The 72,089-nt window shown below is 43.8% G+C and overlaps 1 protein-coding gene and 1 long non-coding RNA gene across 6 annotated transcripts; one reads left to right on the forward strand and one right to left on the reverse strand.

Annotated features, from left to right (window-relative positions):
• Positions 1-8,777: 8,777 nt before the first annotated feature.
• Positions 8,778-59,499, reverse strand: LOC147010227 (uncharacterized). Of its 3 annotated transcripts, none has more exons than XM_085860767.1 (4): positions 59,319-59,499; positions 10,813-11,054; positions 10,350-10,638; positions 8,778-9,537 (listed from the first exon to the last, which is right to left on the reverse strand). In XM_085860767.1, the coding sequence occupies exons 1-4, from the start codon at positions 59,482-59,484 to the stop codon at positions 9,254-9,256; spliced, it is 981 nt and encodes a 326-aa protein (XP_085716893.1). In that variant the 5' UTR covers positions 59,485-59,499; the 3' UTR covers positions 8,778-9,253. The 3 variants fall into 3 exon arrangements, with proteins under 3 accessions (XP_085716893.1, XP_085716895.1, XP_085716894.1); XM_085860769.1 differs by lacking the exon at positions 59,319-59,499 and adding an exon at positions 33,326-33,466; XM_085860768.1 differs by lacking the exon at positions 59,319-59,499 and adding an exon at positions 19,039-19,174.
• Positions 33,618-43,822, forward strand: LOC147010228 (uncharacterized). Of its 3 annotated transcripts, none has more exons than XR_015052626.1 (4): positions 33,618-33,758; positions 34,191-34,329; positions 34,523-34,621; positions 42,858-43,822. It is a non-coding gene; the product is annotated as an uncharacterized LOC147010228 (long non-coding RNA). The 3 variants fall into 3 exon arrangements; XR_015052627.1 differs by lacking the exon at positions 42,858-43,822 and adding an exon at positions 35,036-38,213; XR_015052625.1 differs by lacking the exon at positions 42,858-43,822 and having other exon boundaries at positions 34,523-38,213.
• Positions 59,500-72,089: the final 12,590 nt, after the last annotated feature.

The following is a 72,089-nucleotide window of genomic DNA, read 5'->3' on the forward strand; positions in this document are numbered from 1 at the left end:
TTGTAATTGTATATGTGTGCTTTCCGTTTGCCGCGGAATAAATGTGCCTTATGTTGAACTGTTTTCCCGTTTCGCTTCGTCTTTTCTTAAATTGAATCTCCATCTTGCTTCACGTAAAGGGTTGGTAGTGGGCTTAATACGCCCGATAATTAATCAGAACCGTCGAAGTCGACGATAACACCGCTCGGTTATCCCGATAGTACGGAACGGGTCGCTTAGGTGGCCCGTGTCCGGAGTCGACCTGCGGCGAGGTGCGATCGCCCGGTCTACCCTCCGTGTGGGTACTTAGGTAGGTCGAATTTGGCGAACAACCCTATCCTATGGGGGGCCGATTGGCACGATCGTGGTGAGGCCGAAAGGCCCACCCGTGACTAGTTCCCGGCGTTAGTCCGAGAGGGTCACGACAGAATTGTCCGTCCGGTGGGCGACGTGCTGCGATTCGAGTTACGTGGCCACTCGCACGCCGGCGGACGCGAATTCGCAACAATATATATATATATATATATATATATATATATATATATATATATATATATATATATATATATATATATATATATATATATATATATATATATATATATATATATATATATATATATATATATATATATATATATATATATATATATATATATATATATATATATATATTCTTCTTCCTCTTTCGGCTTGCTCCCGTTAGGGGTCGCCACAGCGGACCAACTGTCTCCATTTCGCTCTATCCTCCACATCTTCCATTGACACTCCAACCACCCGCATGTCCGCCCTCACCGCATCCATGAACCTCTTCTTTGGCCTTCCTCTTCTCCTCCTGCCTGGCGGCTCCATCTTCAACATCCTTCTCCCGATATACTCTGTTTCCCTCCTGTGCACATGTCCAAACCATCTCAATCTCGCCTCTCTCACTTTGTCTCCAAACCGTCCTACCAGCGCTGTCCCTCTAATACACTCATTTCTTCATTCATCAGCTCCTCAAAGTACTCCATCCACCTTCTCAACACACTCTCCTCGCTCGTCAGCACATTCCCATTTGCGTCCTTTATCACCCTAACCTGCAGCACATCCTTCCCAGCTCGGTCCCTCTGTCTTGCCAATCGGTATAAATCCTTTTCCCCTTCTTTTGTATCCAACTTCTCATACAGCTCGTCATATGCCTTTTCCTTGGCCTTAGCCACCTCTCTTTTTGCTTTTCGACGCCACTCCTTATACTCCTGCCGACTTTCTTCATCTCTCTGACTATCCCACTTCTTTTTCGCCAACCCCTTCTTCCTTATACTTTCCTGTACTTCCTCATTCCACCACCAAGTCTCCTTATCTTCCTTCCTCTGTCCAGATGTCACACCAAGTACCTTCCGAGCAATCTTCCTCACAACTTCTGCTGTCCAACTTCACACTCATCACTCGGTCAGACACCCTCCTCACCTCCAATGAAACCACCTCCAATGCTCCTCGCCTTACTCCCCATCCACTTGGTCTCTTGTACACACAGTATGTCCACCTTTCTTCTCTCCATCATATCAGCCAACTCTCGCCCTTTGCCAGTCATCGTCCCAACATTCAGAGTTCCAACTCTCACCTCCACACTTCTACCCTTCCCCCTCTCCCACTGCCTCCGGACTCGCCTTCCCCGTCTCCTTCTCCTCCTTCGCCCAGCAGTAGCACAATTTCCACTGGTACCCTGCTGACCACCGGTACCGGTGGCGGTCGTTGGTAACCCGGGCCTCGACCGATCCGGTATGGAAATTCGTTTTGTTGTCCGCATAATGATTTGGCATAGGTTTTTACGCCGGATGCCCTTCCTGACGCAACCCTGGTCGCCTCTTACGACACACAGGGATATGGTACACCTATTCTAACCGGGGCATACACCGGGCCCAGTACAACTGGTGCTCATTTCGCCGACCTCGGAAGGATGGCAGGCTGAGTCAACCCCTGGTGTTTTCTATTTTGTTTATATATATATATATATATATATATATATATATATATATATATATATATATATATATATATATATATATATATATATATATATATATATATATATATATATATATACATATACATACATATATTAATTCAGTGTCCCAACGGGGCTTGAACTCAGGACCTCTTGGGTCCCAAGCCACTGCCCTTACCACTGCGCCAACACCAGGCATTGTATATCTATATATATATATATATATATATATATATATATATATATATATATATATATATATATATATATATATGTATATATAATTATATATATATATACATATATACATATATATATATATATATATATATATATATATATATATATATATATATATATATATATATATATATATATATATATATATATATATATATATATATATATATATATATATATATATATATATATATATATATATATATATATATATATATATATTAGTGAAATGTACACTTGTCATTGCAGAGAAATTAATAATAACTCTCGATGATTTTTTTTTTTTTGTATACCTTGGTCGAGGCTCGTATGAGAGCTAAAGTTTGATGACTGGTAATCGAACAAGAGAAGATAAAATACAAAATCTATTTGTTTTTTCTGATGATCTTCAGGTAATACGACGCGAGATGCAACGTGGAATAAATTCTCAAATCTCCAGTGTGAAGTAAGATCTCGCATTGGGCATTATATAAATGGGATGTGCTGCAAAATGCCATGTCGGATACGCCATGGGATGCCATGCGGGCTGCGTCACACGGGATGGGCCATGGGATGCCGTGCAGGCTGCACCACACGGGATGGGCCATGGGATGCCGTGCAGGCTGCGTCACACGGGATGGGCCATGGGATGCCATGCGGGCTGCGTCACACGGGATGGGCCATGGGATGCCGTGCAGGCTGCGCCACATGGGATGGGCCATGGGATGCCGTGCAGGCTGCACCACACGGGATGGGCCATGGGATGCCGTGCAGGCTGCGTCACACGGGATGGGCCATGGGATGCCATGCGGGCTGCGCCACACGGGATGGGCCATGGGATGCCGTGCAGGCTGCGTCACACGGGATGGGCCATGGGATACCATGCGGGCTGCGTCACACAGGATGGGCCATGGGATGCCGTGCAGGCTGCGCCACACGGGATGGGCCATGGGATGCCGTGTAGGCTGCGCCACACGGGATGGGCCATGGGATGCCGTGCAGGCTGCACCACACAGGATGGGCCATAGGATGTCCTGCGGGCTGCACCGCATGGGATGAGCCATGGGATGCCGTGCAGGCTGCGCCACACGGGATGGGCCATGGGATGCCGTGCAGGCTGCACCACACAGGATGGGCCATAGGATGTCGTGCGGGCTACACCACACAGGGTGGGCCATAGGATGTCCTGCGGGCTGCACCGCATGGGATGGGCCATGGGATGTCGTGCGGGCTACACCACACAGGGTGTCCATGGGATGTCGTGCGGGTTGCACCATACAGGATCCCACATGGAGGATGCCACATGGAGGATGCCACGCAGAGGATGTCGTGCATGGGATGCCGCGAATAAGATGTCGTGAATAAGATGTCGTGAATAAGATGTCGTGAAGATGTTGTGAAGAAGATGTTGTGAAGAAGATGTTGTGAAGAAGATGTTGTGAAGAAGATGTTGTGAAGAGGATGCCGTGAAGCGGATGCCATAAAGCGGATGTCGTGAAGCGGATGTCGTAAAGCGGATGTCCCCAGGGATTCCGTGTGGGACCACATTCACGGGGTGCACCACGAGATATCATGCAGGATGCTCTTCTCATGTCCTCCTGCCTACCCGTGTATTCCTTTAATTTGGACGAGGGTCTGTGTGTGAGTGAAGGGTTTGGGGTGGGGGGGGGGGGACATCACAAAGAGATTGCGTGACCTCCCAAATTCGAAACCAATGACCGGTCCACGGAACATTATAACGAGAGACCACTGGGAGTTGTGAACCGCGGTTATTCCAATGTTTTCCTGCTCCAGGTTGAAGGTTTGTTGAGGGAAGGAAGGCACCTGACTACGTTTTAATTATTAATATTCGTATCTCGGCGAACAGGTAGGATCTGTGGACGCGGAGAAGCAAGTCCAGTGAAAAGCACACACGGTTCGGTGTTAATGTTTTATTTCCCAGCCGGACATTATTTTGAGGCAAAGAGGCATCGTGGAAGCAGCGGAGATGCCAATGCAGAGAGACAAGGTCCCCCCTCGGGTCCACATATCAAGAATCGACAGATTAAGGACTGGACAAGCAAGTTCCTCTTGTTTCATGTTCATCCCAGTGATTTATTCTTTCGCATGATTGGGCAATCCATCATCATCATCATGACGTCATGGCTCATGATGATGATATATCGTTGCTCATCATTTCACTCCCTTTTCCACCTTTCAACCTCTTCTTCCCTTTATTTCTAATTCTTTCAAATTTACTTGAATTTATTCATCATTTTACTTCGTACTTTACCTTCTCAGCCGGAGTATCATTCGCTCTGATTGACAGCCGTGTGTGTGTGTGTGTGTGTGTGTGTGTGTGTGTGTGTGTGTGTGTGTGTGTGTGTGTGTGTGTGTTAAAGAGCAGTTCGAGATTTAAAGCTTGGTTAGGGTGACAATTGGTTTGGAGGTGCTATAAATAAAAATAAATAAATAAATAAATATTAATGAAGTAGTTATTTAATTCGAGAGATGTTATATATACATATATATATATATATATATATATATATATATATATATATATATATATATATATATATATATATATGATCAGTTGGGATGATGATGTCACACTCAGCTGCCTCTGTTGGTTGTATTCAAGTGAATTTGTGGTGTGCTTGTGTAAGATATCAGGAGCTAAAGAGTTAAATCATTGAGAGACGTAGATAGGTAGAGTTATCATTAGAGTCAGCAATAATTGTAGCCAATGGGATGATAATTATGGAGCTGGATGACAATCCAGTGCGATCTGCAGGGTTAGAAAAAGAGAACAGGCAGGGGGTGGGATGATGTGAACAGCACGAGATTCTTCTTCTTATTCTTCTTCTTTGTGTGTGTTTTTTTATACTATTGTTAGTTCAATCATTCCACATTGAATTTTGTTTTACTGTAAAAAATAAATTTAAGTGAAGGGTTCAGGTAATAATTTTATATTTATTATTTAACGCCAATTTATGAGCCCAAGGTGTATTTGTTTCCTGATGCGTGGACGTGGACTGCTCTGATCGGTCTTCTTTGTACGAAATCCATCACCGAGAGGATTGTGTGTTAAATTAGAGAGGGAAAACCGACAACTAGGGAACGAGAGAAGTGGAATTAGAGGGTGGTGTGTCGGAGCAGAGCAGGTGTTCGGGTAAAGGGACATGGAAGCTGGAATGGGAGGTGTGGGATGAGGAAATGAAGGCAATGAAGCTGGAATAGGAGGTATGCGATGAGGGAAGGAAGGTATGGAAGCTGGAAGAGGAGGTGTGGATATTCATGTCTTGCCTCATGCATATTTGTGCTCCACCCATGTTCGCATCATCTACACTGCAGCGGGCGAGAACACGTTTGCATGTGTCTGAAAAAGGCACTTTTTTACCAACGCTTTTGTATTTTTTTTAAAAAAAAGGAAAATGATTTAAACCTCTGCAAGTGTTTGCTAAACTGCATTGAGCATTCTTATTCAAATATCGGGACATGTAGGCCGTTCCAGGATACCTGTTGTTTTTGAGGCCCTGGTGATTTCAAGGTTAGGTGCTGGCATTTTGGAGGCTCTGGGTGTTTTGGAGGTACTGATTATTTCAATGTTAGGTGCTGGTATTTTGGAGGCTCTGGGTGTTTTGGAGGTCCTGTTGATTTCAAGGTTAGGGGCTGGTGGTTTGGAGGTCCTGGTGATTTCAAGGTTAGGTGCTAGTGGTTTGGAGGTCCTGGTGATTTCAAGGTTAGGTGCTGGCATTTTGGAGACCCTGGTGATTTGAATACCCTGTGTGTTTTGGAGGTTCTGGTTATTTCAAGTTTAGGTGCTGCTGGTTTGGAGGTCCTGGTGATTTGAAAGCGCTGGGTGTTTTGGAGGTCCTGGCGCTTTCAAGGTTAGGTGCTGGTGGTTTCGAGATCCTGGTGATTTGAAGGTTAGGTGCTGGCATTTTGGAGGCTCTGGTGATTTGAAGGCCCTGGATGTTTTTGAGACTCTGGTGATTTCAAGTTATGTGCAGGCATTTTGGAGGCCCTGTTTGTTTTGGAGGTCCTGATTATTTCAATGTTAGGTGTTGGTGGTTTAGAGATCCTGGTGATTTGGAGGCCCTGTTGATTTCAAGGTTAGGTGCTGGTGGTTTGGAGGTCCTGGTGATTTCAGGGTTAGGTGTTGGTGGTTTTGAGATCCTGGTGATTTGAAGGCCCTGGGTGTTTTGGAGGTCCTGTTGATTTCAAGGTTCGGTGCTGGCATTTTGGAGGCCTTGGTGATTTGAAAGTGCTTGTTTTTGGAGGCTTTATTGATTTCAGGGTTGTAGTAGTTTATGAGGCAATGGTGCGCAAGAAGTCCAGGTGAACTCTGTCCCAGATATTGAAAATCCCAGAGGTTTTTTTTCTATCAGACTTTAGTTGAGGTTCTCACGTGGAGGCAGTCCTTGTAAGTAGAGATTCATGCTGGTGTGCTTTTGTGAATACTACCCCGTGTTCAGATTTGTAAAATAAATGATAGATTACACTGTTGCAACTCTGTGAAGCCGGCATTCCCTCAAGGAAATGGCACCCGACATGCAGTGGTCCTGAAACACATTTCATTTGTATTCTTTCAGTTAGCTGTTAGCTCTTCCATTGTGTCGAGTGGGTAAATGGGACAAGATGCGTTGTGCAGGGCTTTTAGGTAGGTCTTCAATCACCTTTGCTATTCTTTCACCTATTCCACTTTAAGTACACACACGACCTCTTCATGCATGCATGCACGCCAGACCAAACAGAAACGTATACCGCAGCAGCATCATTAGCATACGTGCCTCAGACACCTCACCTCAGACCCTCACGATGTTTACCACGATGCTACAACCCTCACCTTAATCCCCACAATGCCTTCTAAAAATCCCCACAGTAACCTGCACTCGACCTCCTCACCTCAATCACAACAAACGCTTCAACCATTCCCAACACTTCAACATCCTTACCACAAACACCACAGCACTTCCCCCACCTCACTACAACTGCCACAACCACAGATAGTACACTGGATACTCACCACAGTCCTTTGGGATGCCAGGGAACAGAGGACATTGCGAGTCAGAACACATTGGCATGTTACTCAAAGCGCAATTATGCGCTGGGACTCATTCATGACGTCTGGGTAGCCCTGGCACTTCGCTAAATAACAACGCTCGAATGGAGCCCAGCGCACGCTCATATCATGGCTGGAGAGCACTCCCAGAACCCATGCCCCATATAAATCTCGGAGCTCCATTGCGTGGCCAAGGCCGGGAGAAAATGAAGCCATTTTCGGCTCCGGAGTCTGGCGGGGAGGGGCTACTCCTCAGTGTGGTGTCTGTGTGCCAATGAGAATGTTCAAATATGCCTACAAGGCCTTTTGATCTGTTTTCTAGCTCCTCATTCACCCGGGCTCTATAAGGACAGTGGCAGAGAGCCGAGAGCGGATCTGACTCGCTCACCAAGCCTGATCCGACAGCACCAGTCACCGAGACAGAGCAAAACGAGCAGTTACCGGGTCATCACCGGATCATCGGCAATCAGCTTCCGCTGTGTTCCGCAACCAATACTCATTACCATTTACAGATTCTCTCACACGCCACGTTAAGCTATCCTCTAACACTTCTGTCTTCTCTGTTGTAGACGCAAATCACAAAAAGGGCAACTACAGATCCACACACCTGCACTCCTACTCTTTTGTGTCACATTTGCACCCCATTTACACCTCTCACTCACACACCATAGACACCCATATTTTTCTTTCATCCTTCCCCCTCGAAAGCAACTGGAAAGTCCAGGTCCGTTGGTCGCGCCAGGTATTGAATGAGGTCGAAAACCCCTCAACTGCCTCTCCTCTTTCTTGCTCTCAAGCTTCCTTGGGTGTGAGTCTGATGGCACCTCAAATGTTCACATCAGATAAGAATGTGTAAGTTCTTTATTTCGGTTCAGCTATGCCCTGTGTCTTCTTTTTGTACATAATTGCATTTATTTTGCCGCTCCCCACGAATCCTTGCATTCGCTGCTGTACATTTTGTGGAATAAAACCCTTTTGAGGACTGCACATACTTTTCCTCACCCCTATAAATAAATTGCTTATGTTATAAATGTACCCAGCCCGTTTCGTCTTTTCCTTCATTGGTCCAGCATGTTCCGCACGCTTAGTTTAGCCGGGAAGTTCTGCCCCACTAATTTGCTCTTGTTAGCCAGCACACACTCACTGTATCACTCGGCAGTAATCCGGGTGTGTGCTGAGGGCACGAGACCGCCTTTGGTTCGGCCGTCCACAGGTAAGGTATCACGTGAGGTTATGTAACCCTGCCAGTATCGGCAATGCTAATCGGCATTCGTGGTTGCTTAGCACCCCGCCGGTGCACGCAGTTACCTGCACCCAGCGGCCTCAGGACCGGGCAATAGGGAGGTACCCAAGAGCTTCCCCTCATAGTGAGCCTCGAACCCCGAGTCCGTAATGATACAAAAACCTCGGCTCGTGGAAGAGCAATCAATGAAGTTGATCTCTAGTTTTGTGTAAAAGTCAAGTTTAGCTTCAGTTCGGATCGATCGCGGTTTCATTTTGGGATCGCTCTCTTGAATCCATCATGTTGAGCACACTGCATCAAGGATAGCTGAGAAGGAAACCATTTAATTCTGGACATTAACATGTCATGGCATAGAAAATAAAAGGAATATTATACAGTATATATATATATATATATTTTTTTCTTTACAAATATCTTTCAATCTCATGTACCTTTGGTCTGATAGTAAACTGCACCATGTAGAGAAAACAAACACGCAAGTTCATATAATGCTTGTACATATTATTGTACTACTTAAAGTTTGCTCATAAAATCGAGCTTCATTTTCCCTGATAGGATGTCCTCACCTGACAGGACATTCTCACCTCATCTCTTTTCATCTCTCAATCACCCAATTGCAACACACCTCAAACGATCATCCTTCATGGCAAACCTTTCGATACGGACAAACCTTTCCGGCATTTTACCCTGGACTTGCGAAGCAGGAAAATTGTAATGACCTTCGCTATTTTTTTTTACCATGCCACCACCACCTGAACAACACACTGATTCCATCATGATATTAATACTTCAGTACGGTCTTGTCAAATTGGTATGTAAGCTTCTTTTTCACTTTCCTAACCTCTCCAGTGCGGCTGTAGTTTCGAAGAGCCCTAGCCATTTTCTGATACGTCATTTCCTTGCGGTTACCCTTTCTGTTACCCCAGCTCTGTGCTAGCTCTTCCTTGTGCTTGGAGGAGAACTGGAAGACTCCTTCTGCTTCGTTGACCCACCACACACAATGCTCCATCTTCCTCTCTCTCAGCACCTCAAGGAGAAATTGGTAAAGCCTCAACTTTTTTCGACCTAGGGAAGAGGTGTGGAGGGAGAGCAGATCGAGTGTAAGGGAAGGGGAAGTAGGACTCCTATCACATGCCAATCAAACATTTCACGCATAATCGAGAGTTCAATGATGAACTCGGTTAACAGCAAACTTCGCCTCACTCTCTACTGTTATGGTGCAACAGGTTACCCGTCGGGTGAAAGTTTGTGGCTCTTCCCACGAAATGTGTGTGAGAAACGTGATTGGACATGTGAAGTCATTGTTATTGAGGAAGTGCTTAGTTGTTCCTCCTTTGGCCTTGCCATAAAGCTGTGAAACTGTGGTGGCAGGTGTTTGGTGGCATCATGGTACTGTAGTTTAGACTGCATTATTTAGTGGTATTCTTCATGTTATTCTTCCATAATATACAGGACTTGCACATGCAACCATAGCTGGTTGACTAGGAAGACCATCCATCTGTGAAACTGACTTGCTATGTCTTTTATCTCCTGTTCTTCCCTCCAGTCCTTCGAGACTGACTACCCATTACCATGTCGTACTTTTTCCCATCCTCTTCTACTCTCAATGACACTATCCATCCCCCCCCCCAAACCCACCCCCCGACACCCCCTTCACAATGCTCACACTGTGTTGTGTATCTGTGTGGTATTTGTCCTCCTGTTACCCTCCACCCCTCTGTTAGTGTATGTCTTCCATGAACATTGACTGAGCAAGAGCGAGAGAGCGAGAGAGAGAGGAGAAAAATTTATGGTTTTCAAAATTATCGATAAACCTTTAAGCAGCGAAGCGCAATGGGCAAAACAACCAAACTGTAGATACGAAAATGAATTAATACCTGGCAGGGAGCACTTGATGATGCTTTGGGTTGGAGGAACCAAAGACAACGGATAAAGATGTTGTCCAGCAATTGATTGCATTATCGGGACTGAGCTCTGAACCCGGGTCCAAGTGGCCGTTCCAGGATCGTCGTCCGAATCCGAGAGCTGAAGGACACGTTCCTCTGAATCAGACATTGAGGTCGTGGAAGCAGGGGGTGAAGAGGTTGGACATGGAGGAGAAGACGTGTTGTACGACGGTGCTGCATGGATGATTTCTGGGAGGGTCTCATAGTAAGGGGATTGGTACTGGAAGGGTAGGGAGGTGGAAATGCACAAAAACTTCAGTGAATTATCGAGAACCTTTTGCCAATGTATTTGATATTTATTCAAAACGTTATTAGTAGTTAAACTCCAAACGTCTATCTCCTGCAAAACCTTTATTCTCCCGACCCTTTAATTCCCTTGAACCGGTCTGCTTACCACACTGTGGTAATGGGTTCCCATATAAGGCGTTTCGGTGTAAGTTGCGAGGGCTGGGAGGCAGTAGGATGCCGATGGCACATTGGGTTGAGACCCTGGCTGGATCTCATCTCCGTAAAGAGTGGGCAGTTGTAGAAGAAGATCGTGAAGTTCATGACTGGACGAGCGCTGGAGTTCAGTGAAATGTTTGCCATAGGCATCCACATCCGAAATAGCACCGGAGGGATAAAGGAAGCTGGGGTCTAGAGAGCAATGAAAGAGAGAGAGCACAGAGGAGTATTTAACTTGTTATGCAGAATAAAAATGATGGGGACAGGGATTTGGTCTCTTCTTCGATCCTCTAAGTCGAAGACCTTGTTTCACCGTATGCTAGGCATGGCCATCGAAAACAACTTGTAAGACGCTTGTTATTTAATTCTTATCTCTTCCCTTGTTTATTTGTGCTTACATAACTTGGAGATTCTGATATGCTGAAAAGGCCTGATTTAGCAGTCCATTTATCACCACTTGGTTGTCTAAGGTCTTGTTCTTATGGAATTTTGCCACTCAATGAGCCTCATCGTGGAAGATGTCATCACAGGATTCACTATTTGTTTCAAAATATTCTGGATGGGCCCTTTCTGCAAAGCTCAAGCTTGAGCTAAAACAAAACTGAAGTGCATGCTGCTCAGCACATGCTGCCGCAACAATGGCCTGTTCAAAAAGGAAAATGAATCATAGTTGTGAAATAATGGGACCTGTGTGAATAACCAACTTGAGTTGGACTAATATGATTTTAGGACTTCTCGAGGTTAATTTAATAAAACTGAGGGCAACACATTCCAATGCACATCCTAGGATGTGCCAAATACAAGGTTATTCAAAATCAACACTCGAACAACAAAGAAGAATAAGCGAGCTGATGATCCCCCAAATGGTGAAGCAGCTCTGACTTATTTGGTTATCTGACTTGTGGAGGATACAATTCTCAACCTCAAGATGTCATCAGAGGCACTTCCTCGTTGTCTGTTCGAGTTCCAGGAGATTTCTGGATGACTGCAGGTCCATATATTTGGTTTAAGTTAAAGCTGAAAGACATGTTCATTGACATTCCACCCAGGTGCACATACAAGGGGCCATAATGAGTCGTGCATCACCGCTAATCAACAACATGGCCAATGCCACAAATGGCAGTCATTTCACCATCAGGAGCTATGCAGTTATTGGCTCCAAGTTGATGTCACCAGGAGTCATTTGCTTGTACCACTGAATACATCACGTCAGATGGAAAACCCATGACGTAATAAAGATGAGTTGGGATTAGTGTCAAAAAGTCCACAGCACCATTTTCTCTTTATCAATATCAGTGATGAGGAGCAGACCAACCGGTGGCTTTTTGACATACGACGTATGCACGACTTAATGATGACTCTCCATGATGACTGACATAGTTAAGTGCTGCTAAATCTGACATCATTTGCTTAAGAAAATACTTCCTCCGAAGAAAATGTCCCCGATTCTTTTGTCTCTCTACCTGACCATTGTCTCTTCGGCTTCTGTAGTTCTGAACCCTTCCCCGGTGGTGGGGTTGCAGTTCACCCCAATAACATTTCTCACGATCCATGGACTGCATTCCAATAAAATGGACATTATCAAAGCTTTTCGACTTGCATTACTCAAGATAAAACCACAAGCAGATGAAGAAGAAGCACCAAACTCTCATTTATAAAGTTACAATGTCATGTCCTCAACGTTGATTGGTCGAGAAAAAGAAAGGACGGGATTACCTGATTAGTGGAACCATGAAGCATCATGAATAATGAGTGGGTGGAAATGAACCCAACCTATCCCACCTCTCTCTTACTCATATGTGGGAATTTCAATTGTCACCATGCCAATTGTTTTGGTATTAGTACCTCTTCAACCAACTACATCACCAAAGCAAAGGACTTCAGTGACTCTATGGCCCTGACCCGATCTGTGAACTCCTTTCTTTTGGACCTGGTAAAGACCAACTTTTCTTCTAATATAATATCTCCTGTTTGTCCACTGTTCCATTTGGTTCATGTAATAATGTTCTTGTGAGAGTCCACATCTGTCTGGGTAGTGTCAAAGAGCCACCTCGGCACCGCAGAGGTGGCGGCGATTCACACAGGCCGACTGGAAGGGACTGCAAGCTGCCATCTCACTTTCGGATCTGTCTTATTTCTCCATTGCTCCCAATATTGATGCCACCCTGGAATTCTACCGCAAAAGCCAGCTTTCTCTCATGTACAGGTTTATCGAATATCTGCTGCAGTTATCATACCCATACTTTCACCCCCATTTCATTGAATCCTATAGTGAGGCCGTTGCTTTCAAACAATTTCCCTTCTCTTCATGGAAGGCATGTCTGAGGTCGTAAGTACCACAAAGCCCACAACAGGTGTGTCAAATCTCAGAATAGGTAGAAAACATCTGGCCATCCTCAAGGCTGAACTCTCTTCCTCAAGGTTGTGGTGGTGAAGTGTCAAGTCTGTCTCGGGAGTATGTTCCCCTTTCATGGCACCAAAGCCAACTCCTTCACTTCAAATGGCACCAAAGCCAACTCTGCTTGCAAGAAGGCTGGATGGCTGAACTCTGTTTGCTTCCAACTCTCACGTACCCAACCCCAAACTTTACACAGTCATACCCAAATGCTCCTACATCATGCAGTTCTCACCTGAGACGGCGAAGAAGCTTCTGGTAATTATTGACTCCGATTCTGCGATAGACCCAGACAACATCAGTGCCTGCGACTTGTAAACCTGATCTGCACCTCTGACACATCATCTTTCTGCTCTGTTCAACCTCTCATTTGCCCTAGGTGAGCTACCATCCACTAGGAAGTTGGTCGACATCACTGAAATATACAAACATCGTGCAATAATAGATCCTCTAACCCACAGGCCCATTAATTTTTCTTAAATTGTTAAGCAAAATCATGAAATCCATCATTACAGTTGACATCATATCTGTCCTTTAATCCAAAGGCCTGATCTCAGAACATCGGTTCAGATTGATACCCAGTTACTCCACCCTAGACATGCAGTGTCTGCTCTCATAACAGTGGATGGAGAATGTGAATCTCAGACAACAGATAAAAGCCATTTCTCTGGATATTTCTCGAGCAGGTTATTGCCACCCTGACTTGCTTTCCGAAAGCTCTGCCGCCCCACATGGCTTATCGACTTCCTCCGCTCTCATAGTCGGTGCGTAGCTTTTCACGGGAGCCTCTCATCTCCTCTCCCTGTTGATGCTGGAGTACCCTGAGGCAATGTCTGGTCCCAGTCCTGTTTGTCATATTCATTAATGATCTTTCTGAATATTTGGAAAAATTCTCCTGATCCCTTCGCAGACTACTCCACCCTCTGTGTAACACTATCATCCTTCACGTAGGAAGGCAGCAACCTTTTCCCACTCTGTAGACCTTGATAGCATCATGAGCTGCTTAAACACTTGGAATATGTCTTTCAATCCAGAAAATCTCACACTCTCACTCTCTCCAAAAGGACCGTCTGGCACTCTCCCATTTACTTCCTAGACAAACCATTTAAAATTCTGTCACTCAAACTTTTCAGCCTCAAAATCAGCCACGATCTCTCTTGGCCAAATCATATCGCAATTGGTCTCCAAAGCCAGCCACCAACTGGGTGTCCTCTATTGTGCCAAGTCCTTCCTTGGCATGTCCAAACTTCGAACTTTCAACAAGGCCTTCATCTGAAGCTTCATGGAGTATTGCTTTCCCCTTTGGCCTGACATCCTTGCCTCACACCTTTCACTTTCTTATGACTTTGAGAACAAGACCCTGAAAATCATTGGCATCTTCAATCATGAAAGGTTACTTTGCCTTTATAAACATGGTGGGCTTTGTGTCTTTGAATGTTTCTTCAAAACACACACACACACACACACACACACACACACACACACACACACACACACACACACACACACACACACACACACACACACACACACACACACACACACACACACACACACACACACACACACTCACACACACACACACACACACACACACACACCAGGTTCGTCCAGGGCACACTTGGTCTGCCAATAAGCCACTTCTCCTGAAACTCCCAAAATCCAGGCTCACTGCTTACCTCCACTCGTTTGTTCCTCTTTTTTTTTTTCTCATCAGTTGAACCGACTTCCTCAGTCGGTTAAATCATTCTTCCCCCTACCCCCCAGGCTTTTAGATGGCTGTTCACCACCTCCTTCTTGGATAATTTATCAGCCATAATGACTCGGTACATGGTCTTTCTTACCCTAATTACCCTCTCAAACACATCCCTTCCTTTCATGGTAATTGTGTCCCCCCCCCCTGCCCCCATCTCTGTCCTCCAGTTTTAGTCTGGTCTTTCCTTCCTTTTCTTGCATCTTTCTTCTTTCTGTGTTCTTTTAAACTTGTGTTTTTAAATTAGTGTGGTGTTCATGAATTGGTGTGGTGTTGATGTGGCACAGGTATGATGGGCTGAATGGACTCCACCTGTGTCTAACTTCCTTGAGTATTTCCATGATCCTGAAATTTTAATGTCAAACAAACATGGTGAGGGTATTTCAGTTACTTTTTGTTGGAAACCTCCACTCTTTTGTCCACCAAGATCTCACCAATCTAATTTAGATGTGTGGAAGAAAAGGCCTCCGCACTTATTCTATTTCTGTGGAGATGCCGTTGCAGTGGCTCCTGCTCGGAGCTCATTTTTCAGTTCTCAGCAGTTTATTTCCAAACATGCGATATCCAGGATGCATCTTGTTTCATCTGATGGTTCCTCACTCAACGTCATCACTCAATGAGATAGCCAGCTCTCCAGCCAGGCAATTTAGACCATCCTTTATACCGATGCTCTTTGTATGAACGATGTTCCTGTGCAGCCTCTTGCCAAACGGATACAAAGCTCAGTATAATAAACTCCTTTGTAGTCACATTGAGCTTCCGAAAGACCTTATATGAGCCAGTTCTGCCAGTGTGAGCAACAGTTGCGATGATTTTAAAGTTTTTGTTCTGCTTTTATGTGAATGCAATGAAGAATCGCAGAAACTCCGGTGATACTCTCGGTTAATGCGCACGTTGACACAGACATACTGTTTGTGTAAAAGACCTGTTGGAGACCCCTTAATTGTCATGAGGATTTTTTTGTGGATTGCAGGTCACCACACAATAGCCACAACATGACTTCCCCCATTCTTTCTTCACTTATGAGGGCCATTCACCTCTTTATTCAGTGATTCGCAACAGAATGTCATGGAGGCTTGTGGATCAAATGATCTTTTACACTATCTGCTCAAGCATCTGGTGCCACATCTAACTCATCATTTCCACCACCGAAGGTGGATGGAGGTTACGTTTTCACCCGTTTGTCTGTCTGTCTGTCTATCTATTTGCCTGTCTGTGAGCAGGGTATCTCACAAGGTTGTGTTGTGGATACATTCGGACGAAATTTGGTGGACATGTCGGGTGTGACAAGGACATGTGACAAGGACAAATAGATTAGATTTTGGTGAAGATCCAGGTCCAGATCTGGATACTATCATTTTTTAAGTGATTCTTCACCATTGAGAGAAGAGTCCAAAAACGATATACAGCATGATAATCTCAAAAAGTTGTGGATGGATTCGGACAAACTTGGTGGATGAGTTGAATAGGTGACAATAACCAGCTGGTTAGATTTAGGTTATGGTCCGGATGCAGATCCGACCAATCAGTGGGACACAAAAACGTAAACTGTTCAGTCTGGCGGAGGCATGCGCTCTTCCGAGTGCCGTTCTAGTTTCACCTTGCACCACAACCACTTGGCTTCAAGAGGTGGAAGTGGCTCTTAGTAGTTGGAGAGGTACCGCACACACCACGAGGACTGGTACAATTCAATTTGGGGTTTCTGCAGAACCTTCACGTAGCCATTGTCTGCGATATTGGCCTATAAAGATCTTTTAGTTTCGCAATTGAGAACATAGAGCTAAGGAATTGTGGGAAAAAAGTCTTGTGCTCTTGACTGTCACCGCAAAATAAATTGTTACAGTGAAAGAAGAGGCAGATGATTAGATATTTGTGCAAACTGAGAATGGCATCAGGTGGTTCAAGTGAATGAACTCCATAATGCATGTAAAGTTTGTCTGTCTAATATTTCGCCATTTCCTGTCACTAGCCCAAGGCAGGAAGCAGCTGTCCTTGTGCAGCTTCCATTTCCTGAACAAATGAGCAGAAAGGGATTTTTTGGGGGGTCTGCTATCACTGCACTTGTCCAGAGTCAAAACTAAATAACATTAATTATTTTTTCCAACTACAATATAATGATTGCCATGATTCAAGTTTTGTTTATAGTATTGCGAAATATTCACCAATAATTGTGGCAAATACCAAGTACGTGTTGGTATTTGCTGTTTGAGGGAGTGGAGGTTGGCATTGGGGTTTATGGTCTCAAACAGGTGTTGTGATCCTGGGATGCCCACTAATCCCTTTCCTGTAATATGCACGATCACAGGCTCAGCTTCACAGTCACGTGACCTCTGTCTGCATCCTGATTGGTCAAGGTCGCTTAATGACTACATTCTGAGGACATTCAGATCAATAAATATCTGATACATTTCAAATAGAAGGGGATACCATCCTAAAGAACAATATTCTGCCTAAAAAAAAATTAAGAACCAATAGTTGGGTAAGTGTACCCGTGTACCCACACATGCTTGTTTTGCCTTTTTCTATACATAGTCTAGCTTCAGAGAGGAGCTAGAAACAGAACGGACAAGGACGTAAAATTACAGTGGAAAAAGAGTGGGTGGAGAAGCAGAGGGTGGGGGAAACACACAGCAGGGGAGAGAGACAAAATGGAGGTAGACATGGAGAAGAATAAGAGCAAGGGTGAGGACATGGAAAAAATAGGATGGATAAAGCTGTAAACTCTCAATCACAGAAGTTGAAGGGAAAACTGGAGAAGCAGAAATGGAACAAAAATAAAAGTTAAAAATAAAAATTAGATATAAAATTAAGAGGAGGGTAAGGGAACCGGGTAACCTGTAAACTCTGAAAGTGCTGGGCTTAGAGAGGGTTCACGAGGGTATAAAATATCATGGTTATGGATAAGGAATGTCCTTGTGGAGAGAGAGTACTTCGCATCAGGCTGAGCAAGGTGTGAGGTGGGGGGCCAGCCCAAAGGGGAGAGAAGTACTCCATCAAGCTGTAAATGAAGGCATTGTTGGTAGGTATTAGTTCAGTCAGTGACTGGCTTTTCAGGCCAACTTAGATGACTATATGTTTCAGCATCAACATAAGTCGATGTGGAGTACAAGTTGAATTGGATAATTTTCCCATTTTTCTTTCCTTCATTCATAGATTAGTCGATTTGGACTTAGATAAGTTTGGATAAGACTTTGGATTGGACTTTGGATAAGATAAGTCGGAAGAGGAAGCTCGATCAACTCGAGTAGTTTGCAAAACTGTCAGCCAGAACAATATAGGTGCTAATTCCACCCTGACACTGTCACAATGCATCGCCAGCCACTAATTCTCGGGTCATGAATATTAATGAGCTATTTTGTGCATATTATTTGAACTACTTTGTGGGATGACCTTTCGGATAAATTAGGAGTGTAAATATTTTTTCAATATTGTCAGATACAGGCACAGTATTTAAAACGAGCTACAACATCATTATCAGCATTGTCTTAAACCATAGATAAGTCGATTCTGCGTACAAGTCGAGGCCAGAAGTTCCGGGAAAAACGGGATCGACTTGTATGCTGAAAAATATGGAATGTGGTTTGCCAAAGAACATGGCTTATGGTGAGGCCAAAAGGTTTGAAAGACTGAACTTCTTCAAGAAGATTGTTGAGGAAATGGATGGGAGAGTTCACCAGACAGTCTTTGCGAGGGGAGGGGAGAGATTGAGATAGTCAGGATTGAACGACATATTCCAAGTGTTTGACCAACTCGTGATTTTATCAAGGTCTGAAGAGAGGGAAGAGCCTTCTGCCTGCCGATCTGAAGGATGAGGGATGCTGCAGCAGAGGGTGGGGTCATCAGCAAAGAGATAAAGAGGGTTTTTCAGAGTCGGAAAGATTGTTGATGAAGATTAGGAACAAGACTGGGCACAGAACACTGCCTTGGAGCAGTCCAGCCTTGACAAGGAGAGGATATGAGAGGACCCCATTGAGAGCAACACGTTGGCGATGAGTGGAAGAAGTCAATAAGCCATGAGAGGAGCTGACCTTGGATGCCATAAGCAGAGAGTTTGGAGATCAAGGCGGGGTGCCAGACTGTATGAAATAATTGACACATCCAGAGAGACAGCCCTGATCTCTGAGATTGAGGGCCTCAATCCATTGTTGGGAGTGCAGAAGCAGCATGTCCAGGGATGAGTGACTGAGCCTGAAATCAAGCTGTTGGAGAAAAGGAAAGTTTTGATGTCAACTGTGATGATGGATTATATGACCACTTGGGTACAGTGTACACCCCAAGTAATATTTTTATTTATTTTTAGTAATAGTTTTGTATTTATTTGAATTATTTTGCATATATAACAGGTAGTATTTTGTATTTCCTGTAGTATTTTGTATTTATTGTAAGTAGTATTTTAATGTATGAGTACTATCTTGTATTTAGTACAAGTGGTATTTGTATTTCTTACAAGCAGTATTTTGTATTTTCCTGTATTCATTATAAATATTATTTATTTATCATAAATATTATTTTGTATTCATTCTAAGCACTATTGTTTTTGATTTAGTACAAGTAATAATAACCATTCCTTTTACACAGTGAAGAACATAGAGCTGTCAAAGCAGTTTTATTGGCTAAGAAGTACAATCCTGGACGGGTCGCCACTTCGACACAGGAAACTCAAATGGCTTATTACCCAAGTAAGCTGGTTGGTACTCATTTTTTTCCGACCTTGGAAGGATAACAGCCTGAGACAACCCACCTGGTTTTATTACAGGAGCTCAAACTCAAACCCTAAAATCTTAAGCCAGCTACCTTGTCCGTTAAGCCAACACCAGGCTTATTTAGTACAAGTATTATTTTAAATATTAATAGAAGTACTATTTTGTATTTATCTTGTATTCATTGGGTTGACAGAATGGCCTAGAGGTACGCACACTTAAAGTTATTTAAAGTAGTATTTATTCTAAGCTGTCTAGTCTAGCTGCCTGAGTTTGATTCCCAACCTAGATATAAACTGTTGGTCTGGTGTTTCATAGGCAGGATGATTCATCAATTTGTGTGCCGTCCCTTGGATGGATGCTAAACGGGCGTTCCATCTGCCAGCATTCGTTGGTGGGCGATAATGATGATCCCATGGTGTCCTTCATGAAGAGTGGGCACGCTATTGCCGGCATCATGGCCAAATTCCAAATTCCTGCCCTAACTAGTCGAACGTCAGGCCTGGTTAGCCGGTTTGTGAAGACTTGGACCAAGCTTCCCCCGGCCAACCCCACAAGAAAGGTGGGATAATGGTGCCGTTAAATAATGACAACTTGTATTAATTATGTTATTTTGAATTTTTTATGAGTAGTATTTTGTATTTAGCACAAGTAGTATTTATATTTATTTGAAGTAGTTGTTTGTATATAGTACAAGTTGTATTTGTATATTTTAAGAGTACTATGTTGCATTTACCTTGCATCCATTATAAGTATTATTTTTTTATTTATTAGAAGTATCATTTTGTATTTATTTTGTGGTATTTTGTACAAGTCGTATTTGTATGTATTATAGGTACTATTTTGTATTTATTATTAATGGTATGCTGTAGTTATTGTAAGTAGTATTTATTACATGTTGTATTTTGCATTTATTATTAGCGATATGCTGTCGTTATTTTAAGTAATATTTATTACATGTTTTATTTTGCATTTATTATTAGCGATATGCTGTCATTATTTTAAGTAATATTAATTTAAATATTATTTTGTATTTATTTTTAGTGGTATGCTGTAGTTATTTTAAGTAGTATTTATTATAAGTATTATTATGCATTTATTATTAATGGTATGCTGTAGTTATTCATAATAGTATTTATTATATGTAGTATTTTTGTATTTATTATTGGTGATATGCTGTCGGTATTTTAAGTAGTATTTATTTTAAGTATTCTTTTATATTCATTTTTAGTGGTATGCTGTCGTTATTTTAAGTAGTATTTATTAAATGTCGTATTTTGTATTTATTATTGGTGATATGCTGTCGGTATTTTAAGTAGTATTTATTTTAAGTATTATTTTGTATTTATTTTTAGTGGTATGCTGTAGTTATTTAAAGTAGTATTTATTATAAGTACTATTTTGTATTTATCATTATTGGTATGCTGTAGTTCTTAGAAGTAGTATTTATTAAAAGTAGTATTTTGTATTTATTATTTGCGGTATGCAGTAGTTATTTTAAGTAGTATATATGTTAAGTACTATTTTGTATTTATGAAAGTCGTCTGCCATTGTTGTTGTAAGTAGTATTTATTGTAAGTGCTATTTTGTATTTATCATAAGTGGTATGCCGTAGTTATTGCAAGTGGTATTTATTTTAAGTTGTATCTTGTTTTTACTTTTTTGTGGTAGGCTGTAGTTATTTCAAGTCGTATTTATTATTAGTGGCATGCTGTAGTTATTTTAAGTCATGTTTATTATTCATAGCATGCTGTAGTTATTTTAAGTAGTATTTATTGTAAGTACTATTTTGTATTTATCATACGTGGTATTGCAAGTGGTATTTATTTTAAGTGGTATGCTGTAGATATTTCAAGTGGTTTATTATTAGTGGCATGCTGTAGTTATTTTAAGTTGCAGTTATTTTAAGGAATATATTGTGTGTTATTTTAAGTGGTATTTATTTTGAGTTGTATTTTTTATTTCTGTTTAGTGGTATGCTGGAGTTATTTTAAGAAGTATTTATTATAAGTCCTATTTTGTATTTCTTATTGGTGGTATGTTGTAGTTATTTTAGTAACATATGGTGTTATTTTATGTAGTACTTATTATAAAGTAGTATTTTGTTTTATTATTGGTATGTTGTAGTTATTTTGAGTATTTATTAAAAGTGCTATTTTGTATTTATTATTATTTGTATGTTGTAGTTATTGTCAGTAGTATTTTGCATTTGTTGTTCGTGGTTTTATATTGTAGTTATAGTAAGTAGTATTTTGTATTTATTAGTGGTATTTATTGAAAGTATTATTTTGTATTTATTATTCATGATATGCTGTAGATATTTTAAAGTAATATATCGTGTTATTTTAAGTCGTACTTATTATAAGTAGTATTTTGTATTAATATTGGTATGTTGTAGTTATTTCAAGTAGTATTTATTATAAGTACTATTTTGTATTTATTATGAGTGGTACTACCAGCCTACCCGCCCGATGGGCGATCTTTTTCCAAGCGTGCAACACGTTGTTCTGATGCATACCTATATTTGGGCGGTGTATAGGCAACTGACAGCTCTGCATCCGAAAAGTACAAAAATAATAACCCATGAAATTATGTGCATGAAGTAAAAACATACATAATGCTTATAATTCAAAACACATCACTGCACTGGAAAATTGTGGAGACAGAAATACTGCACTGTAAATGGTGAAGACTTGTAATACCCTCCGCTATCTCGAGGCGGTGCTACATGATGCACATTGACATAGAAAATGTGTGTCCACCCCCCCCCCCCCAAGACCATCGGCAAAGATAAAAACAACCCGATACACTAATTGGGGGCATGCTGATCCTATGTAGCAAGTCTGGATGTAATCAGCCAACAACTGTTGAAGGAGTAGCGTGACAAACAAATAAACAAACACACAAACACTGATCTGTGAATTATGGTGAGGATAAGTGAAGAAAGTGGGAAGTGACTGTGAATTTAACGTTCCATCTTTATTTAATTTTAACAGTGTTCTTAACAAACGGGAACAGGGACAATGCAGGCATGATAGGCCGAATGGCCTTCTCATGTGCCAAAGTTCCCTGTGTAACGCTGTTTAGAACAGAAATAATTGGGGAGGGGAGGACAGAGAGTGGGGGTGAGGGTGCATGTAGTTGGAAAAGGGAGGTGGAGAGATTGCGAGGGGGGTTGAGTACTAGGGGAGTGGAAAGGGGGTTGACTACTTGGGGAGTGGAAAGGGGATTGAGTACTTGCCTTTGGGGTAGTTGAAGACTTGAAGAAGAAAAGGGGAGAGGATGACAGAGTTGGGTTGGGGGGGCGGAGGGAGAGGGGGACAGAAAAGGAATGGGGGGGGTTTGACGTTTTTGAGGGGTGGGGGGGGTTGAGGACTTTGAAGAAAGGGAGCACAGAGTTTGGGTGTGGTGTTAGGGGGACAGGGAGAAGACAGAGTTGTGATGGGGGGTGGGGGGTTGAGGACTTAGGAGTGTGTGTGTGTGTGTGTGTGTGTGTGTGTGTGTGTGTGTGTGTGTGTGTGTGTGTGTGTGTGTGTGTGTGTGTGTGTGTGTGTGTGTGTGTGTGTGTGTGTGTGTGTGTGTGTGTGTGAAGAGGGGGGGGGGTTGGCAACCGAAAGTCACATTTTACATAATGCAGAATTTCCATGGGTCCCAGATAGTCCCGTTGCGTCTTTTGGGTCCTTGGGATATTTTGGGTCCTCTGGGTCCTTTGGGTATGTTAGGTATTTGGGATTATTTAGGTATTTTAGGTCTTTGGGGTGTCTGTGGTCTTTTGGGTCTTTGGGGTGTGGTCTTTCAGGGTCTTTTAGGTATTTTGGATCTGTGGAGTGTTTTGGGTCCTCTGGGTACTTCAATTTAAGTACTTCAGGTTATAATTGTGGGTGACGCCAGATCAGCTGTCCAGCCAATGGGTGAAGAGCGGATATACAAACATACATACATAATCACATGCACTTGCTCATATATATATATATATATATATATATATATATATATATATATATATATATATATATATATATATATATATATATATATATATATATATATATATATAGTAAACCTGCCATCACTGGTCTGTTCTGTGGCAGGCACGTGATAGTACTGGACCAATCATGTTTGGTGATGTACCCCAGGCTGTATAGCTAATACTTTGCGGCCTCGGCTTCACTTTTTAACCCCCCTAAATTTTGCTAGTTCACTTGTGATAGTGAGCTAGAAAGTATAGTGATCCAGTGTCATGTACTGTATACTAAATACAATGTAGCTGAGTTTTGTGGACCGTTGACGCTTTGGCTCGGAGATAGCAAACACTTAGTTCCATTATAGTATCGATGTTGTCGTTATTTTAAGTAGTATTTATTATAAGTAGTATTTTGTATTTATTATTAGTGGTATGTTGTCATATTTATTATAAGTAGTATTTTGTATTTATTCTTAGTGATATACTGTAGTAATTTTAAGTAATATTTATTAAAAGTCGTATTTTGTATTTATTATTAGTGGTATGTTGTAGTTACTATTAGTATTTATTATAAATAGTATTTTGTATTTATTATTGGTGGTATGTTGTAGTTATTTTAACTAGTATTTGTTATATATAGTATTTTGTATATATTATTGGTGGTATGTTGTAGTTATTTTAAGAAGTATTTGTAATAAATAGTGTTTAGTATTTATTATTAGTGGTATCTTGTTGTTATTTTAAGTAGTATTTTGTATTTATTATTAGTGGTATGTTGTAGTTATTTTAAGTAGTATTTTGTATTTATTTTAGTGGTATGTTGTAGTTATTTTAACTAGTATTTTGTATTTATTATTAATTGAATGTTGTCGTTATTTTAAGTTGTATTTTGTATTTATTATTAATGGAATGTTGTCGTTATTTTAAGTAGTATTTTGTATTTATTATTAGTGGTATGTTGTAGTTATTTTAAGTGGTATTTTGTATTTATTATTAATGGAATGTTGTCGTTATTTTAAGTAATATATTGTGTTATTTATGTAATATTGAGTATATAAATCGTGTGTGCATTCTTCTAACTCGATGCCAGGACAGGGACAGTAAATAAAAAATATATTACACAATGTGCATTACATTCCTGAATTTTTTTTTCCCCAAACTTTTATGCAATACACATAAATACTGAAAATGATGGAATAAGCAAATTAAATCCCATCACAAAATAATGATGTGAGTTTTAAATAAGAACAAATAATACAAGGAAACGCAAGGAACTTTATGCAATTTGGCAAAGTACGTGCTGGCCATTTGCCCCATCATACCTGTGCTCCATCAACACTACGTGGATCCAATCATCAGTTTGTCGAGTTATTTCATTCGGTGGAGGGGGGAGCATGGGTGAAGAACAGTGGGGCAACCCTAACCCTAACCCTAACAGAGCGACATTACCAGGGTTCTTACTATATATATATATATATATATATATATATATATATATATATATATATATATATATATATATATATATATATATATATATACACACGAGGTGTGTTAAAAAAGTATCCAACCTTAATTTTTCGTGCGTAAACAAATGAAGCGAGGGAGGCGTGGTTTGGTGCACGTATATAGGCGATCCTAATCCGTATGCGTGAATATTTTCCCGCCTGCAGAAGTTGTCAGTTGCCGACAGACCGTCGATGAGTGAGGAAGTGTAAGTGAGCGCCGTCGGATTTTCGTTTTTGACAAAATGATGGAATAACGAACAATGCTACTGCATCAACTTTTGTGTAAAGCTTGGCGATTCCCAAGTGGAAACGATCCGCAAGATTCAACAGGCCTTCGGGAACGAAGCAATGGGCACCACACATAAAAGAGTGGTACAACCGCTTCAAAGATGGTCGCACATCAGTGGAAAGCGAAGCACGTTCTGGTAGGCCCTCAACATCCCGAAATGAGATCGTCATTGACCAAGTGAGGACCCTGCTGATGCAGGATCGTCGAATCACGATCAGAGAACTTGCAGACGAGGCGGGCGTCAGCATTGGATCTGTCCATTCCATTGTGACTGAGGATTTGGGCTTAAGGAGAATCTCAGCGAAGTTCGTGCCAAAGCTGCTAATGATCGAGCAGAAGCAACTCCGTTTGGAAATCGCACAGTACATGCTGGAGACTGTGAGCAGCGATCCTAACTTCTTCAACACAGTGATCACTGGCGATGAGACCACAGTGATCCGTCATTTGTCAAAAACGAAAATCCGACGGTGCTCACTTACACTTCTTCACTCACAGGCGGTCTGTTGGTGACTGACAGCATCTGCAGGCGGGAAAATATTAGCGCATACGGATTAGGATCGCCAACATATGTGCACCAAACCAAGCCTCCCTAGCTTCATTTGTTTACACACGAAAAATTAAGGTTGGATACTTTTTGAACACACCTCGTATATATATATATATATATATATATACACACACACACACACACACACACACACACACACACACACACACACACACACACACACACACACACACACACACACACACACACACACACACACACACACACACACACACACACACACACACACACACACTGGGGAGAACAAGTATTTGATACACTGCCGATTTTGCAGGTTTTCCCACTTACAAAGCACGTAGAGGTCTGTAATTTTTATCATAGGTTCACTTCAACTGCGAAAGACGGAATCTAAAACAAAAATCCTGAAAATAACATTGTATGATTTTTAAATAATTAATTTGCATTTTATTGCATGAAATAAGTATTTGATCACCTACCAACCAGTAAGAATTCCGGCTCTCACAGACCTGTTGGTTTTGTCTTTAAGAAGCGCTTCCATTCTCCACTCATTACCTGTATTAACTGCACCTGTTTGAACTCATTATCTGCATAAAAGACAGCTGTCCACACTCAATCAATCAGACTCCAACCTCTCCACAATGGGCAAGACCAGAGAGCTGTCTAAGGACATCAGGGACAAAATTGTGGACTTGCACAAGGCTGAAATGGGCAACAGGACAATAGGCAAGCAGCTTGGTGAGAAGGCAACAACTGTTGGCGCAATTATTAGAAAATGGAAGAAGTTCAAGATAACAGTCAATCTCCCTTGGTCTGGGGCTCCATGCAAGATCTCACCTCGTGGAGCCTCAATGATCATGAGTAAGGTGAAGGATCAGCCCAGAACTACACGGCAGGACCTGGTCAATGACCTGAAGAGAGCTGGGCCAACAGTATCAAAGAAAACCATAAGTAACACACTACGCCGTCATGGATTAAAATCCTGCAGCACATGCAAGGTCCCTCTGCTCAAGCCAGTGCATGTCCAGGCCAGTCTGAAGTTTGCCAATGACCATCTGGATGATCCAGAGGAGGAATGGGAGAAGGACATGTGCTCTGATGAGACCAAAATAGAGCTTTTTGGTTAAAACTCCACTCGCCGTGTTTGGAGGAAGAAGAAGGATGAGTACAACCCCAAGAACACCATCTCAACCGTGAAGCATGGAGGTGGAAACATCATTCTTTGGGGATGCTTTTCTGCAAAGGGGATAGGACGACTGCACAGTATTGAGGGGAGGATGGATGGGGCCATGTATCGCGAGATCTTGGCCAACAACCTCTTTCGCTCAACAAGAGCATTGGATATGGGGAGTGGCTGGGTCTTCCAGCATGACAACGACCTGAAACACACAGCCAGGCCAACTAAGGAGTGGCTCCCTAAGAAGCATCTCAAGGTCCTGGAGTGGCCTAGCCAGTCTCCAGACCTGACACCAATAGAAAATCTTTGGAGGGAGCTGAAAGTCTGTGTTGCCCAGCGACAGCCCCGAAACCTGAAGGATCTGGAGAAGATCTGTATGGAGGAGTGGGCCAAAATCCCTGCTGCAGTCTGTGCAAACCTGGTTAAGAACTACAGGAAACGTCTGATCTTTGTAATTGCAAACAAAGGTTTCTGTACCAAATATTAAGTTCTGTTTTTCTGATTTATCAAATACTTTTTTCATGCAATAAAATGCAAATTAATTATTTTAAAATCATACAATGTGATTTTCAGGATTTTTGTTTTAGATTCCGTCTTTCACAGTTGAAGTGTACCTATGATAAAAATTACAGACCTCTCAGTGCTTTGTAAGTGGGAAACCTGCAAAATCGGCAGTGTATCAAATACTTGTTCTCCCCACTGTATGTATGTATGTATGTATGTATATATATATATATGTATATATATATATATATATATATATATATATATATATATATATATATATATATATATATATATATATATATATATATATATGTATATATATATATATATATATATATATATATATATATATTGTGGGCCGGGGGGTCGGTGGCGAGAACGACCACGATGGTGGGGAAGGCTTGCGTCGTCTCCCACCAATCATTGCAGAATTGTAGGCCGTTGCTCGGATAACTCCGTGAGCCGGCGGGTCATTTAACCGACCGTGGTCGCCAATATTTCAACCGCGTAGCGTAGGGTCTATTTGTCTACAACCAATTTACCTAATTTACTACGCGATTTCGACTACCAGGGAAACCACGCCCTCGGCACGTCTTGCTCGAACCACGTCACTCTACCGACTGCAGTAGAGTTCCAACTACCGACTACCAACTCCGGTTTGGGTGCAGCCGAGTGGAAACTGCCAAAGCCATGCCGGCTGGAATGAACTGATTATCGTTGGGAATAAAGTCCCGGCTAAACTTGGATTCGAACCATGCTGGACCAATTCAAGAAGGGACAGAAACGGACTGGGAATATTTCTACAAATGTTTATTTACAATAAAAAGACAAAGGCAAGACTAAGGCCTAAGTCACATTTGGCACGGCAGCCGTAGTAGGGTCTATCAAATATACGGCCACTAGCAATTATAGGGCGGCCGCAGTATTTCCACGGTCACACAATGTAGCAGTCACATATGTTTTGTTTTTTTTTTTGATTAGTCGCACGGCGTATTTAGAAATTGTGGAGACCGAAAACGTGGGGGTGCCGTACGATCTTTGATTTGATGTCGCATGGTGACCTTAGGGTGTTCCTGCGGCGGCCATATAATTTTCAAGGCAGACGCAAGGTGCCCGCAAGACGACCGCAAGGCGACCCCAGGGGGGCCCGAAGGCGAACGTGTGGTCAGACGGACGGTGACGAGTGGGTTTTTTTATTTTTATTTTTAACCAGTTCTTTTGTTTCGGCTTGTCGAATTGCTACGGCGAATGTAGAAATGAAAAAAGTTATAACTCCGCGCTATAATTCCACGGCGACCCCTACGGCCTGTAAAATATAGCCATATGACGTAGGGCCACCCTGAGGAAACCTCAGAAACTCGTAGAGCAAATGTGACCTAGGCCTTAACGCGAATATGCAAGAAGGAATATTTACAATGAGCAAAAACACTTATTCAGATCTCCTTACAAGACGGGCCCACACGCAGACACACACACAAAATGAAAAGAAACCCAGAGTCTTTATGGGACCCTCGCAGCTGTGGAGAGAGACAAGCTGTGGGTTAGAGTTCGGTGGTGCACCTGACCGTCGGAGGAAGGGCATGCTCCGTGATGCGGCACCTGACAAAGGTCGTTGGTCCGGTCCCCAGTCGCATGTAGGGACTCGTGGTTCATGGCGGAGCTCGCGTGGTGAACAATCAGAGTCCATGGAGGGAGGTCAGGATCGCTCTGTCCTTCCTTAAAACTCCTCGTAGCAGCCACCGTGAAACTCCAGAACCCCGTTACAGCCACCGTGAAACAAAACTGACTGCTTATAGCCACCATGAAAGAAAACTCGACCCATTACAGCCACCGTGAAAGCAAACTCGAACGGACCACTTTTTACAGAGTCTCGGAGATTTATTGGCCTCTCTCCACGAGGAGGGACCCTTGGCCAAAACGCACCTCGCTGTCCACCTCCGATTGGACAGGGTTCTCCGGCCCACCTTTCCGGGGTGAGGCCTCGGCCCCTGCCAGGAGACCCCAGTTACTCCTCCACATGGCTTCGTTCTCGATGAGTTACAGTGTCAGCGCCACGAAGGTCATCGTACAAGAGTTACAACGTTCGTGGGAGCTGAGAACTGGAACCGCGAGACCCCCTCTCGGCAAGTCAAGGTACGAGCAGCCAGTGGGTGGTGAATGGTGATGGAGCGTAATGGGCCGAAGGAGTCATGCAGATGGGATGGTTTATTAGATGTAATAACCTAACTAAAATAAATCGCAACGCACGCCTTTGATTCTCCCACTAGACAAAAGGAAGGGGATCTGACTACACACATACTTAACGACATAACTGACTTTTGGGACATCTGTATGTTGAATGCTTATGGTTGAAAGGCTTATGCTTGAATATATATATGTATGTATGTATGTATACATATATATATATATATATATACATATATATATATATATATACATATATATATACATATATATACATATATATATATATATATATATATATATAGATATATATAGATATATACAAACATACACAGATATAAACATAATATAAATAAATACATGCATCCATATGCTATGATATCTGATGCTGCAGAGCATTGGTGCTGCCAAAGCAGTTTCTTAGTAAGCGTTTTGCTGGACGGTTCGTCATCTCTCTCCCAGCAGGAGAGACCAGATCACCCAGATTCCCCCAGGAGACCACCAGATTCGAACCCAGGGTAGACGGCTTAGAGGCGAGTGTGTATTCTTCAATGCCATCCTATCAGCTACATATGTATGTATGACTGTATGTATATACAGGATAGCCTAGAGGTATTCACAATCATGCCTCTGAGCTGTCTCGACTGGGTTTAAATCTCGACCCAAAACTGTCATCCCAGTATTTTACAGGCAAGGCGATTCGTCAGTTTGTGTCGAGCTTTGAATGGAGGTTAAACTGGGTGTCCCATCTGCCAGCATTAGTAGTGGCCGTTAAAGGACACACGGTGTCCTTCGCGATGAATAGGCGAGTTATCACTGGAACCCTGATAAACGTCACAATTCCAGTCCTAACTACCTTTGTGAAGGGAATGGCAAACCCCACAGTGTAATTGCTGTGAGGCTGCTTTGGTATCACTGAGACTGCCTTCCAGCATTGTACTAGAGTTATATATACATATATATATAATATAGTTTGTATTTTGGGAGAGAAATGGGGGGCGGGAGAGGGGGGGTTGACTGATGTTGTCGGGTGGGGAATGACCAAACACCAACAGCATATTTACTTTTTAAAGAGACTCTCTCTCTCACAGACATTTCTATCCTGAAATGTGTACAATCACCCATCCATCCACCACGAACTACCCACAATCCTGCCAATGTCCATGTACTCATCTGTCCCCAATGCTTCGAGGTACATGTCAAAGTCAAATTTAAACCTGCCTACTCTTCATTCTGCCACGACCTTTCCAGTGAGATCAATCTGTCCATTAACTACTACTAAGGGAAAGAACCCTACCTTATTACCATCCTAACTCTCCTCTCCTTTCCTCTTTGGCCAAGGCTCCTGGTCCAAACACTGTCCATTCTGCTGAAAAACCCTTCTGCACCTATGTTATCCACACCCTTCATTATGTTAAACATCTCCATCAGATTTCCCTCGGAAGCACCTTGTTACTACTGTAAAGCTGCACCTCAGAGCTTAGTCCAGCAGTCAAGCTAGGCCTGGGATCAATCTATTAATCTAGTTAGTCTACACTACGCTGATCTATCTATCTCTCTCTCTCTCTGGAATGTTCTTCCTCAGATGTGGTGATCAAAACTGAACACAATATCGTAGGTATGATTCACACAATACAATTGATATGGTATTAATATATAAATAAATAAAGTAATTCAACTGTAATTTAAATTAGTTATCTAGTTCTGTGACGTGGTGTCCTACTCCTGTCGACATTCATGATCAGATTTCTCCAAACATCCCGATTGTGCACTGCTTCCCAAAGCTCTGACAGAGATGGCTTCGTTTAACCCATCCATCCAGCACATACAAGGTGTACCTCTTCTGATTTAAATAACGAAGCAAATTATTGAAGATTTATACCTGAATGAAAAGTGTAAATAGAATAATCATTATAAATACTAAGCAATGTTGTTATATCTCTTTTTCAACATTAGCCTTTTATCTTGTACCTTACCTACAAAAAACACCATGCTTCCAGACATGTACAACAACATAGCTATAGCGTCTCCAACACAAGTTAATACCAGGCCAAGTAAACAGATGTGTAAATAAAAAAGAATTCAATGCAAGGAAATACAATCGAGAATACGATGCTGAAAATGGCAATTCTGTCCACATCGTCAGGTCTCCAATCAATCAGCATACATTGTGATTACTACCCGAGTATACACTCTGATGACTTACCCAAGTTATATATACTGGGATTGCTACCCGAATATACGCTGGGATTACTACCAGAGTTCTATCTACAGTGGGATTACTCCCCAAGTTATATTAACAGTGGGATTATTACCCAAGTTATATAAACAGTGGGAATACTACCCAAGTTATATAAACAGTGGGATTACTACCCGAGTTGTATATGCACTGGGATTACTACCCGAGTTACATATACACTGGGATTACTACCCAAGTTATATAAACAGTGGGATTACTACCCAAGTTATATAAACAGTGGGATTACTACCCAAGTTATATAAACAGTGGGATTACTACCCAAGTTATATACACTGGGCTTACTACCCAAGTTATATAAACAGTGGGATTACTACCCAAGTTATATAAACAGTGGGATTACTACCCAAGTTATATAAACAGTGGGATTACTACCCAAGTTATATAAACAGTGGGATTACTACCCAAGTTATATAAACAGTGGGATTACTACCCAAGTTATATAAACAGTGGGATTACTACCCAAGTTATATAAACAGTGGGATTACTACCCAAGTTATATACACTGGGATTACGACCCAAGTTATATAAACAGTGGGATTACTACCTGAATACATTTTGTTTAACACGATCTTATCACCCAAGAGAGTGACATGAAAGGATGCTTTGATTCTTGATTTATAAATTTATTTGTTTATTTATTTAACTATCTATATTTATCTGGTCAGCTGCCTTTATTTCCACAAACAAAGTACTTTCTGAAGTTAATAAAACCCTGTGTTTAGAAGAGAGGAATAAAGGGAGGGAATGAGGGTGGGTGATTATGGGGGTACCCTTTTGGGATGCGTGGAGGAGCAGATAAAGGGTCAATGTGGTCCTATAACTGGGAGATGATTGACACATAGTGGTTGATCTGCTGTGCTGTGAACTTCATGCTGGTGCTCGGATTATTATGATTATTATTATTATTATTATTATTGTTACCGGTGATGGAGTGAATGGCCATGCAAGATTCATCACTGCATTTTATGTGTGCTAAGGAGTTGGACAACTTTAACTCGTCATCAAGCAACAGTGACCTATCAAACACAGAGAAGCTCCATATGAATGATCCAAAGTATGAAGGTTTATCAAGTGGGTAATTATGGTCATGGACCACAATCGCCAACGAATCGCACTAAATATTTATATAAACTCTAATGGAAGAAGAATAACATCGTTGATAGAAATCAAGGCAGAAGCAAGACCGAGGTCAGTACTTACCCATAATCTGCGAAACAGCTGACGTCTATCTTCTGGGAAAGAGACGACGATAACGAGAGGTGTCAAAGATAGAAAAATAAAGATTATGAGAAAGACAGACAGACGGGAACAATGGTTCGTGGTGTCTATATGAGTTGTAATGGGGAGGAGAGTTTGTGGTTTGGGATGGCGTAGGAGAGCGAGAGACATGTCGTGGTTTGAAGAGAGGCGGCAACCAGGGGGCTTCACAGAGTGGGTGGTGAAGAGTCATGGAGTAGATAACGGCTCTGAAGTTAGACTATTGAGGAGACGAAGGGAAGATGAACAGTGTGAAGACTAAGTGCTGAGGATACATGGTGAAGATAAATAGTTCAGAAGATGAGTAGCAAATGAGCAAGTAAAGAGTTTGATGGTGAGAAGTGAAGATACACGAGGCTGATAAATCGTGTAGAAGGTAAGTGGTGAAGGTAAATGAAGCAGCTAGAGAGTGAAGGGTGAGGAGACAAGAAGCAGGCCCACTGTAGAGTGAGTGGTGAGGAATCATATGGTAGATAAGGCATAAAGAGTAAGTGGTCAGAGATGAAGCAGATGGAGATTGTAGAGGAGTGGTGACTTGACATGAGTTATAAAAGTGTGTAGAGTGAGTGGTGAGGAGACAAGTGACAGATTTAGTTGCAGGTGAAGAGTGAAGAGAAGGCAGGAGTTTAAGTCCAAGATGTCGAGGTACACAGTCTAAGAGAAGCCATAGAAGAGACATCCAGAGAGACAAGGATGGCATCAGACACATTGAAATGGACATTTAAAATCAGATAAGTATTGCAATGATTTTGGAGCACACAGTCATTAAGCTGGTTGTCATGTGTGATTGCATTTTGTGTGTGTAAAGATCTCCTGGTATTGCTTGGAAAGAGCCTTCTCCAAAGGAGCAAATCATAACTTCCCTGCCTCATTCGAAGCCTTCCGAGTTTACAACCGTCAGAGCAGTCCCATGAGATCAAATCAGACTTCAGGTGCGCTGAATAAAGGTGGGAATAAATTAATTGATTAATTAATTAAGGTGCCTGATACATTTACAGCATTCAGTTGTGGTTGCCGCTAATCTCCGAAGTGAAGCGTCTTGGCAGAAGCTCAGCAGTTGTAAGAGCTAGGAGCTCAAAAGAAAGACCACGGTTTGAATGCAGGTGTTAATTAATTACCTCAACGTTCTGATACCTACAGGGTGGATCAGAATTGTTTCCATGCTACACCTCTATTAATGGACCTCCAGTGCCATGTGATACCCGAGTGACTCTGATGGCTCGATGATTGATACGTACGGTGAGTTACCTGTCCGTTTGTGTTAAGTGATCATTGGTGGATGGTTGTTGGTTGTTTTGGTTGATTGGGTTGTTCGGATGACACGCTGTCTGTCTGTGTGCTTGATACTGTGTGACATCACAATACAATGAAAACACAATCATTCATAATCTACACACCTGGGTGACCTCTGCACCTTTTCATGTTCCCTTCATGATACTCATCTATCCCTCCCCGGCCCTTCTTGCCGTCACCTTCCTTTCTCCGTCCCACTCCCATGACTCTATTCACACGTCCCTCTCCATTCCCCTCCCCTCCCCCCTCACTTTTGCTCATGCTCAGCCTTTCACTACCCGTCCTGCTTTACCACTCTGTCTCTGCTCTCCAGCCGATGTCTCTGCTTTGAGCTGATAAAAACCTGTGGTTTCTTCTCAGGAAACCAACAGACAAGTCAAAGTCTGAGTTTTTCTCAGCAGTCCCACTGGATTCGAGTTTGATTTGGTCACAAGGCTTTACATTTAAATAGAGATGTGGATCTACGCATTAGTGTGGAAGTGAGTGAGTCTAAACAAGTCCACAAGTAGGTACTCTGGTCCATAGAATGAATACTCCAGGTTTTTTCTGCATGTGTCAGTCCATATCAAGTCCAATTGTCATTGTGCAAGGCTTTCATGGAAATTTAAACGTGGATTAATGTGTGTGGGCCAATGGGTGTGAATCCGAGCCGAGGGCTAATAGACCCAGGGTACCAAGCTGAGGTTGTTGTTGAGCAAATGGTAGAACAGCTCAAGAGTAGCTTCACTACACAAACTGTGACGTTTCAAACATACATAAGCATAAGCAGGTGAACATGGAGTCAATACACCTTTGCGCTCAGATAATCCGGATGTATTCTCCTTTTGTGAAGTTACATAACAGCTCGGAATCCTCTGGATACATGGATTACTCCAACCTTACTCTCAGCCCTTCTCATGTTATGAACCTGATGGCAACCATCCGGAGTTGTCCACCTCAGCAGTGTGATCATGTGAACCATCATTACAAGCTTGTGGTATCATTTCAAGTTTGCGAAATAAAAACAGTCAACATTTCAGGAAATTTAAAGGGAAACTTGAAGGACTCTCAGGCTGATTAAAAAGGTCTCCCAGGAATAATGAATCACGCGTTCCTGTAAGGATCCACAAAGGATGCACAAAATGGTCAACGGATGTCCAAGTTTTCTTGGTGGGGGGGAGTTAGGGGGCACTTCCAGAGTAAGTATTGAGATGGAATCCTGAAAATGATGACGAGCCGTTGAACAGGGTAAAGATGTGTAACGTTGAACAACTTCAACAGGACAATATTACATGGCGATGCTCATCATGCATGCTTCGGGCAATTGTGGACAACCACAGATAACTCGAGGATGCCTGAGAATATTGCGTCACTTTTCAAAAGGAAAACCTTCTTTATCTCCAATGACATATACTGTCTATACGGGGCGATGATATCATGTTCTTACTCGTGTAATCAGCCATGATCACCAGATTCGGTGGTGTCATGGTCCGAGTCTGGGAGCTGGGCTGTTCGAACCTGGCTGAGTCAGACCATAGACTTTAAAAATGGTACGTGCTGCTTACTTGCTTGACGATCAGCATTTTAAAAAGGATAGAGCATGCACATACCACTATAGGTTGGCAATAATACTGCAGGCTTTAATGGGCGTAATGGCCTCCTCCTGCGTTGAAGTTCCTTGCAAGGGAACTCGTATTATACAATATGATGACAAAGGGTGAACATGGAACCATCCTGCTCCTTGAGAGATTGGTATGAATAACCTGCAGGATATTTTCCAGTGAGTCGTACAGTAACGAACTACATCTTGGACGTCGATTCATTTGTTTCGATATCACACATGATAGACAGATGAGAGACTGGTTTGGCTCCATCATCGTGACCAACTGTTCGAGTCCACCACTGTCGTGTAACGACCAACTGTTCGAGTCCACCACTGTCGTGCAACGACCGACTGTTCGAGTCCACCACTGTCGTGCAACGACCAACTGTTCGAGTCCACCACTGCCTTGCAACGACCAACTGTTCGAGTCCACCACTGTCGTGTAACGACCGACTGTTCAAGTCCACCACTGTCGTGTAACGACAAACTGTTCGAGTCCACCACTGTCATGCAACGACCAACTGTTCGAGTCCACCATTGTCCGGCAAACGGCCAACTCTTCGAGTCCACCATTGTCGTGCAACGACCAACTGTTCGAGTCCACCATCGTCATGCAACGACCAACTGTTCAAGTCCACCATTGGCGTGCAACGGCCAAGTGTTCGAGTCCTCCATTGTCGTGCAACGACCAAGTGTTCGAGTCCACCATTGTCGTGCAACGACCAAGTGTTCGAGTCCACCATTGTCGTGCAACGACCAAGTGTTCGAGTCCACCATTGTCGTGCAACGACCAAGTGTTCGAGTCCACGACTGTCGTGCAATGACCAACTGTTCGAGTCCACCATTGTCGTGCAACGACCAAGTGTTCGAGTCCACCACTGTCATGCAACGGCCAACTGTTCGAGTCCACCATTGTCCGGCAAACGGCCAACTCTTTGAGTCCACCATTGTCGTGCAACGACCAACTGTTCGAGTCCACCATCGTCATGCAACGACCAAGTGTTCGAGTCCACCATTGTCGTGCAACGACCAAGTTTTCGAGTCCACCATTGTCGTGCAACGACGAAGTGCTCGAGTCCACCATTGTCATGCAACGACCAACTGTTCGAGTCCACCATTATCGTGCAACGACCAAGTTTTCGAGTCCACCGTTGTTGTGCAACGACCAAGTGTTCGAGTCCACCATTGTCGTTCAACGACCAACTGTTCGAGTCCTTCATTGTCGTGCAACGACCAACTGTTTGAGTCCACCATTGTCATGCAACGACCAACTGTTTGAGTCCACCATTGTCGTGCAACGACCAACTGTTCGTGTCCTTCATTATCGTGCAACGACCAACTGTTCGAGTCCACCATTGTCGTGCAACGACCAAGTGTTCGAGTCCACCATTGTCGTGCAACGACCAACTGTTCGAGTCCACCATTGTCATGCAACGACCAAGTGTTCGAGTCTACCATTGTCGTGCAACGACCAAGTGTTGGAGTCCTCCATTGTCGTGCAATGACCAAGTGTTCGAGTCCACCATTGTCATGCAATGGAAGGATTATAATTCTTTGAATATGCAACAGGTGTACGAGTATGTTGCGATGCTCGTGACTGGGTGAGGATTTGAACTTTTCTTTCGCCGGACTGATTGTCAAGGCCTTTTGTTTGATGGTAGTAATACATGTCTCTCATAAATGGTGAAATAAACACAAAATTCCTCAAAAGATTGCAATAATAAAGACACAAGGCCTTGGTGAAACCAGGTGCGCCTTTACGACTCTTCAACTCGCTCACCTTTCAGAGTGCAACATCCTCACCCCTCCATGAACACGTGTTATGAGTGTCCATTCACTTGTGCACCGTCTTTGAAAAGAAAAGACGGAACGTCTCGAACTGTGTGAACGTTTGAACATTCATTTCAACCTTTAGCCATGAACTACATCACTCGTTGAGTTCAGGTGAATCGGGAAGCAGGTTTCAGACAGGTGTGTCAAGGGAAGTGAGAGATGGTATGGGAGGAAAGTGAGCTCCAGGGTGCGAGGGTCACCTGTCCCACCTTTTCATATTCATATTCATGTCCGTGTTACGTTGGATCTATATTCATGTCCATCTTCATGTCTGTGTTATGTTGGATACATTTTCATGTCCATTTTCATGTCCCTGTTACGTTGAATCCATTTCATGTACGAGTCCAAAAGTCATTGCATTGAATGAAAAAAAGAGTTTTGGAATTAAACTGAGGAATTACGTGTAAAGTCGACAAAAAATAATTCTCACCTGACTTTAAGCATGATAAATGCAAGTTTAGTAAAGTGTCTAAAAGTGTGTTCGTTTAATGTGTCCAATTAACCCAAAATGAAAGTGGAATAGATAAAATGAAAGTGTGGAAGGTTTGTGGACAAAGTTAATTTCCAGCATGACAAACTACTTTGAGCACTCGTTTTACCTGTACAAACTCCACGTTGTGGTGGATCGAGCTTTTGCGGAACATTGTACGACATCTGGGAATATTCCATTCCATCCCATTCCTAAACACAACATCTGGGAATATTCCATTCCATTCCTAAACACGACATCAGGGAATATTCCATTCCATCCCATTCCTAAACACGACATCTGGCAATATTGAATTCCATCACATTCCTAAACACGACATCTGAGAATATCCCATTCCTAAACACGACATCTAGGAATATTCCATCCCATTCCTAAACACCCCTTCTGGGAATATTCCATTCCATTCCAAAACATGACATCAGGGAATATTCCATTCCATCCCATTGCTAAACACGACATCTGGGAATATCCCATTCCATAACACGACATCTGAGAATATTCCACCCCATTCCTAAACACCACTTCTGGGAATATTCCATTCCATCCCATTCTTAAACAAGACATCTGAGGATATTCCATTCCATCCCATTCCTAAACACGACATCTGGGAATATCCCATTTCTTCGCACGACATCTGGGAATGGCCCTCATAGGGTGAATATAGTCTCGCCTTGTGCGTTCATTCTGAACAAAAATATCATCGTTAACTGAATATGCTACTATTACGGCCCATATTACACGTATCATCAATGCACGCTATTATCTATTATGTCACATAGTTTCTTGGCATGGCTTATGACATCCTAAATGTAATTCTTCACTCACATCTGGTCATATATCAGATATATGAAGTTTCACATTTTTTTGGATAAAGATTTCAATTCAACCAATTATGGTGGGAAAATAACTTCACCGAAGACGTCGTTGTTATCACCATATATGGGCTACTCCATGTGGTTGATGACATATGGAATGTTTCAATTTTTTACTTGTGAAAATCAAAGATTTTTCAAGTATATTGGTTGGTCTTGTGAGTTATTCTGTTTGTTTGTTTGTTTGTTTACATTTCAATCACTTACTGGTCACAATTTTAAACCAATCTACACGAAAAACTTCACCACCTGGTAGAGTTTGTCATAAGCAAGAAATCTATTGTGTTTGAGGTCAAAAGGTCAACATAGGTCAAAGGTCAACAACTTTGTCAGATTTCTGAAATCCTCAATTTTTATCTGATTGATTTGAAATTTGAATAGCGTTTGTATTTCAGGTCACTGAATTCAACCACGAATAATTTTTGAGGTCAACATTGGCCAAAAGGTCGACATAGGCCAGATTTCTAAAATTGTCAATTTTCATCTGATTGACTTGAAATTTGAAGAGGATTTGCTTATTTGGTCACTGAATTCAACCACAAATTATTCATTGAGGTCAACATCGGCCAAAAGGTCAACATAGGCCCAAGGTCAACAACTAAGGTGGTGTTTCTAAAATCCTCAATTTTCATCCGTTTGACTTGAAATTTGAAGAGGATTTATATTTCAGGTCACTGAATTCAACCACGAATAATTTTTGAGGTCAACATGGACTAAAAGGTCAACATAGTCCAAAAAGTCGATATAGACCGAATTTCTAAAATTGTCAATTTTCATTTGATTGATGAGATTTGAAAAGGATTTGTGTATTTGTTCATTGAATTCAACCCCCAATCATTTTTAAGATCAAATTTGTTTTATGGATTTTAGAAGTATCGTGCTAGGCACAATATCTTTCTTGTTTTTTCGTTGAGCGGTTTCGAAAAAGACGATATCCAATTTTTTTCTTTTCATCCAATATGGCTGGCATACCACGTGACATATGATGTCATAGTTATCAATAAAATATTCTCCATGAGTTTTTGTTTCAAGTTTTGCATCGATAGGACAGGCAGTTGCAGAGAAGAACATTTTCAAAGCGAAAAGATATAGACGTGTGTACACACACACACACACACACACACACACACACACACACACACACACACACACACACACACACACACACACACACACACACACACACACACACACACACACACACACACACACACACACACACACACACACACACAGTTTATTGGGTGAGATTAATGGCCATGAGTACCATGTTGGTGATGATAAGCAAGACAAACGTGATTTGATGGGGTGTCAGGAGAGGATATGGACGAGTCAAACGGAACCCCTGACGGTTTAATTTGGGATACATTTGTTTACTTTGTACTTCGATCTGTGCAATAAGCCATTCACTCAAGTCAGCGAATGTCCCATGCACAGCACATGTTATGAGTGTTGTTTGGAATATTGCGCGGAGAGGATACGACTTACTCTAATAGTCTAATTTAAAGAAGTGTATTGGTAAGGCAGCATTGTATGAGGTACTCGGTGATCATGAAGATTATGGAGAGGCCCCTGAAATCTAGAAAATCTGCACAGCGTGGCTGATGTCAACTAAATTAAGGCTCTTGACGATATAAACTATGAGTAAAAACGAAAAACTGCTGCAGGACAAGGATAGGAACAGAGTGGAAAGGACTATAAGGATTAAGATGTGCTCAACAGTGGCGATGGATGAATCAAGTAGAGATGCGTTTCGATTATTCCATTTCATCGAGCTGAACCAGGCCGAACCACGTGACAACGCCAGCCAGGACTCCATTTTATCGGGCTGAACTAGGCCAAACCATGTGACAAGGCCAGCCAGGACTCCATTTTATCAGGCTGAACTAGGCCAAACCATGTGACAAGGCCAGCCAGGACTCCATTTTATCGGGATGAACTAGGCCAAACCACGTGACAAGGCCAGCCAGGACTCCATTTTATCAGGCTGAACTAGGCCAAACCACGTGACAAGGCCAGCCAGGACTCCATTTTATCGGGCTGAACTAGGCCAAACCACGTGACAAGGCCAGCCAGGACTCCATTTTATCGGGCTGAACTAGGCCAAACCACGTGACAAGGCCAGCCAGGACTCCATTTTATCAGGCTGAACAAGGCCAAACCATGTGACAAGGACAGCTAGGACTCCATTTTATCAGGCTGAACTAGGCCAAAGCACGTGACAAGGCCAGCCAGGACTCCATTTTATCGGGCTGAACTAGGCCAAACCACGTGACAAGGCCAGCCAGGACTCCATTTTATCGGGATGAACTAGGCCAAACCACGTGACAAGGCCAGCCAGGACTCCATTTTATCAGGCTGAACTAGGCCAAACCATGTGACAAGGCCAGCCAGGACTCCATTTTATCGGGATGAACTAGGCCAAACCACGTGACAAGGCCAGCCAGGACTCCATTTTATCAGGCTGAACTAGGCCAAACCATGTGACAAGGCCAGCCAGGACTCCATTTTATCGGATTGAACTAGGCCAAACCAAGTGACAAGGCCAGCCAGGCCAGCTGGGTTAACGTTTAAAAAGTGTGACTAATGTCTAGCACTCGCCATCTTTCCTTTTTATAAAAAAAGCTCGGCATCATGTCATGACAAGTGCCTGAATGGCTCTCTTAGTCTTTCTCACGGCCACTCATTAGCCGAGGATTTGTGACCAGAACTTAAGGTTCCTGTTGGGTTGCGTGCCTCAGTCTCAAATATGGCAGCACTTTTGGCTGGTACCATGACAAGGGAAATCCTGAGAGGATGTTAACAGATGAATGAAACTCCTTGGGTGGCATATGGGACTATATTATGTCAATAAGGGATTTGTAACCACAGAAAAATACTGAAGAGAATATTTGGTTGCTTTCACGTTGTTTCATCTTGGGTCTAATGTAGCACATGTCTGACTATGGTGTAGACTGTAGATTACTTGGAGCTTGAGGTTGTAGGGTTAGACCACATAAAGTTTGTGTTGGGAAAGTCCTCAAGGCATCCACAATCATACTCTCATAAGAGGCAGTGTGATGGACACATATTGATTTGAGAGACTCATTTAATTCCAATAAGACATCTACAGAAGCTTCATGGATCTGTAGAAGAACTTCAAGTGAGTTAGATGATAAATATGTCGGCCTAATTATCCTGCACGTTTGAACAAAAGTGTCTGTTGCTGACGAGCAGTCGTCAAAGTATTAAAGAGGAACCCAAACGCTCAGACCACCTCGACGCTAATCTATCCCTTGATGCTCTACAAAATAAATATGATGCGTCTTTTTCCGATTTCAGAATTATAAAGAAGGTAAATTTGCAATTAAAAGTTGAAATCTTATTTTTCTTATTCCTCTTCTTCGTCTTCTTCTTCTTCCGCAGATTAACTGTGACGTCACACCTGAAAGAAGACCACCACTTCCACATTGTTTACCGGTTACATTGCGATTCGATTGAACTCAAACGGTGAATCGTTTTTGATTTTATACAAATATACCAAGTCTATGTGTCCTTGGTGCTTGTACAGTAAACCAAACTGAGGTGGTTTCATGCTACACCAATGGCCAAAAGATCTGAGGATTGCCAGGAATTGGACGAGGTTTTTCCTAAATACCCCAGTGTGGATCGGGCCTACCAAATGTTATCTAGCAAACAATAGAGATTGCTAGATCTTGTAGTTATCCACCATGATTGGGAGAGGATGTCATCCCCACGATAAAACGGAGGAAACATCCGTCACTCGAAACTGCAACACCATCTCTACCCAGCTACCAGCAAATGAACACAGGCGATTTGAGCGGTGAATCAAACACCTGTTGTCTTTGCCTCGCAGTTCCCATATGAGTACCTGAAAATAATTATCCATTATCAACAAAACTTCTACAAATCAAATGAACCACCATCTATTTATAGTGGAGAGAAGGTATACATGTATCATCATCTATTCCTCCAAGAGGATTTGACGGAGGAAGCTTAAACTTTCAGGGTTCTCCTCTCCATGCTCTCCTATCACCCCCACAATACCACCACCACCACCACACACCCTGCTCCCCTCTAGCACCCCCATCCTCCTCCACTAGGACGGGATATTGACACCTTACGGACACGATGGTGGGACACGGTATGACATCTGGGGAAAATCTGAAATGGGATGATCCATTAACATACAAGAAACTTGGTCAACTTGCGACGCTGGGACAAAGCATTCGTCGCCCATTTTGTCTGTGGTGTCCATGCTGTCGGGCAATGGTGGGCATTTCTGCTTGAGTAATATAGAAACCGATTTATGAATTAATACAAATCCCCTCCCTTAATAAACTGTCAATTAAATGGAAAATCAAACCCAACTGAGCGGAAGTGATCATGTGACAAGTGTTTTCAACTCCACAAACACTTCCACCTTCATCCTTTGAATTGCTCACATGATGCTTGAAACAATGTGTCTCCACAATCCCCTGAAAGCGTTTCCATCACTAATTTTGTCTCCAACCGTTTCTTCAAAATCCCACTGATCAGCTTCAACATTCTGAGAACCGTCAGAGTTATTATTGAAGGTGGAATCAGTATCTGAATCCGAGCTCGACACGCACTGTTTATCGACGTAAATCCGCCGTTTGGATCAAGATGGCTTCAATAATCAGGTGAGGCTTCACTGTGACGTCACTGGCTAAATCGAAAATCAACACTTTTGGGCTTCTTTCGACACTTTGTGATTGGCAAAAAAAATTTCAATATGTTTTTTTTCCTTTCAATGTAGATTAGACCATGATAATGATTCTGAGTGGTCTTCGGAAGAAAAAAAACATTGCGTTTGGGTTCCCTCTTTAGATTCCATTCCACAATGCAAATTATAAAGTTAAAGAATAAGATGAATTGATTCATTAATTAAAATCAATTATTAATGCGTTATTAAAGTAAATAAATAATAATCGTAAAATAATTAATTTCTTCATCAAATGGTTAATAACCAACACTATTTCTTCAGAATCTGTAACTTTTTTTTTTAATTAAGTAATTAATCAAAAAAAAATAATTAATTGATTAATCAACAAATCAAAAATAACCTTTATAGCCAAATCATTTGTTTACTGTCAGGTCCAAATATCAGCTTCCAAGCTCAAAAGGTACCTGAGATATTGCCTAGATGAGAAAGAAAATAAATAAGTAATTAATACATCGATAATAATTAAGTAATTAATTGATTAATCAAAAACTTTTAAAAAAGGCTTTTTTTTGCCAAAGTACATCTTCACTTTTGTCCACAAATTTGAGCTTCCCAGCTCAAAGTGTGGCTGAGCTATCACCCGGACAAACAGACACAGAGTGAAAAGTGAGGACACCATTCATTTGGTACCCGGCGATGACGTCATGCATCGCCTGGATGTGGAGTTGGGAAGGAGCGATGGACAAGATTTAGTCCATCAAGTGAGAAAATGCAGTGATGTTGGGTTACCGAAGTGAATGACACTCAATCAAGAGTGCTCATCGAGTCGCTGTCTGTAAAGCACAGGGAACGAGTCACTGTCCATAAAGCACAGGGTTCAAGTCATTGTCTGCAAAGCACAGGGTTGGAGTCATTGTCTGTAAAGCACAGGGTTGGAGTCATTGTCTGTAAAGCACAGGGTTCGAGTCATTGTCTGTAAAGCACAGGGTTGGAGTCATTGTCTGTAAAGCACAGGGTTCGAGTCATTGTCTGTAAAGCACAGGGTTCGAGTCATTGTCTGCAAAGCACAGGGTTGGAGTCATTGTCTGTAAAGCACAGGGTTCGAGTCATTGTCTGTAAAGCACAGGGTTCGAGTCATTGTCTGTAAAGCACAGGGAACAAGTCACTGTCTGTAAAGCACAGGGTTCGAGTCATTGTCTGGAAAGCACAGGGTTGGAGTCATTGTCTGTAAAGCACAGGGTTCGAGTCATTGTCTGTAAAGCACAGGGAACGAGTCACTGTCCATAAAGCACAGGGTTCGAGTCATTGTCTGCAAAGCACAGGGTTGGAGTCATTGTCTGTAAAGCACAGGGTTCGAGTCATTGTCTGTAAAGCACAGGGTTCGAGTCATTGTCTGCAAAGCACAGGGTTGGAGTCATTGTCTGTAAAGCACAGGGTTCGAGTCATTGTCTCTAAAGCACAGGGAACAAGTCACTGTCTGTAAAGCACAGGGTTCGAGTCATTGTCTGGAAAGCACAGGGAACGAGTCACTGGCCATAAAGCACAGGGTTCGAGTCATTGTCTGCAAAGCACAGGGTTGGAGTCATTGTCTGTAAAGCACAGGGTTCGAGTCATTGTCTGTAAAGCACAGGGAACGAGTCACTGTCCATAAAGCACAGGGTTCGAGTCATTGTCTGCAAAGCACAGGGTTGGAGTCATTGTCTGTAAAGCACAGGGTTCGAGTCATTGTCTGTAAAGCACAGGGTTCGAGTCATTGTCTGTAAAGCACAGGATTCGAGTCATTGTCTCTAAAGCACAGGGAACAAGTCACTGTCTGTAAAGCACAGGGTTCGAGTCATTGTCTGGAAAGCACAGGGTTCGACTCGCTGTCTGTAAAGCACAGGGTTCGAGTCATTGTCTGCAAAACACAGGGTTGGAGTCATTGTCTGTAAAGCACAGGGTTCGAGTCATTGTCTGTAAAGCACAGGGTTCGAGTCGCTGTCTGTAAAGCACAGGGTTCGAGTCATTGTCTGCAAAGCACAGGGTTGGAGTCATTGTCTGTAAAGCACAGGGTTCGAGTCATTGTCTGCAAAGCACAGGGTTGGAGTCATTGTCTGTAAAGCACAGGGTTGGAGTCATTGTCTGTAAAGCACAGGGTTCGAGTCATTGTCTCCAAAGCACAGGGAACAAGTCACTGTCTGTAAAGCACAGGGTTCGAGTCATTGTCTCTAAAGCACAGGGAACAAGTCACTGTCTATAAAGCACAGGGAATGAGTCGCTGTTTGTAAAGCACAGGGAACGAGTCACTGTCCATAAAGCACAGGGTTCAAGTCATTGTCTGCAAAGCACAGGGTTGGAGTCATTGTCTGTAAAGCACAGGGTTGGAGTCATTGTCTGTAAAGCACAGGGTTCGAGTCATTGTCTGTAAAGCACAGGGTTGGAGTCATTGTCTGTAAAGCACAGGGTTCGAGTCATTGTCTGTAAAGCACAGGGTTCGAGTCATTGTCTGCAAAGCACAGGGTTGGAGTCATTGTCTGTAAAGCACAGGGTTCGAGTCATTGTCTGTAAAGCACAGGGTTCGAGTCATTGTCTGTAAAGCACAGGGAACAAGTCACTGTCTGTAAAGCACAGGGTTCGAGTCATTGTCTGGAAAGCACAGGGTTGGAGTCATTGTCTGTAAAGCACAGGGTTCGAGTCATTGTCTGTAAAGCACAGGGAACGAGTCACTGTCCATAAAGCACAGGGTTCGAGTCATTGTCTGCAAAGCACAGGGTTGGAGTCATTGTCTGTAAAGCACAGGGTTCGAGTCATTGTCTGTAAAGCACAGGGTTCGAGTCATTGTCTGCAAAGCACAGGGTTGGAGTCATTGTCTGTAAAGCACAGGGTTCGAGTCATTGTCTCTAAAGCACAGGGAACAAGTCACTGTCTGTAAAGCACAGGGTTCGAGTCATTGTCTGGAAAGCACAGGGAACGAGTCACTGGCCATAAAGCACAGGGTTCGAGTCATTGTCTGCAAAGCACAGGGTTGGAGTCATTGTCTGTAAAGCACAGGGTTCGAGTCATTGTCTGTAAAGCACAGGGAACGAGTCACTGTCCATAAAGCACAGGGTTCGAGTCATTGTCTGCAAAGCACAGGGTTGGAGTCATTGTCTGTAAAGCACAGGGTTCGAGTCATTGTCTGTAAAGCACAGGGTTCGAGTCATTGTCTGTAAAGCACAGGATTCGAGTCATTGTCTCTAAAGCACAGGGAACAAGTCACTGTCTGTAAAGCACAGGGTTCGAGTCATTGTCTGGAAAGCACAGGGTTCGAGTCGCTGTCTGTAAAGCACAGGGTTCGAGTCATTGTCTGCAAAACACAGGGTTGGAGTCATTGTCTGTAAAGCACAGGGTTCGAGTCATTGTCTGTAAAGCACAGGGTTCGAGTCGCTGTCTGTAAAGCACAGGGTTGGAGTCATTGTCTGTAAAGCACAGGGTTCGAGTCATTGTCTGTAAAGCACAGGGTTCGAGTCATTGTCTCTAAAGCACAGGGAACAAGTCACTGTCTGTAAAGCACAGGGTTCGAGTCATTGTCTGGAAAGCACAGGGAACGAGTCACTGGCCATAAAGCACAGGGTTCGAGTCATTGTCTGCAAAGCACAGGGTTGGAGTCATTGTCTGTAAAGCACAGGGTTCGAGTCATTGTCTGTAAAGCACAGGGAACGAGTCACTGTCCATAAAGCACAGGGTTCGAGTCATTGTCTGCAAAGCACAGGGTTGGAGTCATTGTCTGTAAAGCACAGGGTTCGAGTCATTGTCTGTAAAGCACAGGGTTCGAGTCATTGTCTGTAAAGCACAGGATTCGAGTCATTGTCTCTAAAGCACAGGGAACAAGTCACTGTCTGTAAAGCACAGGGTTCGAGTCATTGTCTGGAAAGCACAGGGTTCGAGTCGCTGTCTGTAAAGCACAGGGTTCGAGTCATTGTCTGCAAAACACAGGGTTGGAGTCATTGTCTGTAAAGCACAGGGTTCGAGTCATTGTCTGCAAAGCACAGGGTTGGAGTCATTGTCTGTAAAGCACAGGGTTCGAGTCATTGTCTGTAAAGCACAGGGTTCGAGTCATTGTCTGTAAAGCACAGGGAACAAGTCACTGTCTGTAAAGCACAGGGTTCGAGTCATTGTCTGGAAAGCACAGGGTTGGAGTCATTGTCTGTAAAGCACAGGGTTCGAGTCATTGTCTGTAAAGCACAGGGAACGAGTCACTGTCCATAAAGCACAGGGTTCGAGTCATTGTCTGCAAAGCACAGGGTTCGAGTCATTGTCTGCAAAGCACAGGGTTGGAGTCATTGTCTGTAAAGCACAGGGTTCGAGTCATTGTCTCTAAAGCACAGGGAACAAGTCACTGTCTGTAAAGCACAGGGTTCGAGTCATTGTCTGGAAAGCACAGGGAACGAGTCACTGGCCATAAAGCACAGGGTTCGAGTCATTGTCTGCAAAGCACAGGGTTGGAGTCATTGTCTGTAAAGCACAGGGTTCGAGTCATTGTCTGTAAAGCACAGGGAACGAGTCACTGTCCATAAAGCACAGGGTTCGAGTCATTGTCTGCAAAGCACAGGGTTCGAGTCATTGTCTGTAAAGCACAGGGTTCGAGTCATTGTCTGTAAAGCACAGGGTTCGAGTCATTGTCTGTAAAGCACAGGATTCGAGTCATTGTCTCTAAAGCACAGGGAACAAGTCACTGTCTGTAAAGCACAGGGTTCGAGTCATTGTCTGGAAAGCACAGGGTTCGAGTCGCTGTCTGTAAAGCACAGGGTTCGAGTCATTGTCTGCAAAGCACAGGGTTGGAGTCATTGTCTGTAAAGCACAGGGTTCGAGTCATTGTCTGTAAAGCACAGGGTTCGACTCGCTGTCTGTAAAGCACAGGGTTCGAGTCATTGTCTGCAAAACACAGGGTTGGAGTCATTGTCTGTAAAGCACAGGGTTCGAGTCATTGTCTGTAAAGCACAGGGTTCGAGTCGCTGTCTGTAAAGCACAGGGTTCGAGTCATTGTCTGCAAAGCACAGGGTTGGAGTCATTGTCTGTAAAGCACAGGGTTCGAGTCATTGTCTGCAAAGCACAGGGTTGGAGTCATTGTCTGTAAAGCACAGGGTTGGAGTCATTGTCTGTAAAGCACAGGGTTCGAGTCATTGTCTCCAAAGCACAGGGAACAAGTCACTGTCTGTAAAGCACAGGGTTCGAGTCATTGTCTCTAAAGCACAGGGAACAAGTCACTGTCTATAAAGCACAGGGAATGAGTCGCTGTTTGTAAAGCACAGGGAACGAGTCACTGTCCATAAAGCACAGGGTTCAAGTCATTGTCTGCAAAGCACAGGGTTGGAGTCATTGTCTGTAAAGCACAGGGTTGGAGTCATTGTCTGTAAAGCACAGGGTTCGAGTCATTGTCTGTAAAGCACAGGGTTGGAGTCATTGTCTGTAAAGCACAGGGTTCGAGTCATTGTCTGTAAAGCACAGGGTTCGAGTCATTGTCTGCAAAGCACAGGGTTGGAGTCATTGTCTGTAAAGCACAGGGTTCGAGTCATTGTCTGTAAAGCACAGGGTTCGAGTCATTGTCTGTAAAGCACAGGGAACAAGTCACTGTCTGTAAAGCACAGGGTTCGAGTCATTGTCTGGAAAGCACAGGGTTGGAGTCATTGTCTGTAAAGCACAGGGTTCGAGTCATTGTCTGTAAAGCACAGGGAACGAGTCACTGTCCATAAAGCACAGGGTTCGAGTCATTGTCTGCAAAGCACAGGGTTGGAGTCATTGTCTGTAAAGCACAGGGTTCGAGTCATTGTCTGTAAAGCACAGGGTTCGAGTCATTGTCTGCAAAGCACAGGGTTGGAGTCATTGTCTGTAAAGCACAGGGTTCGAGTCATTGTCTCTAAAGCACAGGGAACAAGTCACTGTCTGTAAAGCACAGGGTTCGAGTCATTGTCTGGAAAGCACAGGGAACGAGTCACTGGCCATAAAGCACAGGGTTCGAGTCATTGTCTGCAAAGCACAGGGTTGGAGTCATTGTCTGTAAAGCACAGGGTTCGAGTCATTGTCTGTAAAGCACAGGGAACGAGTCACTGTCCATAAAGCACAGGGTTCGAGTCATTGTCTGCAAAGCACAGGGTTGGAGTCATTGTCTGTAAAGCACAGGGTTCGAGTCATTGTCTGTAAAGCACAGGGTTCGAGTCATTGTCTGTAAAGCACAGGATTCGAGTCATTGTCTCTAAAGCACAGGGAACAAGTCACTGTCTGTAAAGCACAGGGTTCGAGTCATTGTCTGGAAAGCACAGGGTTCGAGTCGCTGTCTGTAAAGCACAGGGTTCGAGTCATTGTCTGCAAAACACAGGGTTGGAGTCATTGTCTGTAAAGCACAGGGTTCGAGTCATTGTCTGTAAAGCACAGGGTTCGAGTCGCTGTCTGTAAAGCACAGGGTTCGAGTCATTGTCTGCAAAGCACAGGGTTGGAGTCATTGTCTGTAAAGCACAGGGTTCGAGTCATTGTCTGCAAAGCACAGGGTTGGAGTCATTGTCTGTAAAGCACAGGGTTGGAGTCATTGTCTGTAAAGCACAGGGTTCGAGTCATTGTCTCCAAAGCACAGGGAACAAGTCACTGTCTGTAAAGCACAGGGTTCGAGTCATTGTCTCTAAAGCACAGGGAACAAGTCACTGTCTATAAAGCACAGGGAATGAGTCGCTGTTTGTAAAGCACAGGGAACGAGTCACTGTCCATAAAGCACAGGGTTCAAGTCATTGTCTGCAAAGCACAGGGTTGGAGTCATTGTCTGTAAAGCACAGGGTTGGAGTCATTGTCTGTAAAGCACAGGGTTCGAGTCATTGTCTGTAAAGCACAGGGTTGGAGTCATTGTCTGTAAAGCACAGGGTTCGAGTCATTGTCTGTAAAGCACAGGGTTCGAGTCATTGTCTGCAAAGCACAGGGTTGGAGTCATTGTCTGTAAAGCACAGGGTTCGAGTCATTGTCTGTAAAGCACAGGGAACAAGTCACTGTCTGTAAAGCACAGGGTTCGAGTCATTGTCTGGAAAGCACAGGGTTGGAGTCATTGTCTGTAAAGCACAGGGTTCGAGTCATTGTCTGTAAAGCACAGGGAACGAGTCACTGTCCATAAAGCACAGGGTTCGAGTCATTGTCTGCAAAGCACAGGGTTGGAGTCATTGTCTGTAAAGCACAGGGTTCGAGTCATTGTCTGTAAAGCACAGGGTTCGAGTCATTGTCTGCAAAGCACAGGGTTGGAGTCATTGTCTGTAAAGCACAGGGTTCGAGTCATTGTCTGTAAAGCACAGGGTTCGAGTCATTGTCTCTAAAGCACAGGGAACAAGTCACTGTCTGTAAAGCACAGGGTTCGAGTCATTGTCTGGAAAGCACAGGGAACGAGTCACTGGCCATAAAGCACAGGGTTCGAGTCATTGTCTGCAAAGCACAGGGTTGGAGTCATTGTCTGTAAAGCACAGGGTTCGAGTCATTGTCTGTAAAGCACAGGGAACGAGTCACTGTCCATAAAGCACAGGGTTCGAGTCATTGTCTGCAAAGCACAGGGTTGGAGTCATTGTCTGTAAAGCACAGGGTTCGAGTCATTGTCTGTAAAGCACAGGGTTCGAGTCATTGTCTGTAAAGCACAGGATTCGAGTCATTGTCTCTAAAGCACAGGGAACAAGTCACTGTCTGTAAAGCACAGGGTTCGAGTCATTGTCTGGAAAGCACAGGGTTCGAGTCGCTGTCTGTAAAGCACAGGGTTCGAGTCATTGTCTGCAAAACACAGGGTTGGAGTCATTGTCTGTAAAGCACAGGGTTCGAGTCATTGTCTGCAAAGCACAGGGTTGGAGTCATTGTCTGTAAAGCACAGGGTTCGAGTCATTGTCTGTAAAGCACAGGGTTCGAGTCATTGTCTGTAAAGCACAGGGAACAAGTCACTGTCTGTAAAGCACAGGGTTCGAGTCATTGTCTGGAAAGCACAGGGTTGGAGTCATTGTCTGTAAAGCACAGGGTTCGAGTCATTGTCTGTAAAGCACAGGGAACGAGTCACTGTCCATAAAGCACAGGGTTCGAGTCATTGTCTGCAAAGCACAGGGTTCGAGTCATTGTCTGCAAAGCACAGGGTTGGAGTCATTGTCTGTAAAGCACAGGGTTCGAGTCATTGTCTCTAAAGCACAGGGAACAAGTCACTGTCTGTAAAGCACAGGGTTCGAGTCATTGTCTGGAAAGCACAGGGAACGAGTCACTGGCCATAAAGCACAGGGTTCGAGTCATTGTCTGCAAAGCACAGGGTTGGAGTCATTGTCTGTAAAGCACAGGGTTCGAGTCATTGTCTGTAAAGCACAGGGAACGAGTCACTGTCCATAAAGCACAGGGTTCGAGTCATTGTCTGCAAAGCACAGGGTTGGAGTCATTGTCTGTAAAGCACAGGGTTCGAGTCATTGTCTGTAAAGCACAGGGTTCGAGTCATTGTCTGTAAAGCACAGGATTCGAGTCATTGTCTCTAAAGCACAGGGAACAAGTCACTGTCTGTAAAGCACAGGGTTCGAGTCATTGTCTGGAAAGCACAGGGTTCGAGTCGCTGTCTGTAAAGCACAGGGTTCGAGTCATTGTCTGCAAAACACAGGGTTGGAGTCATTGTCTGTAAAGCACAGGGTTCGAGTCATTGTCTGTAAAGCACAGGGTTCGAGTCGCTGTCTGTAAAGCACAGGGTTCGAGTCATTGTCTGCAAAGCACAGGGTTGGAGTCATTGTCTGTAAAGCACAGGGTTCGAGTCATTGTCTGCAAAGCACAGGGTTGGAGTCATTGTCTGTAAAGCACAGGGTTGGAGTCATTGTCTGTAAAGCACAGGGTTCGAGTCATTGTCTCCAAAGCACAGGGAACAAGTCACTGTCTGTAAAGCACAGGGTTCGAGTCATTGTCTCTAAAGCACAGGGAACAAGTCACTGTCTATAAAGCACAGGGAATGAGTCGCTGTTTGTAAAGCACAGGGAACGAGTCACTGTCCATAAAGCACAGGGTTCAAGTCATTGTCTGCAAAGCACAGGGTTGGAGTCATTGTCTGTAAAGCACAGGGTTGGAGTCATTGTCTGTAAAGCACAGGGTTCGAGTCATTGTCTGTAAAGCACAGGGTTGGAGTCATTGTCTGTAAAGCACAGGGTTCGAGTCATTGTCTGTAAAGCACAGGGTTCGAGTCATTGTCTGCAAAGCACAGGGTTGGAGTCATTGTCTGTAAAGCACAGGGTTCGAGTCATTGTCTGTAAAGCACAGGGTTCGAGTCATTGTCTGTAAAGCACAGGGAACAAGTCACTGTCTGTAAAGCACAGGGTTCGAGTCATTGTCTGGAAAGCACAGGGTTGGAGTCATTGTCTGTAAAGCACAGGGTTCGAGTCATTGTCTGTAAAGCACAGGGAACGAGTCACTGTCCATAAAGCACAGGGTTCGAGTCATTGTCTGCAAAGCACAGGGTTGGAGTCATTGTCTGTAAAGCACAGGGTTCGAGTCATTGTCTGTAAAGCACAGGGTTCGAGTCATTGTCTGCAAAGCACAGGGTTGGAGTCATTGTCTGTAAAGCACAGGGTTCGAGTCATTGTCTGTAAAGCACAGGGTTCGAGTCATTGTCTCTAAAGCACAGGGAACAAGTCACTGTCTGTAAAGCACAGGGTTCGAGTCATTGTCTGGAAAGCACAGGGAACGAGTCACTGGCCATAAAGCACAGGGTTCGAGTCATTGTCTGCAAAGCACAGGGTTGGAGTCATTGTCTGTAAAGCACAGGGTTCGAGTCATTGTCTGTAAAGCACAGGGAACGAGTCACTGTCCATAAAGCACAGGGTTCGAGTCATTGTCTGCAAAGCACAGGGTTGGAGTCATTGTCTGTAAAGCACAGGGTTCGAGTCATTGTCTGTAAAGCACAGGGTTCGAGTCATTGTCTGTAAAGCACAGGATTCGAGTCATTGTCTCTAAAGCACAGGGAACAAGTCACTGTCTGTAAAGCACAGGGTTCGAGTCATTGTCTGGAAAGCACAGGGTTCGAGTCGCTGTCTGTAAAGCACAGGGTTCGAGTCATTGTCTGCAAAACACAGGGTTGGAGTCATTGTCTGTAAAGCACAGGGTTCGAGTCATTGTCTGTAAAGCACAGGGTTCGAGTCGCTGTCTGTAAAGCACAGGGTTCGAGTCATTGTCTGCAAAGCACAGGGTTGGAGTCATTGTCTGTAAAGCACAGGGTTCGAGTCATTGTCTGCAAAGCACAGGGTTGGAGTCATTGTCTGTAAAGCACAGGGTTGGAGTCATTGTCTGTAAAGCACAGGGTTCGAGTCATTGTCTCCAAAGCACAGGGAACAAGTCACTGTCTGTAAAGCACAGGGTTCGAGTCATTGTCTCTAAAGCACAGGGAACAAGTCACTGTCTATAAAGCACAGGGAATGAGTCGCTGTTTGTAAAGCACAGGGAACGAGTCACTGTCCATAAAGCACAGGGTTCAAGTCATTGTCTGCAAAGCACAGGGTTGGAGTCATTGTCTGTAAAGCACAGGGTTGGAGTCATTGTCTGTAAAGCACAGGGTTCGAGTCATTGTCTGTAAAGCACAGGGTTGGAGTCATTGTCTGTAAAGCACAGGGTTCGAGTCATTGTCTGTAAAGCACAGGGTTCGAGTCATTGTCTGCAAAGCACAGGGTTGGAGTCATTGTCTGTAAAGCACAGGGTTCGAGTCATTGTCTGTAAAGCACAGGGTTCGAGTCATTGTCTGTAAAGCACAGGGAACAAGTCACTGTCTGTAAAGCACAGGGTTCGAGTCATTGTCTGGAAAGCACAGGGTTGGAGTCATTGTCTGTAAAGCACAGGGTTCGAGTCATTGTCTGTAAAGCACAGGGAACGAGTCACTGTCCATAAAGCACAGGGTTCGAGTCATTGTCTGCAAAGCACAGGGTTGGAGTCATTGTCTGTAAAGCACAGGGTTCGAGTCATTGTCTGTAAAGCACAGGGTTCGAGTCATTGTCTGCAAAGCACAGGGTTGGAGTCATTGTCTGTAAAGCACAGGGTTCGAGTCATTGTCTGTAAAGCACAGGGTTCGAGTCATTGTCTCTAAAGCACAGGGAACAAGTCACTGTCTGTAAAGCACAGGGTTCGAGTCATTGTCTGGAAAGCACAGGGAACGAGTCACTGGCCATAAAGCACAGGGTTCGAGTCATTGTCTGCAAAGCACAGGGTTGGAGTCATTGTCTGTAAAGCACAGGGTTCGAGTCATTGTCTGTAAAGCACAGGGTTCGAGTCATTGTCTGTAAAGCACAGGATTCGAGTCATTGTCTCTAAAGCACAGGGAACAAGTCACTGTCTGTAAAGCACAGGGTTCGAGTCATTGTCTGGAAAGCACAGGGTTCGAGTCGCTGTCTGTAAAGCACAGGGTTCGAGTCATTGTCTGCAAAACACAGGGTTGGAGTCATTGTCTGTAAAGCACAGGGTTCGAGTCATTGTCTGTAAAGCACAGGGTTCGAGTCGCTGTCTGTAAAGCACAGGGTTCGAGTCATTGTCTGCAAAGCACAGGGTTGGAGTCATTGTCTGTAAAGCACAGGGTTCGAGTCATTGTCTGCAAAGCACAGGGTTGGAGTCATTGTCTGTAAAGCACAGGGTTGGAGTCATTGTCTGTAAAGCACAGGGTTCGAGTCATTGTCTCCAAAGCACAGGGAACAAGTCACTGTCTGTAAAGCACAGGGTTCGAGTCATTGTCTCTAAAGCACAGGGTTCGAGTCATTGTCTCTAAAGCACAGGGAACAAGTCACTGTCTGTAAAGCACAGGGTTCGAGTCATTGTCTGGAAAGCACAGGGTTCGAGTCGCTGTCTGTAAAGCACAGGGTTCGAGTCATTGTCTGCAAAACACAGGGTTGGAGTCATTGTCTGTAAAGCACAGGGTTCGAGTCATTGTCTGTAAAGCACAGGGTTCGAGTCGCTGTCTGTAAAGCACAGGGTTCGAGTCATTGTCTGCAAAGCACAGGGTTGGAGTCATTGTCTGTAAAGCACAGGGTTGGAGTCATTGTCTGTAAAGCACAGGGTTCGAGTCATTGTCTCCAAAGCACAGGGAACAAGTCACTGTCTGTAAAGCACAGGGTTCGAGTCATTGTCTCTAAAGCACAGGGAACAAGTCACTGTCTATAAAGCACAGGGAATGAGTCGCTGTTTGTAAAGCACAGGGAACGAGTCACTGTCCATAAAGCACAGGGTTCGAGTCATTGTCTGCAAAGCACAGGGTTGGAGTCATTGTCTGTAAAGCACAGGGTTCGAGTCATTGTCTGTAAAGCACAGGGTTCGAGTCATTGTCTGTAAAGCACAGGGTTCGAGTCATTGTCTGTAAAGCACAGGATTCGAGTCATTGTCTCTAAAGCACAGGGAACAAGTCACTGTCTGTAAAGCACAGGGTTCGAGTCATTGTCTGGAAAGCACAGGGTTCGAGTCGCTGTCTGTAAAGCACAGGGTTCGAGTCATTGTCTGCAAAACACAGGGTTGGAGTCATTGTCTGTAAAGCACAGGGTTCGAGTCATTGTCTGTAAAGCACAGGGTTCGAGTCGCTGTCTGTAAAGCACAGGGTTCGAGTCATTGTCTGCAAAGCACAGGGTTGGAGTCATTGTCTGTAAAGCACAGGGTTCGAGTCATTGTCTGCAAAGCACAGGGTTGGAGTCATTGTCTGTAAAGCACAGGGTTGGAGTCATTGTCTGTAAAGCACAGGGTTCGAGTCATTGTCTCCAAAGCACAGGGAACAAGTCACTGTCTGTAAAGCACAGGGTTCGAGTCATTGTCTCTAAAGCACAGGGAACAAGTCACTGTCTATAAAGCACAGGGAATGAGTCGCTGTTTGTAAAGCACAGGGAACGAGTCACTGTCCATAAAGCACAGGGTTCGAGTCATTGTCTGCAAAGCACAGGGTTGGAGTCATTGTCTGTAAAGCACAGGGTTCGAGTCATTGTCTGTAAAGCACAGGGTTCGAGTTTTTGTCTGTAAAGCACAGGGTTCGAGTCTTTGTCCGTAAAGCACAGGGTTCGAGTCTTTGTCCGTAAAGCACAGGGATCGAGTCTTTGTCCGTAAAGCACAGGGATCGAGTCTTTGTCTGTAAAGCACAGGGTTCGAGTCTTTGTCTGTAAAGCACAGGGTTCGAGTCTTTGTCTAAAGCACAGGGTTCGAGTCTTTGTCTAAAGCACAGGATTTTTTGCAAGAAAAGAACCAAAGGGCTAAAAAATAAAAATTTCCAGACACGACAGGAAGTCCAAAGACAAGCATTTCACATAAAGCACAACACTGGATTTTCCATGAATGAGGTTAACTGTGTTAGCACAATAGCAAATATGACTAAACATCCATCATTAGTTGTGCAATTTTGTATAATAAACAAAACGAAGCAAATTATTGTGAAGCCCATGAAGGTACCATGTGATGGAGCACCACATTACAAAGCTCTGAGCAGAACACAAAACACAACAGCCTGCAATACCTGGGCACAGGGACAAAAATACAACATCATGTACCACCTGGGCACAGGGACAATATACATCACCCTGTAACACCTGGGCACAGGGACAAAATTACAACATCATGTACCACCTGGGCACAGTGACAAAAATATATCACCGGGCAACACCTGGGCAGGTGGAGAAAAAGCAACAGCCTGCAACACCTGAGCGCAGGGACAAAAATACATCACCCTGTAACACCTGGGCACAGAACTTCCTGCTTAAAACCTCATGATCCCCAATGTGGAGACAGCACGCTCAGCTGATAACTGCTGTGGTTTGTGTCCCTAACTCTGAAACCGATTCCACATCCAGAACCATCAAATTTGTGTCCAAATCCAGGCTCAGCTAAGTTTCCAAATTTGTACAACAAATAATCCCACTTGTTGTTCTTGCTGAACATTTATCTCAATCTTGGCAACGACTTATCATTTCAGGTCAATCTGGAAAATCTGTCTCTTCGCATGTCTGTCTGTTCTTCCCAATTCTGTCTCTGATCTCTCTCCGTCTGTCTCTGTCTCTGTCTCTCTCTCTCTACAATTTAATAGGGTCCAGACGCTCGACGCACTCGGAAATTGTCTGAGTCGCACGATGAAGCTACTTTGCACTCGGCCGGGGGAATGTACGGATTTTTACCAAAATATCAGGTTAAAGTTTTTAAACATCTCTTGGTCTTCACTACTCCATCACTCGGTAACTTTTATGGATTATTCCGTAACACACAATAGAAAGCAAATGATATGGCACTGACAACTTTCCAAAATTTTGTGATCAATGAGCCCCACATTGAGTTCCAAAGCAGACATTTCACATCTACTCCGAATGTCTATGGACTTGATGATTTCCTTTGCCTCACAAGAGCCTTGGTTTTATAAGGGACAAAATGGTAAAAAGGAAATTCAATGGTTCGAGTCAATGTAACACCTAGAACGTTGCGGGCTTTCTCGTCCAACGTTTAAATCACCTCGACACCAAGAGGTCTTTGGAGGTTGGCTTAAACTTAAAGTCTCAGCTGTTGCTGTTTCCAACACTTTATAGACCTTGGCACAATCTCAACCCAAAGTACAACCTCAGGTCCTCCGAGCTCCAGCTGCAGCTCACAGCACACCACTCGAAATGCCTTACACCATCACTTGTAACAATTGCCTTTCACCATTTCCCCTTTTCTGCGGTTTGCTGTGATGGCCATTTTCTCGACAAGGACAGTCGTGTCCCTGTCAGACGCTCCCACTCAACAATCATCAAGCGGTGCCAGTACGCTGGTGGAGTGTAGCAGCACCACCATGAAACTTCCATGAAAGTTCTACGAGCAGGACATTGCAGTTGCGGATATGTTTGAAATTGTTAGCTCTATTTATATACAATCAGATGTCTCTTTTCTCCAATTTTCAGATGGCAGGCTGTGGGTGAGACAAATCAAGATCGAAGGCATGAAAAATCATGAACATCTACCAGTGTCTGATCACTCCATCTCCATTATGTGGGATTCACACCGAAATAGCTACGCGCACCACGACTACACATGCCATCAACCCCCTTTTCTCTGTCTCAACTCGTTCTTGATCGAATTGACATGGATTATGAGACCCCTTCATGCACAATTCATGTCAAGTTCGTTCAACCGCAGGAGGATGGAAACCGGATCGGACATCAACCGCGACATTTACAAAATACGTACTCGGCTGGAGCAGCAACAGGGCCCCTCCTCACCTCCTAAAGGTCGTGTTCCCTCGTACCGACAAAAAGAGAGGATGTTGAGAAAGACCAAAGAAACCTCACCACGGTCCACTACCGAAAAGGGGCAGTGTATAAAGGTGACAGGAATCTTTACAAGTTCGAAAGAGAGACAGACAGACAGACAGACAGAGAGAGACATTGTGTAAGTGAACTCAATTGTACGATAGAGATACGAAGGAGGCAAAGACAAAGTTCCCTGAATGATGAGTGGTAATTAAAACCATTTGGAAAGCCTTGGGCCGAGCCGGAGCACAAGCAAAAAAAAAAAAAAAACAGACATGACTGAAGACAAACAGAGACGACAAAAGATTTACCGAGAGGGACAGAGCCTGGGGGTTTCCAAGAGGCCGAAGTCCTGAAGACGACGACGACGACAGATTCTGTATCTTGTGGAGAGTTTCCCTTTCTGAGGTTATATAGCAAGTGGAGAGTGGAAGAGAGCTGGGGAAGTAAAGGGAGATGGTGCAGAAGTGATGTGTTTGGAAATTGTCCATGTTCCTCTCTTCTTCGGCTCTTTGAGCCAGCAAGGACAGGTCGACCCGAAAATAATTCCGCGTCTAATTGTTCCCATTTTTGGCCCCGACGACGGACGGCTCATCAGTCAGGCATTAGGCCGTAGTCGTCAAGCGGACCGGGCGAGCATCAGCGGATAGGTCTACACCTTCGGCCTATGTTCACCCCTCCCTGCGTGACTACTCAGGGTTGTCAATACTTGTAGCAAACACCAAGTCGAGTAAGCTGGTGTCCTCACTCAATGTTGAGCCACCATTAGACCTATTCTGATGTTTCAAATGCTCGACTGAGCATTATTGTCATATTTACAGGAATTCCATTCTTCTTACTTATCACTTGCTCTGTTTTTTGTAGTTTCTTTCTGCGTTTCGTTGTCGGGGTGAAAGTGGGGGGTGGGGTGGGGGGGGAGGGGATTATTTTCTTATTTTACTTGTAAAGCACAAACTATAACACGGAGCTGAACTTGGGAGTTTGCATTGAGATCAAAGCTCCTGAGACTTGGCGGCCATTTTTGTCGGTCTTGCATGTTGATGCCATTTACACATCCAAATTGAGTAACAGATTTGGGGAAGCTGAGGTAACCCTTTTCCTCAACGAAGCCTTATCTGGTGCCAGAGGGACATGGGTAGTATGGAGGGGGGAAGAGGGAGGTGAGGGGAGGGGCTTAGAGGGTTAATCCAATAACAGTGTGAATAAAAGGAAAGAGTAGGAGGTAAGAGGAAGACTGAGTGTGGGTAAGTTGGGCACATATGCCTGTGTGGTTAGGACATTTGTGGACGCACGTATGCACAGCCATCTGTGTACAAATGTGGGAGTGTGCAGGTGCACAGATGAGAGTACATGTGTGGATACATATGCATGTACATTGTATAGAGTAAACAAAAGTATTGGGATAGCATGGCCAATCTTGAAATGAACCCTCCAAAAGTACTTGGAAACGTTTACACCATAAATCAAAAGCTCAGGTCACACGGCCAAACCACGAAACATAGTTTTACTCGGGTCAAGCGGCCAAACCACAAAACCTTGTTTAGCTTGGGTCAAGCGGTCAAAACACAAAACCTTTTTTTTTTTTTTAGCTCAGGTCGAGTGGCCAAACCACAACAACTTGTTCAGCACGGGACGAGCGGCCAAACAACAAATGCTTGTTTAGCTCTGGTCGAGTGACCAAACAACTAAACCTGGTTTATCTTGGGTCAGACTGCCAAACCACCAAACCATGGTATATCTCAGGTAAGTGGCCAAACTACAACACCTTATTTAGCGCGGGACCAGTGGCCAAACAACAAATGCTTGTTTAGCTCTGGTCGAGTGGCCAAACCACTAAACCTGGTTTATTTTGGGTCATACAGCCAAACCACAAAACCGTGTATATCTCAGGTAAGTGGCCAAACTACAACACCTTGTTTAGCGCGGGATCAGTGGCCAAACAAAAAATGCTTGTTTAGCTCTGGTCGAGTGACCAAACAACTAAACCTGGTTTATCTTGGGTCAGACTGCCAAACCACCAAACCATGGTACATCTCAGGTAAGTGGCCAAACTACAACACCTTATTTAGCGCAGGACCAGTGGCCAAACAACAAATGCTTGTTTAGCTCTGGTCGAGTGGCCAAACCACTAAACCTGGTTTATTTTGGGTCATACAGCCAAACCACAAAACCGTGTATATCTCGGGTAAGCGGCCAAACAACAAATGCTTGTTTCACTCTGGTCGAGTGACCAAACCACCAAAACTATGTTTATCTCCGGTAAGCAGCCAAACCACAAAACCTTGTTTAGTTCAGGTCAAGTGGCCAAACCACAAAACCTTGTTTAGTTCAGGAAGAGTGGCCAATCCACCAAACTTGGTTTATCTCAGGACGAGCGGCCAATCCACCAAACTTGGTTTATCTCGGGTCAAACAGCCAAACCACCAAACCATTTTATCTCGGGTGAGCGGCCAAACCACAACACCGAGTTTAGTTCAGGTCGAGCGACCAAACCACAAAACCTTGTTTGGTTCAGGTCGAGCAGCCAAACCACAAAACCTTGTTTAGCTCGGTGGAGCAGCAAAACCACCAAAACTAGTTTATCTCAGTGCAAGCAGTCAAACCACAAAACCTTGTTTAGCTCAGGGTGAGCAGCCAAACCGCAACACCTTGTTTAACTCTGGTCGAGCAGCCAAGCCATGAAACCTTGTTTAGCTCAAGACGAGCGGCCAATCCACCAAACCTGGTTTATCTCGGGTCAAACAGTCAAACCACCAAACCATTTTATCTCGAGCAAGTGGCCAAACCACAAAACCTTATTTAGCTCAAGTTGAGCAGCTGAGGGTGAGCAGCCACACCACAAAACCTTGTTTAGCTCAGGGTGAGCAGCCAAACCACAACACCTTGTTTAGCTCTGGTCGAGCAGCAAAGCCACGAAACCTTGTTGCGCTCGGGTTGAGCGCCGAACCATAAAACCTTATTTAGGTTGGGCCAAGCGGCCAAGCCACGAAACCTTGTTTAGCTCGGCTCAAGCGGCGAATCATAAAACCTTGTTTAGGTTGGGCCAAGCAGCCAAACCACAAAACCTTCTTTTGCTTCAGTTGATCAGCCGAACAACAAAACCTTGTTTAGCTCAGGTTCAGTGACCAAGCCACAAAGCCTTGTTTAGCTTGGGATCTGCGGCCAAACAACAAAACCTTGTTTAGCTCTGGTTGAGCGACTAAACCACAAAGCCTTGTTTGGCTTGGGGTCTGCGGTGCAACAACAAACCCTCATTTAGCTCTGGTTGAGTGACTAAACCACAAAGCCTTGTTTAGCTTGGGACGAGTGGCCAAACAACAAAGCTTGGTGTTGGCTTCGTGGTTCGGGTGGCCGGCTTGAGATCTTAAGGGTCCTGAGTTTGAGCCCTGTTTTCCATTGAATTAACACCAGGTGGGGTTGACTCAACCTGTCATCCTTCTGAGGTCAACAAAATGAGTTCCAGTGTACTGGTATAATGGTTGTATCGGCACTGTTCCATGCCTGCAACTGCAATGTAGTAATCTTCAGCCTGATGAAGTAGCACTCATATAGAAGGAAGGAAGGAAACCATGCTGAGCTCACCTTGAGCGGCCAAACCATCAAACTTTGTTTATCTCGGGTGAGCGGCCAAACCACAAAACCTTGCTTAGCTCACCTTGAGAGGCCAAACCACCAAACATTGTTTATCTCAGGTTGAACGGCCAAACCACCAAACATTGTTTATCTGTGGGTGAACGGCCAAACCACCAAATATTGTTTATCTCGGGTTGAACGGCCAAACCACCAAACATTGTTTATCTGTGGGTGAACGGCGAAACCACCAAACATTGTTTATCTCGGGTGAGCGGACAAACCACAAAACCTTGCTTAGCTCACCTTGAGAGGCCAAACCACCAAACCTTGTTTATCTCGGGTTGAACGGCCAAACCACCAAACATTGTTTATCTCAGGTTGAACGGCCAAACCACCAAACATTGTTTATCTGTGGGTGAACGGCCAAACCACCAAATATTGTTTATCTCGGGTTGAACGGCCAAACCACCAAACATTGTTTATCTGTGGGTGAACGGCGAAACCACCAAACATTGTTTATCTCGGGTTGAACGGCCAAACCACCAAACATTGTTTATCTGTGGATGAACGGCCAAACCATCAAACATTGTTTATCTCGGGTGAGCGGACAAACCACAAAACCTTGCTTAGCTCATCTTGAGCGGCCAAACCACCAAACCTTGTTTATCTCGGGTTGAACGGCCAAACCACCAAACATTGTTTGTCTCAGGGAGAATGGCCGAACTACCAAACATTGTTTGTCTCAGGTTGAACGGCCAAACCACCAAATCTTGTTTATCTCAGGGAGAATGGCCAAACCACCAAACATTGTTTGTCTCAGGTTGAACGGACAAACCACAAAACTTTTTATCTCAGGTTGAGCGGACAAACCACCAAACATTGTTTATCTGTGGATGAACGGCCAAACCATCAAACATTGTTTATCTCGGGTGAGCGGACAAACCACAAAACCTTGCTGAGCTCATCTTGAGCGGCCAAACCACCAAACCTTGTTTATCTCGGGTTGAACGGCCAAACCACCAAACCTTGTTTATCTCGGGTTGAACGGCCAAACCACCAAACATTGTTTATCTCAGGGAGAATGGCCGAACTACCAAACATTGTTTGTCTCAGGTTGAATGGCCAAACCACCAAATCTTGTTTATCTCAGGGAGAATGGCCAAACCACCAAACATTGTTTATCTCGGGTGAGCGGACAAACCACAAAACCTTGCTTAGCTCATCTTGAGCGGCCAAACCACCAAACCTTGTTTATCTCAGGGAGAATGGCCAAACCACCAAACATTGTTTGTCTCAGGTTGAATGGCCAAACCACCAAATCTTGTTTATCTCAGGGAGAATGGCCAAACCACCAAACATTTTTGTCTCAGGTTGACCGGACAAACCACAAAACTTTTTTTTATCTCAGGTTGAGCGGACAAACCACCAAACCTTGTTTATCTCAAGTTGAACGGACAAACCACCAAACCTTGTTTGTCTCAGGTTGAATGGACAAACCACAAAACTATTTTTTATCTCAGGTTGAGTGGACAAACCACCAAACCTTGTTTATCTCAGGTTGAACGGACAAACCAACAAACATTGTTTATCTGGGGGTGAATGGCCAAACCACCAAATCTGGGGGTGAATGGCCAAACCATCAAATATTGTTCATCTCGGGTGAGTGGACAAACCACAAAACCTTGCTTAGCTCATCTTGAGCGGCCAAACCACCAAACCTTGTTTATCTCGGGTTCAACGGCCAAACCAGCAAACATTGTTTATCTCGGGTGAGAGACCAAACCACAAAACCTTGCTTAGCTCATCTTGAGCGGCCAAACCACCAAACCTTGTTTATCTCAGGTTGAACGGACAAACCACCAAACATTGTTTGTCTCAAGTTGAACCGCCAAACCACCAAACATTGTTTATCTGGGGGTGAATGGCCAAACCACCAAACATTGTTTATATGGGGGTGAAAGGCCAAACCACCAAACCTTGTTTATCTCAGGTTGAACCGCCAAACCACCAAACATTGTTTGTCTCAAGTTGAACCGCCAAACCACCAAACATTGTTTATCTGGGGGTGAATGGCCAAACCACCAAACATTGTTTATATGGGGGTGAAAGGCCAAACCACCAAACATTGTTTGTCTCAGGTTGAACCGCCAAACCACCAAACATTGTTTATCTTGGGTTGAACGGCCAAACCCCCAAACATTGTTTATCTCGGGTGAGCGGACAAACCACCAAACATTGTTTATCTTGGGTTGAACGGCCAAACCCCCAAACATTGTTTATCTTGGGTTGAACGGCCAAACCACCAAACCTTGTTTATCTCAGGCAGAATGGCCAAACCACCAAACATTGTTTATCTGGGGGTGAACGGCCAAACCATCAAACATTATTTATCTCGGGTGAGCGGACAAACCACAAAACCTTGCTTCGCTCATCTTGAGCGGCCAAACCACCAAACCTTGCTTATCTCAGGGAGAATGGCCGAACCACCAAACCTTGTTTATCTCAGGTTGAACGGCCAAACCACCAAACATTGTTTATCTCGGGTTGAACGGCCAAACCACCAAACATTGTTTATCTGGGGGTGAACGGCCAAACCATCAAACATTGTTTATCTGGGGGTGAATGGCAAAACCACCAAACATTGTTTGTCTCAGGGAGAATGGCCGAACCACCAAACCTTGTTTATCTCGGGTTGAACGGCCAAACCATCAAACATTGTTTGTCTCAGGGAGAATGGCCGAACCACCAAACCTTGTTTATCTCAGGTTGAACGGCCAAACCACCAAACATTGTTTATCTCGGGTTGAACGGCCAAACCACCAAACATTGTTTATCTGGGGGTGAACGGCCAAACCACCAAACATTGTTTGTCTCAGGTTGAACGGACAAACCACCAAACATTGTTTGTCTCAGGTTGAACGGCCAAACCACCAAACATTGTTTGTCTCAGGTTGAACGGACAAATCACCACATTGTTTATCTCAGGTTGAGCGGACAAACCACAAAACCTTTTTTAACTCATGTTGAGCAGCCAAACCACCAAACAATGTTTGTGTCAGATTGAACGGACAAACCACCAAACATTGCTTATCTCAGGTTGAGCGGACAAACCATCAAACATTGTTTATCTCAGTTTGAGCGGACAAACCACAAAACCTTTTTTTTATCTCAGGTTGAGCGGACAAACCACAAAACCTATTTTAGCTCATGTTGAGCAGCCAACCCACAAAACTGTTTAGCTTGGGTTGAGCAGCCAAACCACAAAAATTGTTTCACTAGTCTCACCAGAAAACAGTTCACACTGGTCCGCAAAATGGTTTTTTAAAAGCGGTTTGCAAATTGGTTTGTTACATGGTTCACACAGCCATGGAAGAAAACCTTTCCAGGAGTTTTAATTGTTTTCCAGGACTTTTGGTACATTTGCTTTATGTAACAAGCGACATTGGAATAAAGCACAAGAATAAGAATGAAACCCTGTTTGTTTTCTGTTATTCCATACCAACAAAGGTACCCAGCATTGCTGGGCAATGCTGGTTCTGTCCTCCCACCCCACCTCTCTCTGTACTACCACCCAACCCCTTCCCCTCACTCCTCCCACCTCCTAATCACCAACAGTAAGCAAAGCATTGGGAAAACAAATAATTAAAACAAGCAGTCGTAGCCTGGTACTTATGAAATCGTCAACTTGACCTCTGACCTTGTCCAATAAAAGCGCTCTCCAGAGAAGGTAGTGACGCAAACCAGAAGTTTCTACGATGATTCTGTACCAAACCATCAAAAATCGAATGTTTGACCTCACTGTGACCTTGACCTTTGACCGATTTTGTCCAAAATCTAATCAGCGCTAGCCATCACCCTCCTGAATCACGTGGTGTAATTTGACATTGGTAGCCTCTTCCGTTCTCGAGTTATCGTGCCTACAAACAAACACACAAACAGAGGACGGAAGTGATCAATATACTTAAGAAATCTTATAAAACCCACTTTTGATTCCTACCAACCTACTTTTCGTCGTTGCAACATGTTGTGTCGAAATCTGCCCCCAGAGGGATGAATTAATTGATATGGCCGAAAGAAGTCATGGTATAGATGTTTATCCTCGTCATGATATCATGAATTTCGGGGTGTTCAGTTACCAAGTTCCTTGTAGAGCACTCCATAAGTGGCTGGCTTGGTCCGCGTGGCCATTGAAGCCTTCACTGCCATCCCGCTGGTTAATTGTTTTTGTTGTACTCAATGAAGTTACACTTTCGGAACATTTTAATTAATTCTCTTTTCATTTCATCATCTTCATTATTTCTTCACTCAATATAATTTTCGAACAGCAGAATAAGTTAATAGTCGAAACAGTAGAAAGAAAGAACAGTAGTAAAAGTTTTAAGAAGGGAGCACACACAGCCTTGCTTAAGTTATAAGAATCGATAATTTCTTAACATATTGTTACTGCTGTGGAAATTCGCAAACCACCATTCAGGTCCCATAGGTGAGATATCTCTTAAGTACATGTGTAGTTAGCCCAAATCCGTTGTCTAGAGGGAATTTATGTGATCCATCCGGGCTGCGACGCTTTGAGTAAGTCATTTTTCTTTCCCGATCTTTTATTTAAAACGGACGAAAACTGCCAATGATGCTGGTGGGTTTTTCGCGCCATTCTTCTCCGCGCTTGGTGTGAGGGAGGAGAAGGGGGAGGGGCAGCTCGCCGCCGATTGGTGGATGACCAGCGTGAGGCGGTCGGGGTGAGGGAACGCCCCTCTTCGAGAACCCTCTCGAAGGAGGGTGGAGCCGAAAACGGGGGCGGAGTGAAGGGCGGAGCTCCGGGGGATAAAAAGTCAGACACGGAAGGAGCGCTGTTGTTGTTCTTGCACTCTTCCTGTCTTCCGGCTCGCTCGTCCTCTTCTCTTCCTGGTGGCCACTGGCCTGGTCTTTTGTGGGGCGGTCCCGAGACCCCGCTGGCGGGACGGAGCGTCGGCCATTCCCCACACCGCGACCTCGAGCGACAAAGTTTCCCCCCACCCCCCCCCTTCTATCCGCGCTGGGATAGCGCCGGAAACTCCGTCCGTGGTGTCGAGCGGCCAACACGTGCCGGCGCGAGGCACGCCGGAGAGGATGCGCCTACCACGCCAGGGCACGGAGTCGCGACCACGTAGACGGACGTAGGAGAGGGACTCGACGGCCCAAAGGGAAGTCACCATTTCTTTTCGGGGTTTTTGTATGGATCTTGTGGCGCCGTGTATTGTAAAGTAGGACTGTTTAAGTGTTTCGTGTGTCGGTCTTATTTGGTTGTAGCTCTGCATTGTTGCTTTTGTTATTAATTGCTATATGTGCATTTTGACTGTTTGGCTGTATATGTGTGCTCTCCATGTGTCGTGTAAATAAAGTGCTTGCATGTTGAACTGTGCCCGTTTCGCTTCGTCTCCTTCCTTTTAATTGACCCTCCATCCTGCTTCACGTAAAGGGTTCGTAGTGGGCTTAATATGCCCGATAATTAATCGGAACCATCGAGACCGACCATAACACCGCTCGGTTATCACTGTAGCACGGAACGGACCGCTTAAGCGGTTCGTGTCCGGAGTCGGCCTGCGGCGAGGTACGATCGCTCGGTCGACCATCCGCGCAGGTACTTAGATCGAATTTGGTGAGCAACCCTATTCTGCACTGGTGGGCAATTGGCACGGTCATGGTGGGGTTAAACCCCCACCCGTGACTAGCTCCCGGCATTGTTCCGAGAGGGTCACAACAGAATTGTCCGTTCCGGTGGGCGAGGCGGCCGCCATTCGAGTTGAGCGGCCGATCACACGCCGGCGGGCGCGAATTCGCAACAATATTCATATTTCACTCCAGATTTTGACTTATTTAGTCCATGACATCCAATGGTCAAGTCTGAAATCACATTTCGATTATATACTTTAATTTGTCTGTGAAAGTCGTTTGTGTTTCCAAGGCAAGACTTTTTGAGTCGGCCGAATCAAAACACACCTGTGAGGTGAAGTTGGGCTAACCAAGGATAAGCCTTTCATGAAGGTAAGACGTTAATTAATTATCTTCAAAAGGGGTGTTAAAATTTACCCAAACACCCAATTTTCATTCATGCACCACCCTGGAGTTCCCTTAGTATATGCATGAAAAGTGGAGTTCTGTTGGAGTTCTGCTAGGTTTTCATGGTTTTGAGTTATGGAGGACACACACACACACACACACACACACACACACACACACACACACACACACACACACACACACACACACACACACACACACACACACACACACACTTATAGATAGGTCACATACCTCCACCACCGAAACCTCTACTCTTTGCTTTATCGCACCCAATTTTAGGGGAACTAAACCATGCCATGTGATGGGAGCTTTTCCCCCAGTAGCCAACTGCAAACTAGTAGCCCTGTGGGAGCAGCCTGGGGGAGGGGGGAGGATTGTGGGGGAAGCGGGGCAAACATATTTTGCTCAGGTCAGTAAATCATTTACACTGTGGCAAGTGTACAGGTGAAAATCGTAACTTGTGCGGGGGATGCGAGAATTTCTTTTTCTTTGTTCCCTTGACCTGACCTTCGGTATTACCAACACTTATGCAGAATATAGTGGAGATCAGGCCAGCCCTGTTTATTTTCTATGATTTTCAGATGTACACACACATTCGTAGAGAAAGTTGCCTAAGCTACTTTCATGTATCGACTATAATAAATAGAGGTTGTGTAGCTGTAGCTATGTCAGCAATATTCCCTTGTTGATTGGTGGCAGCACTGACCAATTGGGCGTGCCCATTTTTCCCTTCACTTGTCGATTAGTCACGACACTGACCAATTGGCGGTGCATGGTAGTTTAATATCGTAGGATATATGTATACATACAGTCAAAATCTACGAGCTTAGCATGTTATACCACAGAACCATTTCAAGTTCTACCTTTTGCATCATTAATCACCAGCTTCGATCACATGGATTACTTACATGGACTAAACTGCAATCAATAACACTGGTATGCGTCATTTCAGAGGTCTAGGTTTTCTCAACGGTTCATATATGCTTTTTGCATGCTGAATTTAGAAATGTATCTCATTTCGCTCAATCAGGTCAAGTTTTTAAATCAGGTTAAAAAAAAAAAAAAATCTAAATTTTTGTTTTTTTTAATTAGCATTTTTTTATTCAAAATCATACTTACATTGACAGAAAATGTACACACTATATATAAAATAACGCAAAAGGACCGTTAATGTGAAATTCAACATTAAAAAGACGAAGGAAAACAGCAACTGAAGTTGGGTGTTGCCAGAAACAACGATTTCTCTATTTTTCTGAAATTGAAATGAAAGTAATTGAGAAGGCACTTTCTTCCACATTAAGTGTACTTGTGTGTCATTATATGTATAGTTTGTACATTTTCTGTCAATGTAAGTCTGATCTTGAAATAAAAAAAACAAAAATTTTGATTATTTTTTTTTTTGATTATTTTGATTATTTCTATGTGGTGATTTCCATTGTCACCATGCAAATTGCCTGGATGTTGGTACCTGTCTCACCAGCCATGGCACTTCAACAAAGCACTTCTGTGACTCCATGGGACTGACTCAATCTGTGAACTTTCCAACCAGGATTTCTCCCAATGAAAAATCTTCCCTTCTGGATTTGGTGATGACCTTGGATAATTCTGTGATCTGATCATATGAGTGTGAAGGTTAACATCTCTTTTGCCATTGTCACAGAACAGCCTCAGTGCCGGCAAGTTGGCAGTTCACTCAGGTGAACTAGCAGGGACTGCCATTGCACTTTAGGACTGGTCTCCTATTATAATCTACTGTTCCTGATATTAACTCAGCCTGGGAATTCTTCCACAGAAACCTGCTATCCCTTATGCACAGATTTGTCCCATTTCTTTAGTTATCCTCCCATACTTCTGCCCATGGTACATTGAATCCTACTGTGAGGCAGTTGCCTTGAACAAACTTGCATTCTCCTCTTGGAAGGCAAACCCAACCAAACACAGCCTCAGATCATTCCACAAGCCTGCAACAAGTGGATGTCCACTCTCAGGAGAACCAGAAAACAACGTCTGTCCAAGTTCAATATTGAACTTTCATCCTTGTCTCCCTCCTCTTAAATCTGGTGGCACCTTTTTAAGTCTGTTTCTGTCGTGTTTAAGCTGATTGCTCGTGAGAAGGCCGAATGCCTAAATTCTGTGTTTGCTTCCAAAGCTTGTGTCCCAATCCCTTGCTCTCTGTACCCACCTTACCCAGTCACACCCAACTACTCCTGGACTCTGTGTCTTTTGCACCAGAAAAGGTGGAGAAATTTCTGTCAACCCTCAACTCTGATCCTGTAATTGGACCAGACGGCATCAACTCACGTGTACTGAAAACCTGCTCTGATGCTCTTGCACTTCCTCTTTTTGCCCTTTTCACTCCCTCATTTGTCCTCGGCCATCTTCCATAAGCTTGCAAGTCAGCCAACATCACTGCATTACACAAAAAAAGTGCAAAAACCGACCCCCTTAACTTCAGACCTCTTCGCTTACTTCCAAAACTCAGCAAGATCATGGAATCCATCATCACAGTTAACATAAAATCATTCCTTCAACGACCTCATCTCAGATCATAAGTTCAGATTCAGACCAGGTTACTTTACCTTGGACATGTTGCTTCAATTCTCCAACAATGTATGGAGGCACTTAATGTCAGACACGAGATAAGGGCCCTCTCTCTGGACATATCTTGAGCTTTCAATACAGTCTGGCTGGCATCCTGCCTTTCTGTCCAAACTCTGCCTATGGCATCCTAGGCCAAATCCACACGTGGCTTACTCACGACTGACTTTCTCTACTCTAGTAGCCAACATGTTGCTCTAAAAAGAATCCTTTCATCTCCTCTCCCTGTCAAGCCTGGAGTGCCCCAAGGCAGTGTTTTGCACACCATTCTATTCCTTCATCAACGATCTCTCTGACTCTCTGGAGAATCCTCATCTCTCTGCTGACGACTCCACCCTCTGCCGTGACATCCCTCATCCTTCAGATAGACAGGCAGCAGCCTCCTCCCTCTCTTCAGACCTTGACAAAATCATAAACTGGTCAAACACCTGAAATATGTCTTTCAATCCTGAGAAATCCCACATATCATGCTATACGTATATCGTTTTTAGTCCCATCTCTCAATGGTGA

This window comes from Eptatretus burgeri, chromosome 17 (assembly GCF_056783735.1).
Source record: "Eptatretus burgeri isolate ZD-2024b chromosome 17, Ebu_testis_v1, whole genome shotgun sequence".
NCBI lineage: Eukaryota > Metazoa > Chordata > Myxini > Myxiniformes > Myxinidae > Eptatretus > Eptatretus burgeri.

Excerpts from the sequence above, each read along its gene's own strand:
- LOC147010227 (XM_085860767.1), bottom strand. The coding sequence starts at position 59,484 with ATGTCTCTCTCTGTCTGTCTGTCTGTCTGTCTCTCTTTCGAACTTGTA. Across the intron at positions 11,055-59,318 it reads GGGAACACGACCTTTAGGAG|ACCCCAGCTTCCTTTATCCC; the intron begins GTGAGGAGGGGC and ends ATTGCTCTCTAG. Across the intron at positions 9,538-10,349 it reads CATCAAGTGCTCCCTGCCAG|GTCGAAAAAAGTTGAGGCTT; the intron begins GTATTAATTCAT and ends CCTCTTCCCTAG.